Source organism: Dermacentor silvarum, chromosome 7 (assembly GCF_013339745.2).
Source record: "Dermacentor silvarum isolate Dsil-2018 chromosome 7, BIME_Dsil_1.4, whole genome shotgun sequence".
Lineage (NCBI taxonomy): Eukaryota > Metazoa > Arthropoda > Arachnida > Ixodida > Ixodidae > Dermacentor > Dermacentor silvarum.
The window spans coordinates 30,664,841-30,736,929 of NC_051160.1; the positions used below are offsets into that span (position 1 = coordinate 30,664,841).

The 72,089-nt window shown below is 49.1% G+C and overlaps 1 protein-coding gene and 1 non-coding gene across 3 annotated transcripts; one reads left to right on the top strand and one right to left on the bottom strand.

The window, feature by feature from the left end:
- Window positions 1–5,768: 5,768 nt before the first annotated feature.
- LOC119457862 (TSC22 domain family protein 1-like) lies at window positions 5,769–38,298 on the bottom strand. 2 transcript variants are annotated; one of them, XM_037719617.2, is made up of 2 exons: window positions 37,454–38,233; window positions 5,769–15,975 (listed from the first exon to the last, which is right to left on the bottom strand). In XM_037719617.2, exons 1-2 carry the CDS (start codon window positions 37,493–37,495, stop codon window positions 14,683–14,685), a joined length of 1,335 nt encoding a protein of 444 aa, XP_037575545.1. In that variant the 5' UTR covers window positions 37,496–38,233; the 3' UTR covers window positions 5,769–14,682. The 2 variants fall into 2 exon arrangements, 1 of the variants encoding a protein (XP_037575545.1); XR_005193377.2 differs by lacking the exon at window positions 5,769–15,975 and adding an exon at window positions 35,633–35,898 and having other exon boundaries at window positions 37,454–38,298.
- A 27,291-nt stretch (window positions 38,299–65,589) lies between these two features.
- Window positions 65,590–65,754, top strand: LOC119459818 (U1 spliceosomal RNA). Its single transcript, XR_005193819.1, has one exon. It is a non-coding gene; the product is annotated as a U1 spliceosomal RNA (small nuclear RNA).
- The last annotated feature ends 6,335 nt before the right edge of the window (window positions 65,755–72,089 follow it).

Here is a 72,089-nt window from a genome sequence, read left to right on the forward strand (position 1 = left end):
ATATATATATATATATATATATATATATATATATATATACAGGGTGTTTCAGCGAACACTTTCAAAAATTCTTCAAGGTTGCCTGTGGCAGATAGCACAATTATAGTTCATGAGCTGGCCTACTCGAAGAGGCGGGCATTAGTTGCACAAGAAATTGACATGCATAATCGAATAATTAACATAAGTTCACTAATTAAGTTTTTAACTAATTACCTGATGGCCCATGTTGCAATTTACAATTTGTAGCCGTGGAATTGGCAAGGCGGATCCACTTGGAACGAATTCTCGGGATGACACCAGTTTCGAGCTATTAATTCCCGAACTTTGCGAAGAAATGCATTGACGTTCCAGTTAGTTTCTTAACAAAATGTCGTTTTATGCATTCAAGCAAAAATTTAACTGGAACGCCAATGCATTTCTCCGCTAAGTTCGGGAATTAATACCTCGAAGCTGGTGTCATCCTGAGACTGGACGCGTCGGCGCCTACGAGCGACAGCGTTCCTGGCATGCCACAAACGCAGGCAGGCTAACCAAGGTTGGGACAGTGCCAATAACGCTGCTGCTTGCCGATGCCGAACGCGTTGGAGGCTAGCCGCTCGATATCAATCGGCCAGCTTCGCTGTGTCTTCAGCTTTGTGCGGCCTAGTGCAAGCTTTCGCCTTTCTTTTTTCTCCTGGCTCAGCGCGCCGCGGAGAGAACGCACCATGTGCGCATGCACGCGGTCTCCTCCTCTGGGTTGCCATGTCTACCACGGCTACGCACCACAAATTACGGCTGGCTTAAACAGTTTCGCTGTTAAAAATTTCGTTATAACTAGGGACTTCGACGCTGTACGGCGACTCGGGATGTCCCATCGCGACAATTCAATAATTTTATTTTTTCTTCTAAATTCTTTTACGTTTCAATATCATTATTTCTCAAGTTGCGTCACACCATATGTTTATCGGTCTTCTCAGCGAGAAATTCCCCCGCTACTTCTTTTTATTAATCCAGTTCATTCATTGTTTGGTGCTAACACAAACATGAGTATATGCCATGCCTTTTTTTAAATGTGATTCTTACCGTTCCCTTTCCATTCTGGTGAACTTGCCAGTATATAGCATCAACAAGTTCATACATCAAATCTTCATGACATTAACCGGGCAGCGCGCGCGGGCGAGCTTCTCAGTGCGCACTTTCTGCTACTCACCGAACATCGCAGCCCCAACGCAGTAGCAGAAATTTTCCTCGCGGAAGTGGTTGCTAAACACCCGAGTTGTAGCCGATGGCTGCTTGCCGGTTCCAAGTTTCGCAATCCAAGCTACACGCAGCTTCTTGGCTGGCGGTACGTGTGTACGCGTCCGGCACTGCGGTACCGAGCAATACCCTACCATGTCAGACGCCTTAAAAAGCAGCCACTACGTATTCTAGTGCTTTCTAGTGTTGTCAAGCAGACAACCCAAGCGGGAAAACATCCCCACTTAATCAGAACCGTAGCGCAGGTGGGACTAAACTTTCGTTTTCAGCTCGCTTCGGCGCTTCCGAAGCAGACGACGCGGCCGCCGTGTCTCCGTGATCCCCCATATCACGTCACGCCGACGGTGGCGCCAGCTTTTCCAGTGGTAGAGCTCGCCCCCAATACCGACTACGGCATTGCGCGATCTCTCAAACGCGAACATTCCGGCTCGAATCGACAAACGTACCGCCGAGCTGTGCCTCTCTGAACACAGTGCATGAGGCTAAATATTGCTCCTACGCACGACGACGGTGCCATCTGTGCACTAGACACGCGCGTGATCAAGTAATGACTTATTCCCTCTACGCAACGATACCAAAGTAAATCGCGTGGGCCCTGTGGTTGCAAAAATGTAAGCGGTACTTAGTACTAGAGCACTGCACGGGCCGATTTTTGCGGCCCGGGCCCGGCCCGGGCCCGTTTTTACATTGGGTGGCCCGCCCGAGCCCGATCAAAACTTTTACGGCGAGACCCGGGCCCGGCCCGGGCCCGGAAATAATCTACGGTACCCGCCCGGCCCGGCCCGCCACCCCTTTACCTTAAGCCCGAGCCCGGCCCGAGCCCGGCTCGAAACCGGCCCGAACCCGGCCCGAGACCGAAAAATACATGTTTTTCAGAGTTGAGAAGCCCGAGAATAACTTGCAGAAAGCCCGAGCCCGGCCCGGGCCCGCGCCAAAAAACCCGAGCCCGGCCCGGGCCCGGGTCACAAAGCACACGCCGTGCCCGAGCCCGGCCCGAGCCCGATGAAAAAACTGCTCTACCCGGCCCGGCCCGGCCCACAGGCCGGGCCGGGCCCGGGCTTTCGGGTAAGCCCGAGCCCGTGCAGTGCTCTACTTAGTACCGCTTAGCGGTACATGTTCTTATAAACGGTTTTAGCAAGCGACACCAACCCCCCCCCCCCCCTTTTTTTTTTTGACCGCTTTTAAAGACGTTTCGCGTCAAAAGTGAAGAACCTCGTTGACCGTTCCGAGAACCACGCGAGGGCTCCCAACGTTCCGAGCAGCGAGCTCCTGGAACGGCGGCGGCGGCGTCACCGTGAGAAGGAGGGAGTCGGCTGATGACGATGGAGGTGCTTCCTGTTGGCGCGTGCCCCTCGCGCAAACAGCATTCCGCGATTGCTACGCGTCGCGCTACTCCGCGCTCTCTCGCCTTTCGTTTCCGAGAGGCTCTATTCTCTGTGACAGATAGTCGGCGGCACTGGGACGGTGTTTGTTCGTGATGTAGCTAGGTTCTTCGCAGCCCAGACCCGTGAGCGACGTGTCTTGGCAGGCAGGTGGCCCTTAGGGTGCCATGGCTGCCCAAGGCGCCCCGGCATGCTTGCCTGATAACCGCGTAGGGAACCCTACCTGTGCCAGCCTTATCTCTCTCGTCTCACTTCACCTCCTCTTATCCCCTACATAGCCATCGAACACGCCTGTGTGTAACTCTGGAACCCAGTTTGGGACCGCAGGCCCGTGTGGCGTGGGTTGCCCTGCCTTATTGCGCCCTTGCGTGCCTGAGACGAACGCTCACGAATGCGAGTAAAGCGTTGTTGTTGGTAAACGTGATACGATTTCCGATGGACAATCAGTTAAGTTTCACGTCATAGAGACACAAAGGCCAGTGAGCCAGCGGGACAATGGAGGTAGCTTAGCAAGAAAGTTGCTGAAATTAGTGAGTAATTAGTCATTTTATGTGCAACCTTGCTGCTTTGGAGTCTCGGAGACATTTCAATAACATTGTGGTAACGTAAATGAGCAGCAAATTGCCTTGATAAGATTTACACAAGGAAATTGGGTTAATTTCAGTGCCTCGCTATCAATTGCATGGCAAAATGGTGCCGGAACTTCGTCTTCAATTAGAAATCTGCGGACCCATTTTTTCTTTTCAGGTTGTTCTGACTTACCAAATCTCATTTTCGCTAGGCTTCGCCTGTTTTCCCGCATTATCTGAATTCAAGGAGTCACGCCACAACCATCACCAGTGGGTATCTTCACCATGACCGGTTGTGTATAAAGCGATGATCCGGGCAAAGCATCGGCTTAAATGTTTACTCCCTCTCTCTCAAGGAAAAAAAAAATATCATGTTGCTATAGCAGGATCATAATTAATTACAGCTTAAACTATTATCCCTCTTTAGTGTCCCTCCAGGAGGTCAAAGTGTATCCGGAGCCTCCCCACCCACGCTACCTTCACAGCGAGACAGTGACATTGGGAACGTAATACCCTTGAATTACTGCCTGTCACGCTGGTCATTCAACTTTCTACACTAACTTGTGTAACCGTTCTCCGACACATTCATGTGGCAGGCTCGCTGGCGAGCCGGATCTCCATGGATGTCTTGTCTCTATGGATGTCTTGTACTGGCTTGGTTCCAAATAATTATGATGCCTATTACTACAAGTGTTCTGTGCGCTCGCATCTCGGGAATTGTGAGCAGCACGAATGAACCGAGTTTACACACCTTTGTGCCTACCCTCGCTCAGGTCAGCTAGGCTGACTTAGTGAGTCTAATTCCAGACGTCAGGCTTAAAGCTCGCGAATGACCAACTCACCTCTGGCGTCATGTTTTGAACAATGTCAAGTTGACCCATGTGGAGTTTGGAACCAGAAAGAAGGCACGTATGCAGCCAATCTGTGAGCCAATCACTGATGAAAAGATGGCGAAATCTACAATGGGGCGATATTTGGGTAGCGTCGAGAGTAGTGCCCTCTCTCTGTTAGGTCTACCGGTAAGCCGTAGCCAAGTCGACATGAGAAATTTTCAGTCACTAGACAGAAAACATTTCATGACGACCCTGGAAATAGACAGGATACAATCTCTTACGTCTTCTTCCCTTCGTCCATTCCAGCCTTGTGATCGATTATACTAAACTGCCCCGTCCCAGCTTCATTTTTATGACACAGCTTTCTTCGAGCTCTCCTTAATAAATTCACTCGAAAAAGCAGAGTGGATCCCATTAGACAACCGCTAAGCTGATATGAAGAAAATTTTTCTGCCTTTACTGGAATGGCAATAAATGGTTAGCTGTTGAGTATTCGTAATCAACCTTAGTGCGGGCAGGACGATAGAGAAAGAAGACAGGATAAGCACCTTGTCCTATCTGCTCCTTGTGTTGTCCTGTTTGCTCTGAGGTACTTATGTTATAGCTGCCTTTCATAAAAAAGTCATAATTTTTAAGGCTGATGTTCTAGTAATTCCATTGTAGGCTTAGAAAGCTTTACCTAAGATAAAGAAAACTAAAAAAGCCTTCCACAGATACAGGCAGCAAGGTAACTTTTGACACCTTCCATACAAAAACGGATGTGGTCGTTCTGCCGAATACTATACAGCTAAGCGGGAATAATCAACGCCAAATATTTCGGTTTGAAACCACTTGTTGCATCAGTTAGAAATATTATTTTATTCCCCTAAAAGAAATGTTTTGTAGTTAAAACATTCTATTCACAAAATGCCGCTATAGGGCACAGTCATTTGGACACGTGGAATTTAGGTATCCCATTTGAGTACTCCTGCAGTTCACAGAATTTCGATACAAGTTTTTCTTACGAAGTAATGATTTTTAAGCTTTATGCTTCATTTATTTTACTTCTTAGATTTTATAGGAAGGCTATTCGTAGAAAAATTCAGTAGCGAAGTTTTCAACGATTACACAGTAGAAGCTGCCCTTTTTATTACGTGCAACTTACGTCATCGAAATTCTTTCAGCGGATTGAAACGAGAATTTTGCCACGTCGCATGTATTTGAAGACATTAAAATCAGTCTTTTTTTTAACTAAAGCTTTCTTGTGAACTGCGGCCGAATGAGGTAGGCCGAGTTTGTCATTAAAAAGGCTCTTGATTGAGTGCAATTTCGAAGAAAGGGTGTAGCCAACGTAAGGCAGTTGATACTACCGTGAGCTGGCGCTATAGCCAGCTCAATCGCACGTTTGAATCGGTAGGTGTTATATGGACACCGTCAAATTCCGCCATATTGTCAAACTCGCCATCTTGACAGCTCCGATTGGCTCACTGGGCGGCTAGGCGCCCTCTGATTGGCTAAACCCAACATGGCGAAATTTGAGAACATTGAGGAATGTGAGCATCCAGACTCACACCTAGGACCAACCCGTAATTGAATAAGTCATTGTGTTAGTTCTTCTTCCATCTCAAGGCTCGTACCTGCCATGGGGCATTGGCCAACACCAGGGGAAATGTTAAGCAAATTAATAACATAAATAATACTTCACTTAAAAAAATGTCCGCGAGCATAAATTTGCTCAGCGGATATTCAGGAAACACAGGAGTCGTGAGTCAAGCCCGCAATTCAAATTTTTATTCACAGCGGTAACACGTTTTCTTTTCTCTCTCTCTCACTCAATAAGATTCTTTTCTTTTTTGTCATTTTTTTCACCACGACACGTCTTTTTTTTTTTTTCGCGTGGCACATTTTTTTCTTAAACAGTAACAATATATGGCAAAAAAGATGTCGTGGCTTCAGAGTTATTTTTTTCTGTGCATTCCACAGCTCGAGAAATCGGAGAGAAACAAAATGGGAGACGGTACAGAATCAACACCCGTTCGGTTGAAGCAAATGAAAGCGTTCCACAGTGAATGATGAAAAAAAAAAAAAAAAGAATAACAATGAAAACGCCATGGCGAAGAGAAGGTCTTTTCGAATCACGAAAGAAAAGGAGATCGGGGAAAAAATGATTATGACCGTGTGTGGCTTAAAAGTGAGTGTATGTGTGCACGTGTTGTTGTGTGGCTGTGACTGCGTCTGACGTATATTTATATATGTATAATATATATTACACTTTATAACATCGCGCTCCCTTAAATATATTTATAATATATTCTCATCCATTTTTTTACTCCCGTCTTATTCGTCCTGTAGCACATTTCTGTATATATATAATATATTTATATAATGTATATATAATATAAATCTATTCTCTTCACGCACCTCTGTTATCAGTTGCTTTGTCGCTGCCTGCCGTGAGTTGCTCGTTAAAAAAAAGAAATCCTCTTCGTCGCGCAGTCGCCCGGAGGAACCGGTCCATAACGGAGATATCGGTTGCTTTCAGTCTTGTAGCATTTAGCTTGCGGTTTGTGATTGGGTCTCAAATCGCTTCTCTGAACTGATTTTGATTTTCGACCTCTGCCGTTAAAAGATGTTCACACCTTAGCAAGAATTGAAACTATTTTAGCGCTTCTGTCACGATTTCTTGGGCGAGGCAATTGGACAGTGAAAGGCTGTGAACGAACTTGATGATTCAAAACTGAACTACATTGGAGAACAAAAGAAAGAGGCCGTACCACTTAATGAGCTTTTCACGATTTAACACAGGTGGCGGCAAACATGCAGCGCGCACGGGACAATGTACTTCTTCTCACCCCTACTTAGGAATGGCACCGTCGGTTGTTTGAGTTGGGGCGAGGGAGGAGGCGTGGTCTGGGACCGCCACTTGTAGCGATTGGTTGAGCGACGCGGGAGTGAGCGCGTGATTAGCCAGTGAGCAAACGAGAACAAAACACTACCCGGATGTGAGCATTAGGGTGACTTCCGCGACAATTCCGTGCAGTTTGTGTGTTTCGTATCAGCAACGGCAGCAGTTCCTGTTTTTTTTTTTTTTTCGAACTTGTCACGGATAGGCGTTGTCATGCGAAGGCAGGGGCCTGGCAAGAATTTGTTCGAAGCTGTGGGGCCCGGACCGCCTAAGCATAAGCACCCGCTTGAAGGCTGAAACGAGATGCGGCCGTACCACCGATTTTCGCAGCGATATTAAGACTTCTGCCGAATTGAACCTTAATTCTCGACAGCCCGTTCCCTGCATATTGTGAGGAACGCTTGGAGCATGAGCACTTAGCGACGTCCATTGACGAGGTGCGGGAACCTCACTGACCGCAAATACCGCGTCAGGATCGAAATTCCGGAATTGTAATAACCTCGCTGTCTTCTTTTTTTTTTTTTTTCAAACTGCATTTTTGTGGCTGAAGAGACCTGGCGTCCTTTGCAAACTCCTTTCTTTTTTTTTTACGTTTTAGCAGCAAGCATTGAATATCCCGTCTGGCATTGCGGAACCTCCTGTATGACAAGCGCATGGCACAGCACCCTGTATATCTCTTTCGCGCATCGACACTCCGCTCGCCGACCATCGACTTAGTATAAGCTCTGCTGAAAGCACAGCCAGCATTCCAAGTGACACACTCTTTAGACAGTTGGCTGATGAAGCTGAGCGAGTGTTTGACGGCACCGTCTGCACTATCACCACTTTACGTCTACTCCCACTGACCGGAAAGCACTGAACAGTCTTGCCAGAACTGACTCCGGCGAAGGTATCCTTTCATCTTAACGCGACACCTGAAGTTCTGAAACGTTTTAGATAGGAACCAAGCCCAGCTGCCCCTTCCACTTCCGTGATGTCACGATGTGCATGTTACCGGAAGCGCACTAGACTAATCCTTCAAGCATGCGAGGGCGTGAGAATAAAACGGTGACATGCAGGTCACCTTAGCTGTCCGGCTGAATGAGAGCAAATGTGTTGGGAGGCAATGGATACAGCTGATTGGCGAAGTGACGCGAGCAGCAGTGCGCATATCAACAATCGTCCACACACTATTGAACGCAGTTGAGATCAGTGTGTAACCCGACGCAAGACACTGCCGCACGAGGCGCCATCTGCGCATCCACCGCGGGCGTCTACCGTCGGCGCTGGTTGCGTTTCACTTGAAAGGACCGTAGATAACGTTAAAAGCGCTCTGCTGGAGTCGAGATTTCCAATCGCATCAACTTGATAAGTCGCTGCGTCCCTTTACTCAAGCTGTCTTCATTCTGCCCCTCGCATCTTTTCAGAATCTCACTGGAGTCACCCTAACACAAAGGCACTTTCTCGAAACACCTATGCCGGCCCCGTTCTTTTTACGCTTCTCTCTCCACTTGGGGGTCAAATCCAGGCATTCCTCACTTATAGTTCCAAGTCACTGTATACCTGCGGACCTTTAGCGATCTGATATCGCATTAGTTTTTTTTTTTTTTTTAAGTAATGAAGGAAGACGAAAGACCACAAGAAATAGCGTCCAATGTTCGCTAGCGAGACAAAAGCTTCGGTAAGTAAAAAATGGCTGAAACCTCCTGAACGGCCGCTTAATAAACGTCTGCACTGTCAAAATACACAACCCCTACCACCCGACGGGCATTGCCCTGATCTAAGCCTAACGAGAGCGAGTTGTCGATGCGTGTCGATGAATGACTGCCGAACCAGAGGGTCATTTCACCATGTTCGAAATTCTGCCCCAATCAGGATCAAGCTCCTTCTCAGTGGTTTTTCGCTTTTGGCTTTACGTCTTGTCATTCAGCCGTATCAAGGGATTTAGTCTCTGGCACAGCCATGCCGACTGATGTAAGCGGTGGTTAACATCTGTGGCGGGAGCTCTGTTCATGTGCATACTTGTACTTATCAGATCATTCCTTCGAAGTGACACTTCCGCAGATACATTCGAAGTAGACGAGGCCTTGCAAGCATAGCGCTACGAGTAGTATAGAATAGGATAACTAGCCACCTGGTGCTGAGAACCGAGCATAAGGGGGGAGACGGGCGCTCTGTTTAATCGAGCCGCGTTCTTATCTCTTTTTTTTTTACATGACCAAATCCTTCCGCACTGACTCAATTGAGAAAGAAAATAGGCCCAGTCTCTTCATCACGTGACTCACGCGATCAACCGTGTGTATTGCCCTCGACGCGGTATCTCAACCAATAACTGAAGTGCCCCGCCCCCTTTATTGCGATAACTGCTTGAACACGGGTGGCAATGACAAAAAAGAGCGCACCGCAACATTATTGCTTTCGCAAGAAGCGTCCCTTCTTTCCTAGGCGATCGGGTACGAGTCAGAGGCTCCCTCTATAGCGCCTTGATTGAAGCTTTGATTTCTCGTCATGTGGATACAGCAAACCTGCGTCAGGCGGAGCTGCTCGAGAAAGTACGTGTAGGTTTCACAGCATGAATGTATCTGTCTGTGTTGAGTGTGTGTTCGCGTTCATGCAGGTTGAGCGTAGCGAAGCGCTACGATGGAAACGCGGTTAAGTTGACGGCTGCTGTCGGGCGCGGATAATTTCTCTACCTTCCTTCCCTGGCGAGCAACTGAGATCTACAGCTGGCGTTGTTTAAAAGTGCGACTTGTGCCACCAACGACGCGAGAACGGGTTCAGTTTCGCATAGCTCGTCGACGAAGCCCGGGCTCCGCGATGGCGACGAAAAATGGCGGCGCTGCAGTCGCGTCTTGGGGAGAAGGAGCGCGTCGATTGGCTGAGACTCGGGGTGACCTCCGAAATCGGCGCCATCGAGCTTCGTTAGATCGCGGCACCTTCCGTTATCCCGGTCCCCACATATCGGACGGCCGCGAAAACGGAGTCCCTTCAAGCAGTGCTGGTTTGCTGTGTTGATGTCAGGAGAATTGATTAAAAAACAAATTAGCAAAGGGAACGCTGGCGAGTGCAAAGACGTTACGACTTTTGTCGATGATGTGGCTTCATGCCACGTTAGCGAACGGAAAGCTAAAACGCGACGCGGGGGCGTACGCTGTCCGGCCAGCTATCAGGAAACTTTTTCTCCGTATGTGAAGTCGTGCAATGTTTTTTTCCTTGGAAATTTACCGTTGTTGGCACTGCGTGGACTTGAATACCATCACTCCGTACGGAGTCAGACCATCTCTTAAATACCTTAAGCAAACAAAACAAGCTGTGTGAGCAATATCTTTGCGCTGACTGCCTGTCTCAGGTATGCTGACATCGCAGCGTGGACTAACATGCGGAAACACTCCTCTATGAAAGGAGCCACGAAATAAACTACTGGAATGGCGCGCTACTTGTTACAACGCGGAAAAAAAAAACAATTTGGAAGAAACCGAGAACATCTGCCCTGGTTTCATAAAGAATGTGATAATTGCCTTCCTAATTGTAACTCGTAAATAAAAAAAGATATTAGCATTGCACAGCGGCGTGATTATCATGCACTTGAAACTGACCGGACAGGTCGACATAAGCTATGCACAGACTATGGCGTAAGCGCAGAACAAGCCTTTCGTAAAATTTGTACGCGTTTTTTTTTTTAGGTTTACGTAGGTCAGTGACAACAAAAATGTGTCAATGATTCCTTCACGGAGACTATGACAGACATCCTTTCGATTGCACCATGCAAATGAACATTGGAAAGTCGCAGTGAATTAATTTTGTGTACGCGGTTCAGTTTAAGGGCTCGTGTTGTTGGCAGCCGCAATTTTTGCCTGCCGCTAATGAACAGCGAGGACTATCGTGTCTGTAACATAACTGCAATGTCAAATCCTTAGTATAACGCAATTTTCCCAATGAAGCAAATTAAATTTTGGTAGGTACAAATAAAAGAAAATCACATACGCATTTCTGCGTGGTCTGCACAAAAAAAAAGAACAATAATAATGAGCGTGAACATTGTCGAGGTGAAGCTTCAGTTCGTCTCCAAAGGATTTTGTATACAATGGGTGTTTAGTTTGAGCTGTCTCGTGGGGTGATAACAGAAAAAAAATATATATATAGATATAAAACAGGCTGGCCAGCTTTCACAGTGCACGACTGCCAAATCCCGAAAGGCGACCCTTCAACTTTCGTTCCTAACAACTCGTTTAGCGAGCAGCAAGCTGAAAGGACTTGACACCCCATTTCTGGAGTCAAATATAACATTTCCGGATCAAGTGCCAAAAGAAGTTCCCCCCGATTCGTTTGTTAAGCTAATGTGGCTATGCACCAAAGGATGGCTAGAAACACCTTAGGGTTTCTTTTTGTTGCTTGCTATTGGCTGCGTGGACAGTGTTGCTCTTTTTAACCCCATTATCTAGTAGCTGTACTTTAAAAGTGAACTTAAACAAAATATTTTCGAAAAAAAAAACTACAGCGCTCAATATTGGCGCCGAAAAAAAAAATGCGAGGAGGCGCTTCGAGAGTTGGCAGTTTGTTTTTTCTACAGTGCTGATCCAGCCCTTACACAAGTATATGCACAGTATGGAACCTCGCGTACGCGGCACATTCACATATGTACTCTATGTATATACAAGGCGATTTCGTGCGGCTGTGTTGTGGAAAACAACAAATTATTCGAGAAAAAAAAAACCAATAACACAACTTAACACGCGCACATATTTACACCAGTTATCAATACTTCGCCGAAGAGAGTAAACATACAATGGTGATGGCAATAATAATAATCATAATACTCTTCTCTATCGGCAAAAGCACAACAAGGATACTAAAAGAAGGTGCGGCAAGAATGGGCATAAAAAATAAAAAGATGATATAATATGTACAACACCACCAAATGTTGCCGTGTGGTCGCTGCTGTTGGCATCGAACGTGAGAACGTACAGTGCTTTTTTTTTTCATTCTTGCTTTAAAAGTTGCGTGGTCCGAGAGAGTTGATGCGTCCTATCACAGTTTAACGGGGTTTGTTTCTTTTTTTATCACAAACGAAAAAAAAAGTTCCCAAGTCGAGTTTCGGCAGATGCCACTTTTCCGTGGTCTCGAAGCGACGCATTACCGCTGCAGTAAGAGTGGGAAAAAAAGGGTGTACAAAAACGTGCACATTTTACACCCCTGCTGTTCCGTCTCGTCTAGTCGTATTACTCCAGCTTTCGAACGAATTAAATGTTAATTTCGCTTTTTGAACCTTGAACAGGTCGAAGCACGCAAAGAATTTTGAGTGCTTCTTTTTGGGAATGTTTTGCACCTCTACGGGGTGTGCACCCTTTAAGGAGTAAAATACGACGAAGACGAACTGAGGTGCAACATAGTAACAAAGGCACGTTTTCTTCCCAGTGGAGTGCACGCGGCTGTGCGGTCAACCGTCAACGATAGCTGCCTTACTCGACTATCCTACCCTCCCCACACAACATTTTTTTTGTATTTTTTTTCATTCCCCTGGCAGAGTTTGCGCGGAAGCTCGGACGACGCAACTCGCACATAAGCTGAACGCGCACCAACGGCTACATACAAGGCTTCGCAGAACACGTAAGCAAGCTTTGGGAGACGATACATGGCGCTGGCTTCTGTCTGGTAAGTCACATGCGCTGTTATTATTATGTAAGGCCGCGGAAAACACGCAGTTCGCACCAAAAAATCTTGGGACGCCGTCCATGGGAAGGCGCGCGAGGAGTCAAGAAGGTGTCATTTGTGCCACCAGTCTCGGAAGACACACTGCGCGTCTTCCAGGGACTACCCGTAGAACGCGATCTGTGCCCAAGATTGTCGCCGACGTCACCGGGAGACCACACATCCCATAAAAAATTAAGCGTACCCCACTAATTACGGAATCGAAGCTAATTACGGAAATTCGCGACGACGCCAATCATAAGGTGACGCTCAACGCAGCATCTTTGTATCAGTAGGCTCAGGTCGTGCGGAGTAGACCTGCAGTTATCATCCAGCTTACAAGCTGCGATACACCTACTTCGATGCGACGATTGCGCATCCGCTGTAAGTGGTTCGCAGGAGTGAATCGAAGCAAACTGAAGCTAACTGCTAAGAGCCCATGAGCATAGCGCTTAGAATCAAAGCTGCTTATGCCTAGTTTCCAAACCTATTTGTCAATACGTCAGCAGCGCGTCCTGATAGTACGCGATAAGCCCAGTGTAGCCACGGTTCTAGAAACGATTTTTGGTCTCGGTACGCTTTATCTACGGGCCTGGGTGTAGGTACTCCCGAGAAACACGAGATAACCCCGCGGCAAAAGATTTAAAACAGAAAGCGAGAAAGACGGTTTCGAAACCAGCACCACATTTCGCCATTTAAGAGGAAATGACGCGCGCATGCGTAGCAGCGTCGACGACGCCGACGGATGCGAGTGAAAACATTGCGGCAGCCGAGGCGTGAGCTCGCCGCGCGAAATTGGAAAGCCCAACCGCGGAGACGACGCCGAGAGATTTTCGCGAACGACGAGTGCCTCTGAGACTCGCGAAGAAGAAAAAAAAAACGGGGCGAACGACGCGGAGGAAGGCGAGGAGAAAGAGGTCTGGAAGGATGTCTCTGCCGAGCGTGGCGCCATCTCTCCGCTGCGGCGGTCGTTGCTCTCTCGCAACCCACCGCTACCGCTACCGAAAGGAGAGTACGCCGACGCGAGGGCCCGGTTTTTCGGGCTGCGTAAAAAACAGGATAGGCACTCGGCCCGATTTGAACAGAGGCGGCGGGCAAGTCTGCTCCGCGGCCAGTAGTCGGCGCCACTGCCTCCTCGCCTCTTTGCTTTTCTGCTCCATTTGTTTCTACAATACAGTTAAAATCGTCCTAGACAATTTAGCACGGCTGTTGCGGCTTGTCATGTCTTCATTTCTCGTAGCGGACTTTTGTCAGCTCATATAAGGCTTCCCACCTCCGCGCAGAGTACTACATACGCAGAGGGGTTGAAACGTAGCTAACCAGCATTATTGGCGAGCTTAGTACGAACAAACGGGCGCAGTTGTAGATAACGTGCGGGAGTGACGCCACAACATGGAGCATCCGAAATGGCCAATTAGCTGTTGTATTGGAAGCTCAGAATGGTGGACCGCCAGTGGGTTAATGAGACTAGGTAGAGTACAGCTGAGATGTAAGACCATTATTGTACACCGAAGGCATGACTTGCCCACCACCGGCGCTGTCGCAGAACTCCCATTTGTAATGCCTCAGAGACACTCGTCGCCCGTGGCGCGATCGCTTCACGCGAGAGTATGGTTGACGATGATTAGGCTGGGCCGCGCAGTACTCGAGAGGTGGCAGGTCAGGGGCCATGAGGCCCAGATGAGACATGTGAATCTTTTCCAACCAGCCCTGCCCCTCGAACTAATGAATTACATTCGAACGCACTTATATCACCAGCTTAGTAAGCCTGTCCACCCACTCTCGGCTTGAGCAGGAGGACCTTTTCACGCGAACGCAAGGAGCGAGGAACTCCTTGCAAGCGAGACACAGCAGCAGCGCACCGCCCGCAAACACACACAATGAGCTGTCGCGACTCTTTGGCAACGTAAATGTCGGCACTCTTTAGATGATGATTCGGCGCGATACAGTCCACTTACTTCCTCCCAACGCTTCTTTCTCAACTGTCCTATGTACACAAAGCAAGCGCTGTCCTCCGCCACGCCGGCAGAGAGAGGGCTGGGACCAAGAGGCTACAGAAGACGAGAAAGGCCTCTCCAGAAACGACGACACACAGACGATCGCGCCCCGCCTCAGGACATGACGGTGGCCACGTGGTCCTCGGAGCCCATGAGTCCCTTGTAGCCGAAGCTGATTTGCTGGCCCGAAGAGGCGACCAGCTGGCATGTGGCGGCCGACGGGGACGCGGCCGTGGTGGTGACTACGCAGTCGGCCGCCTGCTGCTGCGACGCGGCCAGCGAACGCATGAGGTCCTCGGCACTGACCGGCGCCAGCTTGACGTGCGGCGGCGATAGCGGCGAGAGCAGGTCGAAGTCGTACAGGGACAGGTCGATGTCGCCGAAGATCTCGTCGCTGCTGCTGCTCGCACCACTGCTGTTGCTGTTGCTGGCCAGCGAGGACGAGGAAGAGGAAGGGCTCGTCTGCAGCACCGAGGAAGATGCCGACGAGGAAGTGACCACCATGGCGGCCGCGGGCGAGTTGTGCGCCGGCAGCAGGGTGTAGAGGGGCGCCGAGCCATTGCTGCCGCCGCTGCCGCACCCAGGGTCGGTGATGCCGCACGCCGACGCCGAGGACACCGGCTCGGCCACCGTAGGCGCTGGCGGCGTGACGGGCGCGCCGCTGCCGAAGTTGAGTACCGAGCTCCAGTTGAGACTCGGCAACCTGTCCTCGTCAGTCCACAGGGGCGTGGGAGGAGGTCCGGAAACCGGCGGTTCGGCGGGAGATCGCACAAAGGGCGTCAGGCGGCCGCTGTCCCCGGGAGGAGGGCACGACCGGTCGTAGTCGTCCCCGTAGCCGCCATTGTGGAAGGGCGTCGCGGGGCCGTACGGCTGGTGCTGCGGCAGGTGGTGGTGACCGGCTCCGAGCCCGCCGTTGGTGGTGGCGCCGTGCAAATGGTGGTGGTGGTGGTGAGGCGAGTGATGGTGGTGATGAGGGTGGTGGGGGTGATGGGGTGACGTGGCAGCAGCCGTGGGGAGCGTCGCCGGCTCGGGACCTCTGGGCGGCCTCATTTCCCGCTCGAGCGCCCGCAACGTGTTGCACACAAGTACCGAGCGCAGAAGGCTGGGGTCGGGTGCCTGCCGGAAACGGGCCAGCTTGCAGATGCTCATGTTAAATACCACGTGCTGGCGGCGCGAATACAAGGAGCGGGCGTCCTCGCCCGACGAGCATCCACCTGTGGTTGAGCTGGCCGATGAGCAGGAACTGGAGGAGCTAGAGTCCTCCTCTTCGTCGTCCTCCTCTTCGTCGAGACCACCACCGTCGGAGAAGTCGTCCAGCGAGTGCGCCTTGCGCTTGATTCCGCGGGGCTGCGCCTCCGAGAACATGGCGCTCACATGGAAAGGCGGGGCTACGGGAGCTGCTGCACTCTGCAAAGATCGGGGAAGAAAAAAAAAAGGAAAACTCGGTTAGCATCACCTGTACCATCATCAAGAAAGCAGGTATCTATCTGACAAGCGCAATAAACGCAGTCCTAACCTCGGTCAACGCGAAAAGCGATTTTACGAAATAAATGTACAGGCCACAGGAGGGTCTCCCGTTTCCGGAAAGTGCCAGTTCCTGTGCTTTGGAGCTACGGTCTGCAATTTTCGTGGCAGCAAGGCGGAAAGGAAAACAGAACTTGAGAAAATTATTTGGAAGCAAACAGCAAAACAAAACCAGAAGACACAAGACAGTGCGTTGTGCTGTTTTATAGCGCTGTTTGTTTCCAAATCATCTACGAACTAGCTCACCTAGTCGCCTTGTGAACATACCACTGACAGCCGCACCAACGCGCAAGCACTAACACGCTTCGGCAAATATAGCGGCGGTCTTTAAACCTGTCCGACATAATACATGTTGTGCATTGCGGGGAGACTCCAATACATACAACAACGCTAACCACGGGCTTAATGCGTGTTCCCGCTGTTTCGTGATTTGCATTCGTACCGTGGCACAAAATAACTTGGGTTCTTTGTTATTTCACATGCGGAGACTCGTTAGTACTGAAGACAACAGAGAGTATATTTTTACGGATGAACTTCAGTCGCGTCACGAGACAATCCACCGGTACAAGAATCAAAGTGGAGAGAACTGTGTGAAGCAAGTTCATGCCTTATCACAACTTCATGAATCAGTCGCCGCTGCTCTGTGGAGTACTGCCAAAGCTGCACTAAATGAACGTTGTGAAGTTCTCTGTCAGCGTCCACAGTCCAATAGTTGTTCGTTTATATCTTGACACAATACCTGATCTGATGCCCCGGATGTGCCCCTTGCACATGTTATTTTTGCCCTTTACAGGCTCGAATCTCCTCACATGAAGCACCAAGGAGCAGCAACTAAGCAATAGTTCCAGCTGTGATGGACAGCCGGTTCACACATGGAGGCCTCTGCTATTTTGCCATTACAGTTAAATTCCTTCTATACAGAAGCGATTTATACAGTTAGTAAAGTGTTGCCACCAAGCAAGCACATGATGCGAGCGTGCAACGGGAAACGCGTAACGGGAGTTAGCGTTTGATCGCATCTCCAGAAAACACGCTCAAAAAAGACAACATCCATTTATACATATCGAATGCAAAAGCTGGCACGCATGCGCCAAGCAGGCTGCGAGCAAAGCGTCGGCGTCGCCGCTTCGCCGAGCGTGCCAACTCGAACGCGTCCTCCGGCGGGAGCCCGTTTGAAAACTTGGCGCCCAACGTTGGGGACGTGCCAGGGACAACGCGCGGAAAAAAAAGAAAGAAAAAGAGGCCGCGCCGCGCGGAGGCGGTAAAACCAGAAACAGCAAAGAAGGCAGGAGCCGCGATTGAGGGCGAGGAGACGCAGCGTTTTCTTTCTCATCTTTCTTTTTTCACGACAGGTGCCCCCGCCTGCTCTCTTTCTCTCCTTCTCTCGGGACGGTTTCTTTGTCCTATTTCTTTTCTCCTTTTTCTTTGCGCTACGCTGGCTGCGCTCTGTGGTTGACGCACGGGATGCGACGGCGGCGCCGCCCTAGCGGCTGCCCAGAGGGTGCGGGGTACCGCGCACGCCAACACCAGTCGTGCGGGAAGCGCTGGAGCTCACAACAATGAGCATATGGCCTTCGAGATGGCCGAAAAGGAGCCGACACCGCGCAGCATTTCGAATCTCGGAGTCCACAAACAAGATTGCGAAACTATTGTAAAAAGCGTTTCTGGAAGATAACACAGACATGGACAGAAGGAAAGGAGGCAAACGACAAGCTGTCCATGCCAGTTTTCCGCTGGAAACTTTTTTTTTTTTTTTACAACGCGTGTCCAACGAGCTCGGGCAATGGCCATTCTCAAACGTTCATCGTTAGTCAGGCGTTGGCGCGCACCGAGACAACGCACTAGTTTAGCACAGTGAGCAGTGATGTGCGCCAGATTATCGGGAAATCGGCAAAGCTGCCAGAAGGTCTATTATCACGGAGTCAACGTGATGACGACACATACCGATAGCACCCCGAGGATCAAAATTGAGTAGAAATGCTCTTAGATAATTATTTTTCATAGCCTGATTTCGTGTAGCACGATATCATTATCGACAAGTTTGCAAGGCCTAGCGAACTATCCCAAGCGCATGATTTCATTTCTGACTAGTCTTTCATTTCTGTCCGCTACTGTTGCATAGTTTTATAGTACAGCTTGCTAACGGCCGACATTTCTATTCTTCCGTCCTTTTGTTTGAGTTCCTTACTTTAAGGTTGTCAAGACATAAGTTAGCTACAATCAATACGAAAATATTGCCACAAGTTTTTAGCAACAGCGTTCAGGTAGGGCTTTTCAACTTAATAAATGCCCTCAATTTCCCACCTGACAAACCCTTTGCGTTCATAAGGCCGCGCTCAGATGACATGGTTCTGTCAGAGCTAGGTGAAACTAATACAACGGCAGCTGCAGTGACAGCGCGCGCTGACGAGGCAGCGGTTGTGCGGACGCTAGGGTTAATTAAAACCGGACACTCGCGCACCGAAGCCGCCAAAGGAAAGCAGGCCTGGCCCGCAATGGCGTGGCGCCGCCTATCGGCCTGTGCGGGCGCAGCGTCTCATGCTCGCACACGAGCAGACATGGCATTTCTGGTTATTATATTTTTTTTTCTTGGAATAGCCCTGCACACAGACATAATTAAATAAAAGGGTGCAGGACGTCATCACGTAAAAATAAAAAAAATAAATATTGCTCGTTCAGGTGCTTGTTGAGGTAGTTTGTTATTTTACATACTGAAGACAGTTAAAAACACGAACGTCTTACTTTTCCGCACCCTCTCGCGCTGTATTGTTTGTTTTGCTGCCAGCTGCAAAACAAGCGTAGTTATTGTTATCTGACGTTTGTGTTGCCACTCGGGTATGCTTATGCCGCCGACTGCGTTAGATGGATACCCGTTATGTTGAGGCGATACAGAAGCAGATAAAACCAGGTTTGGAATCATCGAAACACTCGTATTCAGCCAACGGGATGGCCTGGGCCATGGCTTTGCCTGGGCGCTCTCCTCGGCAGCTCGAGCCATGGGCAACACGCTTGGCTCGAGCGACTCATGCGAAACGCGCGCGCCTCCACGCGGACGCGGACACCGGTGACGCGGGAGGCCCATGCCTAGGCGCGCGCTCAATGCCGCGCGTGCGCGGAGCAACTCCGTCTGCGAGAGCTGTACGCCTCACAGAGGGTGGTGGAGTGCGGGACCACCTTCTCTCGGGCCGCGTGTTCCTACTGAACATCGAGGCTCTGCCACCAGGGCGGCGCTGGTGTCGCTAGTGTTCGAGATCTCAAATGGCAGAGTAGGAGTTGCAGCGGCTACTCCTGCCGTGGCGCTTGCGCGCCCGATCGCTCGCTCGCAGGGCCGGCCGGCCGGCCGGCTGGCTGGCTGGCTGTCTGCGCGGTCCTTGAGAGAGGTTCTGCTGCGTCGCTGTGCCTCGGACCGCAGTGCGTCCGTCGCGGAGACCTCGTTCGCACCGGTCAAACCGGTTCGCAAATAGAAAAACCAAAGAGGGAGGGGGCTGGTAGGACGAAGGAAAGAAGAAAGACGGCCTCCTCTTCTCCTTTCCTCTTCAATTTGAGAGCCCTGTCTTCGAGTTTCGTACTTTTCTTTTCCGCAAGTTCCTTCTTTATTTTTGTTTTCTTGACGTGCCTCTGCAGCCTTTCGGCGTTTATTATATAAAGTCCTCGCGCAGGTCTGCAGGCCTCCCGTGGTGCGTTGTGTGTGCCTTGTTCTCGGGCGATTTCTTCACCTTTCTGACTGTACGGTACTTTTTTTTTTTTTTTTCGCTCAGCGCCCACTGCAACACCACGAGCCACCATGTTGGTCCACACCAACTGCCTCGGCATCACCCCCTCTCCACCACTGCCATTTCATCCAGATCCGCGAAGCCTGTTGTTTTTCCGCCGTGATTAGGAAGGCAAAAGAATAAAGAAGACAAAAGCGATATGAAACGAGCAGGGAGTGGCGTAGGCTTATAGTTAAGGGGACGGCGTCCTTGTTCCTCAACCACGTCCTCCGACGCCGTCCTTGGCTGTGTTTTGTTTTCATTTTTCTTTCTGGGTTGAGTTATGCGTTGAGTTCCGAGTTGAGTTCCAAGTACCTATGTGCATGCTGTCTGGGGATTTTTACTTGCGTCATTCGCCACACAGCCAGCGGTCCCACGAGCGCGAGGATGAAGACAACTGTTGCTCTTTCATTCAAGTTTTCTTTTTCTTCTTATTTTAGCTCGACATTGCGGCTGAAAAAGAAGCCCAGGAGCAGGAGCAGCCAGAGGAGAGAGGCGCGTTGTATGGAACTCCGCATCGTCGTTGTCGTCCGAGCATCAGGAAATGCGGTCCGGCCTCGCCGGACGACGACGAATGCGCGCTGGAAGCCAGCGCCAAGCATCCTAGAGAATCCCCCTCTCACTGCCTTCCTGACTCCCCCTTCTCGTACGGGACTTTTCTGCTGCGGCGGCCCTGTCTCCGGCACGCATGGGTGGCGGCCGAAAGAGGTGGCAGGGGGGGAGGGAATCAAGACTTCGGCTAGCGGCGTACGAACCGCTATGCCAGAACGCTACTATGCCCTTCTCTCCCTTCAACCGCCACGCCACCCCTCAATCTTATTTTCCTCGCGCCCAGAAGGAGGGGGAACCCCTTTCCTGAGCGTTCCTCGGGTCGCTTCGGCGCGTCGACGCGCCTGGACGTGACTGCGAGCGGGCCGAACGGCGGGAGGTCCCGGGCCTCTCGCGCGACGACGACGAAGACGCCGCGGCCCGTTGGACGCTGCCGCGATTCTTATACGCTCCGCAAGTGCGGCGCCGTTCGACGCCGCACGCAATTCTACCGCGGAAGTAAACACGGACGTCGGCGCGCCACAAACGAGGTGCCCGGATAACGGACGGCGGAAGATGCGGAAGGCCCTCGCCTCCTGGAAATCTCAAGCTCGCCTTGCGAACGGAGTGCGCGGTCGCGTTTTTATAGGCGTCGCCCGACCGTCGTGAAGAGCAGCCCGGGGAGGGGCAGCAGCTGTTGTTAAGAGATACGAAGGATGCATCGCTGCTAAATCGCGCTCCGGCATCGGAATTGGGTCGGAATCACAGGAGAGACTTAGCTTGTTCGTAAACCTATTAGCGTATGTGGACACCGATTACCGGACACGTGTACTACGACAGCAACAACGCCGGTAGCGGTACCTTGTGACGAAGAAGTTAACCAGATAGGGCCGGGAATGCAGAATAGGCGAAGTGGGGGTTGGGGGGAGGGGGCATTGCAAGAACGCTCGTCTAACGTGCATTGAGCGCACGTAAACCTCAGGTGGTCAAAATTGATCCTGGGCGCCACACTACGGCATGCCTGATACCCATTTCGTGGTTTTGGCGCGTAAATCTCCAGAATATAATTATTTTAGTCCATGTTCCCTCGATGAACAGCGTTATCAGTAGGGCGCAATCGCTGAGTTCAATATAAAACGGCTGAAGTAGTTACTATACGTTATAGCTGCAGCTGTTTTCTCCGCGTCTCTGCATTGAAGTCGGAGGCTTCTAAACCGGCGCACCACAAGTTTCCGCAATTGAAATCGTTCCTTTCGGAGAGGAGAGCAAACTACTAAGTCTCCGATATACTAAGTCTCCGAAACTACTAAGGAGAGCAAACTACGAAAGGAACAACAGAACATCCAAAGTGAACCACGGAAAAGGTCGAGCTATATTCGCAGGAGCGCGCGAAGGGCTGGAAATGCTAAAGAAATTAGGCTAAATGGCGCAGAAAAGGAAAGAAATTGTGAGAATGAAAAGAAAGAAACAGAAAAGAAAAAGAAAGAAAAGAAGTTACGAAGAGACGACGTACCAGGTTTTGTCTCCTCGGCCGTGGCTATTGGGCGAACAAGAAAAAAAAATAGGAGAGGCTGGCCGAGGTAGTACGCGCCGAAGCGCCTAGTGCAGAGCCTACAAAGCCAATTGTTTCACCGTGAAACCGTCTACGCGGCGGCGATTCCGTCGGCATTCTCGGGCAGAACAATTGCCACAAGCTGCTCCTATAAGCTCGCGCCGCTGTGCTAAGCCGCGAAATGCCGGAGAAAGAAGATCGAAGGAGCTTGTGACGAGAGTAAAAAAAAAAACGGAGGCCAAGAGGTCGTTGAGTACGTGTTAAGGTAGGAGACACGGGGGAGGGCATGTTGTCACGTTGTTTATGTAAGGGTGTGGCCTCCGAGATCATCGGCGAGCGTCTCGCACTACAACGTCCGGGAGGTCATGGAAAGGAAACCTCTTGGCTGGCTGCAGAATTGGTCATCGCGTTTGCTTTGCTCAGACAGTGCATATCATGTTAACAGATGGGTGAACAAAAGGGGTTATGTGTCCTTATTGGAATCGGAGAAGTAGGCCTAGCAGCTAGCCTGACAGGTTAGCCATGATTTTGTTTGCAGACACAATACGTCTGGATACTGTGAGTATACGGAAGTCAAAAGATTATATAGAGAACAAACGACCGGCTACAGGACTGGTTCCCAAACCGTCGCATGAAGCGCATATGTAAGAAATTTTTACTTAGCACGACATGGGAAGTGAAGAGATGTCGAACCTTTGACCTTACAATGTTTGCTATATGCTGTCTTCAAACGACCCGTTTGGAAGTCTTAATCAGGGAAAGATTGAATGAAGTAACTTTCTCACGACTTTCAGACTACGGACATTCGAGCATATATAAGAAAATGGATTTTGCAGAGACAAATTACTAATGTTCAGGGGCGAAATCAGTCTTCGAGAAGTCCATGTACAACTCATAAACTCGGCCCTACACTCACAGGCAGAACATGTAGACTAACACTGCTCTAGGCTCGCTATATCTGACGACGTACCAGCCACAAAAGCACTTCTGCATCACCTCAGACTTTAATCGGATTCGCTTTGATACCTTTGAAACCGCCGTTTTGGTTTCTTTTTATATATTCAACTTTCATTCTTTAGAGTCATCACGGGCGTCTTTCATCCGTTACTACAAAAGAATGCGGGTGACTGGGAGAAGCAGAAGAAAGATTGATGCTTGCGAAACCAATGGCTAGTGCGTACGCTCCATTTTGACTGCATTGAAGGCAGTCCGCTTTTGTCTTTACGCGACGCGTCGTCCTATTCTCTGACAAGTGCCTTCTTGTTCGCCCTTGTTCAAACGTTCAGGCTCCGCCAAGATTTCGTACGAAACATGCATTGTCAAGTGGTGCTCGCGATAGGCAGGTAGTGCGAAGAATCCGATAACGTGTGACGCTTTCGTGAGAGCGGAAGCGCGATAGCACGGCATAGTAGGGAAAAGTCGATCATAATTATTAAACCAAGGCAAAAGATGTATAAATATTGAATTCATTAAGTTGTATTTGTACACAGTTCTGCCGAGGCAAAATTGGCGACGCAGAGTTACCAGCCTAGATATTCTGCAGATTCGCCATAATGATCATCACCGTACTGCACATAGCGGCGAGCCTTCCGCTGAACATGGCCCAATGTTATCAGTACGAATGTAACGCTCTATCGATCTACCCGTACACCCGTAAAGATACATATACCGTTCACTATCGAATACTTAGCTCCGCGAACAAAACTGGCCACCCTGAACCACTTCGCATACCACGTAACATGCAAGAGGGCACCGAGGCATCTGCCCTCAATCGCGGCCCTTACTGAAATCACTGTTTTGTCTACGAAAGCGATGTTCTTCTTCGGCTCTTATTGACAACTTGCGTGGGCGGCTGTGTGGAAGAGGAAACTGGGCCGATACCGGAGACCGAAGCACCCACCACATGGGCCGTCGCGAAGGCTTTAATGTGGTTTGTAATGCGAGCCGATCCTGGGGGGCAGTGCAATGCCACAGCACACCACACGCCTTTCACTATTAACCAATAGACCTAGTTTAGCGTGTATAAGTGTCCCGGGAAACGCACCGGGAAACTATTCGCTTTGACTTCGACAAATCACCCTCCCACGGTTTCTATCTCCCTCTGATACGGCAGGAAAGAGGTGTACGCGTCACGCAAATCCCGACTCCTCGGGACTGCAGGTCCGCTCGCCAACACAAAAGCTCGGTGCCGGAAAGAGCGTCCGCAAGAGGGCACTGTCAAACGCGAAGATGAACAACGGAGGAAGGGTGGGTTAGAGGGGGTTGGTTTGATAGTAAGCACGCATCAGCAGAACAAACCCGACAAGCCTTACGCGCAGTGGCGGGCCCCCGGTAAATAGAAGTTCGGGGGGGGACGGGGCAAGGGGGGGGGGTCTCCTCTTTCCCCTCTCATAGACCCATAGATGATGGAGCCGCTCCTTCCTAGCCGGCCGGGCGGGTACCGGAAACGGAAGTCGGGCATCTTTTTCTTGCTCTTCTCGTTCGAATCTCCCGGCTAGTGAGAGCGGCGGTGAGGGCTGGAGAATAGGGGGGGAGGGGGAGGGGGGGTCACACGTGCTTCCGGCGACGCTCTCGGCGCCGTTGCTTTATCGCCGCCGATGCTAGGCTACGCACCCGCGCGTCAGCGAATTGCATGCAGAGTTACGATGTTTTGCTTTGAGTACCGCTCGGAAGAGAGGTACGCCAGTAGCACCAATTAAGGACTCACAAACACGAATACTGTCGCAAGAACTGCGCCGAGGCTGGAGTATTGGATTTCAAATAATGTGTGGCAACAAATCTCCAGCGACCCGCGTGGATCGACTGTGGCCGAAGTAACTGCGGTTGACTCCGCGTACAGGAAACGGAAACCCTCAGTATTTTTATCAAATACGATGCTACAAGTCTTTTTTTTTATCTTACACACGGTAGCCATATCATGTAGGCCAATAGTCGCGTTATTCGTGATTTCTTGTATCGTGTTTTTTTTTTTTTTTTTTTTCACTAGCATGTCATTGTTTTGCTTGCATTTTCATCGTATAATCAGACTATATGTCACGTCGTTCTGGGGAAAAAAAGTTGGAAACTAGTGCTGTTTTCCTGTCTGTGTCCTCGTCTATCCATAATGCTGCTCACTCGTTACCGTGAGTTACGAACCAGTCCGAATCTAAACTTTCCAGGAGGAAAACTTCGGTATCCGTGGAGGATGCGCCAGCGACTTGCACAAACGTAAGCGTATACACCTTATACTTGCGCGACTGTACACGACGACCTTGCATACAAAGCAAAACGACGCCAGCGTTGTGCACAGTGCCCAGGCTCATTCCTTTACATAACTATGCCAGGCTTACGGGGATTCCCGAATGCGACGACATTCCCCGAACGAGCGCCGCACACCGTCCTGCTGAGCATAACGCCCTGCCACAGGTATAGGGAGCTGCGTGAATCGCGACTAGCTGCCAAGGCCACAGAAAGCTACCGCGTGGTAACAGCATCGGCTAGCACATCCGTGACGCACCAGACCAGAACTATAGTGAAAACAGCGTCATGATGCCGCCGCTCATGTGTTTGATGTGTCTTGAGCTAAACGTTCTTCTGGGACGAAGCCGCAAGTCCTTTCGTTGTCGTCGTTGGATAAGCCGCAGCTACAGTTTTCGCGCACTTGCACACAATTATTTGATCCTTCTAACTTCTAAGGGTATACAACGAGTGCGGCAGGTGATCGCTTCGAACGCCTGTTAACCTGTTTGGACATGTCCGCACATATCCACGCAAAATACGCTTATGCTTAGACAGTCACTAGGAAACAAGTCGGAAAAGACGAGCTACAGCGCATACGTCGACACTAGCAATGAGACAGGACCAAGCATGGTATTCTACGAGAGTCGTTGCTGTCCTAGAACAATGTGTACTTGCACCAGATTGTCAAGTCAAATTGTCATATTGTCATGTCGTATTGCGTGCTCTAAACTGGCTCGAGAGAAAGCATGCAAGAATTCGAAAATGTCCAGATTAGCGTTTCAGGAAACTTACTCTCGGCCGAAGCCATTCTAACAGCGTTCGGACTTCTCCCAGAGAGGACTACTACCCAACTCCCAGATAATAAAAGTTTTATATATATCTCTCTCCACTCTAAATCCATACGGAAGTCATGCGAATAATGATTTTTTTTTCACTTCTTTCTGACAGGCCCTCGAATTACCTCGTAACCCACGTACGCAAGAAACATTTCGTAATGATAGACTGTGTGTCGCCTGACGGCGCCGTCACCTTTCACACAAAGGACCGATCTGTCCTTCTCATCCTGAGTAATACCGCAAAGGAAAGACTACATCTTCGATTACAGGGGAATACGAACAGGAGCTTGAGAACCGAGGCGCCAATCCGTACACCAAGTGATCGCGCCGAAGTGCGGCGGTATTCCTGCATCAGTTTCGAGCAAAAATTCGACCAAGTTCGGTCGCGCAGCGAATTTCGCGCTGCGCGCGGCAGATCGGCACCGACGCCAGCAAAACAGCAGAGGGGGTAGCGCCCCCGCGGGCGTCTTGCGGCACGGCACGGCCGAAGAAACGGGGGCAAGCCAAGCCAGCCAGGGCTCGAGGAAGCGACCGGCGGCAGCGCGGAGAGAAACGGCGAGGGAGGGAGACCGGCCCCAAGAGGAAACGGCGCACGGCTGCGACGTACGACGCGGCCCGGCGCCCCACCAACGGGCGAGCGAGCGAGCGAACCCCGACGCACAGAGAACAGCGCAAGCTGCGGAGGCCGCTTTCCAGGCCAGCGCAGCCGGCGACCGACCGACTCCACCGGACTCTTGCGTAGGCCGCCGCCGCAGCAGCAGCAGCCGCTCGATCGCGCGGCACGGCCGCCGTATGGTAAAGCGGCGCTGCATGCCTGCCGTCTGTAGTCGGGGCCGTAGAGAACGCTTACCTCCTATAAGCACAGGCGTTCATGAGCTGATTGTCACGCTAAATATATTCATCGCTCGAGATAAGCAAGGCACACTTAGGATACTGGTCAAATAAACAAAAAATATGTAAAGTAGGGAACCTGGCTTGACTGCAAGAGTAGTGAAACATGGTTAGCTCGAGTAAGCTCGACGATGGTACGGTGACGATCGTTTGTCGCCGCCCCGTATCGAAGCGGACGCCATTAGAGATCTTCGTCATGTAGTTTAACATGGCTACCAGGAGGCCTCTCCATGGCCTCGTCGAATACGTCCTCCGTGACGAACGCCGCCGCAGCGGGGCATGAGAAAAACGAGCAGAGTGGCCCGCTTCACGTGCCAGACGCAGCTGGCACGCGCCACCGCTGCGCTATAAAGTGGCGCTGCCTGCCAGCATCTGACTGGGGTGTAGGTTGCAGACTTTCCTTCGGGAGCACTCCAGGTGCAGCGTGGAGGTTGAACAACGCAGGAGGACGTGGGATGGCAGTGAAGGCAACAGAATGGTGTAGATAAGGCCAGGAAATTGATGTACATTCAAAGGAAGATGTACGTTAGACCTTCGACTAGCTCATGTGTCAGGAACGCTTTGAAACCACGTGTTGACGGCAGTTCAGCTGTAAGTACTCAGCAAGAAGCGCTACAAAAGGAACTGTCTGGAAATCGATGTCTCGTGCGCCAATAGGTGCAAAGGTTTTAATAGTTGAATAGTTTACACCTCTAAAAGGGCGATTTGACTCCGCAACATACGGTGGCCATTGTGGCTTCACTCCTTTATCAATAACGCGCAATGCAGGTATCGACGAAGGTTAGTGCTGTCGATTCACCTTTAGAGGCGGTTCCAGCTCTCTACGTGTCACGTGCCCAACTCTTCATCACACGCTTTGGCGCTACATGCGTAGAGTTGCTGTTATTGTCGTTTAAAAAGGCGCATACTCAGTGTAAGGAGTTCATTAGTTCGGCGCAGCATTATTCGTCACGTGCCCCAAAAACAGGGGCTGTGACAGCAGCATCGACTGCTTCAGTACAGCTCGTGCGTACTGCTTTTTTGCAGTGGCGAGCACCTGTCGCCGAATATCTGGAATGCCGAGACAGTAGCATTCACATTGTGACGAGCAGCGGCCGTATGAACCTGCCGAGGTGTTCACAGTGACTGCGTTCGCATCGCGCCCTACTTTTTTATTAAGCCTAAACCGACCTAGACAAGGCCAAAAACGACTCAACGCCGCGACGGCACCAATGATGATGATGATAGCATCCGCAAGGAGAAAATAGACGCGCGGCGCCTCCCTCCTCCTTCGAAGCGGGTAGCGAGGTCCCGCCACCTCGCGGCCGCCCCCGTCGACGGAGCGACGGCCCGGCTCGCGCTGCGAACGGGCCACCCGCCGACGCCGCAGGTTCAAAGTCCTGCTGCTGCTGCTGCTGCTGCTGCCCGCGCGTGCAGCTGACTGCTTGCTGACTGCGTTTCGCTCGCTCGCTCGCGCGTGCGGGGGCGCAGCGGCTACAGCCGGTCTCTCGCTCGCTCTTTCCGTGCCCTTCTCCAGCGCGAAGAGCGGCAGTCGCCAGAGGCGTTTCGCGTGGCCTTCGCGTGCCTCGCGCCGCAGGAATCCCGACGGCGGCTGGCTTGCTCCCTCTAGACGCTCGCGGCCAGCTGATCTGATGACCGCTGCGACGTCGTCGCGCGCGCTCTGTGTGCAGCGTTAGTTTCCTACAAGAAATTGCTGGAGCGAACTCTGGCAATAGTGTTTGCGGGGGCGGCAGTTATGGCGGTTTAGCTACCGAGTGAATGATTAACCTTACATATCCTTCTGGCTTCAAAGGGCTTTCTGAGTTTGCAGTTTGATTATACTGCAACGACATATGGCGTTATAAACGCCACAAAACGCAATTTATTGCGCATTTAGGCATAGAAAATTGGCTGTCTTACTTTTATATGTACATTGGGTATGATATAAAGGTGGGACCGTATAACTCGTAGGAGTTGTGAAAGGGGCCCCTGCTTTGTTTAGAAAGCCGTTTGCTTTAAAATTTAGACAGATAAACCGCAATAAATTACACTACAAGAACGTTCGAAGCCGCAAGAAGACGAAGATTATACAAACCCATGTGTTACTCTAATCGAGCGATCGCTGCGCAGCGGCCGAGTTCCCTCTGGTATTTTTGTTGCAAATTCTATGGTGTGCTGAGTCCGAGCATAGCGCGATAGCGGCGCCTTCGCCCGGTTCGAATTCACGCTTGAGTACGGTTGCAAACGTCGAGATCCGTCTTCGAATTAATGGCTGTTGCTTACTGGCCGTCACTACACAGCTATTAGCGACAATGTGCTGGAGGTTCGGTAAAAAAAAAAAAGAAAAGAAAACTCGCGTTGAATGCTGGTACTGCAGCAGTAATGAAGCTATTATTCCATCAGATAGGCATACACTTAAGGTCACTCATTGCCCCTCCGTTATCATTTCTGGACAGATGAAATCAAAGAGTGAGGTACCATGTAAATTGAAACATACAAATGCAAAGCCGAACAGGAATAACGATCGCACGTTGGGCGTGATAAATAGTGCACTCTACTGCTGAGCCCGCAATAATTCTTCGCGACTACTGCGGCCCTTGACACTCGTCGCAGGTAACGGATTGTTTTATAAGTGAGCGTACAATGCTAAGTATAGCCTAAACCGACCTAGACTTATCTGGCCTACAGAAGTTATTGCCGATTGGACAGTGACGCTCGCTTGCTGCGCTTCTAGGATGGATAACGGCGCTTCTAGGATGTAAAAGGCGCGAGAATCGCGCACAACGTGCAAGTTATTGACGCGACTCTCTTCGTCCGCCACTCAAACCTGCGCGCTGGCATACACGTTGCTATGGGCCGAAGAAGGCGTTGCAACCAGGCACGGGCGAAATTGCGAAACACTTTTGCCCAGGTTTACCCCCTCCGCTATCGATCTCATGGTTGCCAGTTCGAACTGGGCCATACTTCGATCTAGACGGCACAGCCTGCCAACCAGAGAGTGCTATAAGTAAACATGCGTTTGAAAAAAAAAAAAAGACAACGTTCATCAGTCGGTCCTGACAACAGATTTAGCTACGCCAACAGGTTTTACTGCCAAATTGAGAGACGTCCGCATAGCAGCGCATTTCAGAGCCTTCAGTTGACTTTGACGAACATAAAATCCTTCCACCTGCATGAGGAAGGTCGTCAGCTCCGTTGGTTTGCATACCACGACGAAAGCTGAGCAGCACAGGGCTGGGCCACTTGTCCTGCTGATATTTTTCGCTTCCCGGATGTTTGAACAACACAGCTTAGAGGAGTCATGACATACTCGACTCGGCTTTTTTTTTTTTTTAGATGAAGGTCAGAATCATGTAAGCATTAGAAAAAGAAGCAGTAAGCGTCAGACTGCTTTAAATAATTTAATTGTAATACTCCTTTCTGAAAACTAGTTTCGGTTTCGGCACCCACGAAGTGGATGCGTCATGACGTCACAATACCCGTGTGATCGCTGCGGCCGCTACCTGTGCGCGCGCAGTCAGGAGAAACGCGCGCGGCACTGCCGTTTATTATTATTACTATCAGCACCTTCACACATCGCCGTAATGCTATACTACGTCAGAAAATCTTGCTCCGTGTAATGACGCCAAGATAATGTCGACGACGACAGGTCCGTATGTTTAAACACAACGTCTGTATCAAGTTAAAATATCTTACAAACGTTTCCTAACCTCCCTATTTGACTTGACAACTGCGATCCTTTTATATCGAAGTAGAGTTTCTGGGACATCCAAAAATTTGCTTCAGTACCCCTTTACATGGCTAAAGAATAGCTTGGAGGTCGATAGAAGTTATTGTGGTAAGATAATGCTGATAACCTGACCATTCTTGCTGATCCGCGTCGCATACTTCAACCAGGTCCTGAACTTTCGTTACGGTTAAAAAAGAAAACACATAAAATTGTATAAAATTCACATCGAACAGTACGTGTTTCCGGAATGATTTGTCACCATGTTCAAGGGCAATAACGCGACTAAGTGAGTGTTTACAACCTTCAGACAGTGATCTACCTAGCGAATACTCGTGCGCGTGGCCAGAAACATACCGTACAGTGTTCGGGAAAGCAACGCCTGCGTCGCAAGTTCCAGCGGGCGCCCCAGACGATGGGGCCCCCTTCCGCTCGCCAAAAGCAAGCAACCCGCGGGCCAGAGCCATCGGCCCCCGCGCATCGATAGCGCAAGCTCGCAAAGCGTCGTCGTCGGCTCCCCGCCACTACCACGCCGGCGCAGTTTTCCCGGCCAGGCAGGCAGCCGACGCAATCCCCTCGTTCGAAAAAAGCGCCGGCGCCGGGCCAAGGCGCATGCGCTTTGAGGGCCTACCTCCGTCCCCCCCCTTTCCTTTTGCCCCTCTTCCAGTATATATGCGCGCGCGTGTTTTTGCTTGGTTCTCTCCCCTCCCCCCGTTCGGCAAAAAACTTCTGAAAAGCCGACGACGACGAGCCCACGCTACTACTACGCCTCTTCCATCTCGGTCCTCCTCCCACCATTCCCTCAGTACTCGTCGCACGAAGAGCCGCGCAAGCAAAGAGAGAGTCTGGTGAAAACAAAAGGAAAAACAATCAAAACCGAAGCCCTTCCCGGCGCTCTTGCCATTTCCCAACCTCCGAACTAGGCAAAAACACCAAGGTATAAAAACCAATCGAGGAAGGAGGCCGCGCAAAGAGGGGGGGAGGGGAGGGGGGCGAGCGGGCGAGAGACGCGGAGCGAACAGCAATCCGAGTAACGAAAAAAAGTCTCAGCGCAAAAACTTACCGTCACAAGAGCAAATTTCGTATAAAAAGGAAATTGAAAGAAGCCGAAGAGAAAAGACAAAAGCAGACATCGTCCTCTTCTTCCCTTCCTTTCTGTAACTCTCTCTCTCTACTCACTCCTCTCCATTTCGCAGAATTCAGCCGCCACCTCTTCCTCGCCTCCTCACAATGGCCGGCTCGGCGGCTCAGCTGGTTTGCTCGACGTCCCCCATTTTTCACAATACCCTCCCTCCTTCTCCAAGGCAAGGAGCTCTGTGTGTGTGCTTCGCTACCCCATCACCCGTCGTCCTTCCTCCTCTCCGCAATATTCCGGCGGGCGCGAGCGACTCACGGCGCATGCGCACAAGCGCGCGTCGCGCGATGGCGCCACCCAACTCCCTCCTCGGCGGCGGTTCGGCAGCACTGCCCGTACGCTGTTTCCTTCGCCAGTTGTTTGCGTTTGATTTTATTCCTTGCCGCTCCTTTCCTTGCTTCAGACTCGGTTCTGTTTCTCTCGCTCCATGCACTTTTTTCCCCCTCTCCCTCTCAGATCCTCCTCGCTACCATCGCTGAGGCCCTTCGTTTCTCCCCAGCTCGGTTCTCTCTCTTGGCCGCTTTATTTATTACAGCTGCCGCCGCCGCGCCGGCCCGACCAACCAATGCCGTTGCTCGGCGGCGCTCCTGACTGCTAGCTGCGCGAAGCAAGCCTTCATACTCCCCCCCTCCCCAACCTTCTTACCCCCACGTGGCATGTTACTACATCGGCTATCTCAACTTCGAGTATATTTGAAGTAGAAATAATTTTATCCCAGTGAAAGAGCTAGCTGTTTGGCGACAACATTGTGCTTCATAATGAAGACCGGGCGCATGACCTTACGGTACTACAGCAGCAACGATTAGAGAAGTCTGAGCAGTTTGTTTTAGTTTACGAGCCTGGCCACTCGAAATTTACGTGCGCTTTGCCGCTAAATTTTCGATATGGGCCCCTCAATCTACTACAATTACTACAGATGCGCGCGCATCAGGTGTTTGCCTTCAAAACGCACGCGGCGCAAGAAGGCGGACTGTGGATGACGCCGATTTCTCTGGGCTTAGTTTTGTTTTAAGGACAACAGCATGTATCCTTATGTTACGACGTATGCTGATAAAGGCGACATTTTTCATATTTAATTATAGTATCCAAATAGGAGAACAACGCACCGCAGTCCCACTCAAGTTTAAATGTAGCTAAACATTTCGACAGAATTGCCTGTCTGGTTGGGAAAATTGATCAAGACTTAGAGATTGACGCCAACCAAATAAATTCCCTTATTTGGTTGGCGTCAATCTCTAAGTCTTAATAAGTTTAAATGTAGAAACGCACTCGCAATTTAGAATTCCTTATTTCTCCGGTGCTCTCAACTGCAGAAAAAAAAATTATATTCTAAGCTGAGCCGAAGTTAACAGACTCATACCTTCTTTTGCAATATTGCGAGGCGTCGAGGAGCAAGCAACCGTCAGTAGGCAGCAGCAGGTGGCACTTTGTGCAGACTCAAAAGTATAATGCGTCACATGGATGTCCCCACCAACCCCAAATACTGTTTTCCTTTTTTCTTCAGACTATCGGGTTTAGCTGCACAACTAGCACAAATTACTGCTTTGCCAACTCGTACCTTTCTACGGGGGTACGCTATACGGTATGCACGCTATAGAGTGGTAAATCCTAGGACAACTCTTTCCTGATTAGTACGGTAACAGTAGTTTTTTTATCCTACAGTTCTGCATCAGGACGAATCTAAGTGAGCCAGAAAAGGGGCGCGGAACGGAGCGAATACTACCAGAGACCGCAACGACACCGTCCGGCCACCTCCGTCGGCTACTAAAGTTGCCCAAAAGCCCGAATGCGCTTCCCAGGCAGAGCCACAATTCAAAGATAGTTCTCGTTTCCACCGCGGCGCCATCTCTCGGCGCAGGGCAAAGCGAACCTGAGCAGGCCTGAAACGCCCGCAAAATTTGACCTGAGCAGAGCCAGACGGGAGCCGAAGGCGCCGGGGCTCGCTGGAGCGAACCGACAGTAAGCAAAAAATGAAAGGGAGAAGAACGACGCGATCCGACAAACAAAATATGGCGGCAGCGCAGACGGAGAGGGAAAAAACAGCAACGGCGTTCCGTCTGACTAAAACCACGCAGCGCACTGGATGCTAGGGCTGACGTCAGCCGATGAAGAGAGAGTGGGTGTACCGCTTCGCAGTATGCATCCGCGCCCCCGTGTCGTCTGCTACAGAGAAATAGGCGCAAGCAGACGATACTGCAAATCAGCGCGGTATCAACGACGCTGACTCGCCGAGTTTTTGAAAGATAAATGTCGTTCGTGATTACAAGTGAGAGATGCGGCGACGACGGAACATCTTTGCGCTGTAGTGTATGCTAAATAATAAGCGTCGGGGAAACACGACATTGTATTTTAACTGCGCCCCATCATCCAACCGTACATGGCAAGTGCCTCAGCATGGTTTGTAGATAACACCTAACTTGCTTTGCCGAGTCTGAGAAAAATAGATGTCCACCTGGAAACTGCTCAACAAAACTAGAATTTAACTGGCTCGTGCGAACACTGTCTACTCGGGAATCGACGAAGTGTGGGACTACTTTCTGTCGCGCATTAAAAGTGTCCTCGCGACTGCTCTTCATGGCTTCTACGGGGCTGCACAGTTCTAAAGCGGCTGGGCAAGCATGAGAGGGGAGCCGGGGCCCCCACAGACTGGATAGGGAGGTGAAAGAAGGTAGCTGCTGCGCATGCGCCGCTTCAGCAAGGCGGCGGCCCATCTGCCAAGCGATGGAAAGAGCGCGCACGTGACTCACCTCCGGTTGGCGCCGGTAGCGCCCCCTCAGCGAGATGCGGACGCCTTCGGAGTGAACGCGCTGGGTGGCGGGATATCGACAGAACGGCGTTCGTCGCTGTCAAGAGCAACGACAGACGAGCAGCGCGTGAACTTTGCCGCCGGCGACGCAGCAGCGGCGCATCTATCTTTCTGCTTTTGCCGGCGCAACGCGGCAAGATATCGGTGGCCGCGCCGCGATAACAACAGGCAACTAGCTCCGCTCCACTCTTTCCAATAGTCCAATCTTGTACTTCGCATCAATTTAGGAGTTGGAAATAAAGTCAAATGCCTTAAAATTCGCAGCAATTAGAGAGATCAACGCGAAACAAAGAGTATGTCAAAGAAACTAGCTTTTGGAGTAGACGATAGTCACTGACACTTCTCGAATGATAACGTTCAAGGGCTTTTCAATATGCTGCTAACACACCACTATTTAAATATCGTACACAGATTTAAAACATACACGGAACACACTTTTCCCTAAATCATCACGACCGCTGCCGTAAGCGTTATGTATAATTACAAGAGACAACGAGAAGACAATGGCGGTCGTCGAAATTTCATACTGGGAGCATCTGTGGCAAATTCGCGTATATCTCAAACGTGGAAACATCAAAGTATCATTACTTCGGAAAACACAATAGTGTTCTTACGTATCATTCCAGGTGGAGGCGCTGTACCCTGAATACAGATACATAGACAGCAAGCGAAAGCAAAGAGAAGAAACAGCAACAAAAGCGAAGACAGCGTATACTTTGGTGGCGCTGGTTGGCGAAACTCGCATGGTAACCAAGTTCATTCGCGGCGAGCACACTTTCGAAAGAAAAGAGCAAGCCCGTGAAGTTTTTGAAGTCATCGGCAAACGGGGAAGTACTGCATCGGACGGCTGGTAATCTGCGAGGCCACGTACATACATTTACTTACGAAATACACGTATTTATTAGAGAATGTCATATCGGAGACAAATGCGTAAGTGACGCTGGACTGTCTAGTCTTTATTACCGAACATAGCCAGTTTGAGAAGTTAAGCAAGCGGTAACATAAGGACACCTGAAAGCTGCACGGACTCTTCGGCACAATGGTTTTGGCCAATACCCAAGCGGCCTCCCTCCGCAAATAATCTCCTGTACAGCAGTAAAGACAAAAGTCACCAGTACCTTAAGCGTGCCTTTATTTTGCGCGAAACAAGTTTTCAGCACTCCTGACGGGGGACACGAGAACGCCACAACAGAACGCGTCCCGAGAAACGCAACCGGTCGAGAACCACGCACTCTCGAAGCACGACAGCAGGACACAGTCAGGATAACGGTTCACGGGCTCCCGACGGCTACTGTGGTAAAGCGATTCTGCGCCAACGGCACACATCCCGGGGTAGGCAAGAGCCCGCGACGGATCTTGGCGGTTTTCAACGAGGAGCGTGCTAAAAACGAATGGCAAACGACACGAACGTCAGCAAGCACAGAAGCAACAGCAAGCTCGGACAGATGATGCGCACTAGGCAACGTTAGGCCTAAGCAGAACACAGGGTAATATTTTTTTAAAGACCACTTCAGATATTAGGTCCTCAAATATGCGCGCGACGGTTCACAAAACCCGCACTAACAGTATCGCAAAAAGTGGTTTCAACAACGATAGGTAAAAAAACGGTAGTCACTACAACGACACAGAACGGGAGACCTACAATTGCGTTTACGAGCAGGTACACATTCAAGGGTAACGTACTTGTTTCTTTACATTTAACCATATGCCGGAAATCATGTATAAATGTCGGTATTCAGGCAAAAGACACAGAAATGTTATATTAAGTTCAAGCCGCACCTGACAACGTTGTAGAAGTTATGAGCCTCGCGAGCGAGGAGTACAATCAAGATCGGAGTACTCGTTCAGTGAGGCCGGGCCCACATCAATCACAGGCGGCACGCGGACAATTCGAGCAAAGAAATGCGCGCCACCGGCGACTAGCAGCAACCAGCGAAACCGGAACCAAAACCGGAGACGCTGACTAAAACGCAGCTCGACAGACGCCGCAGCGAGGAAACGAAACCACGGAGCGGCGACCGAGCATCAAGCGCCCCGAGTGGTGGCGCCATCAAGTGGCCGGACGCCGAGCGACGCCGTAGCACCCGTCGTCCGTCGAGCTCGCGCTGGAACCGAAAGCTCATCGCGAAGGTGAAGAATTTGTTCCCGCTCGGCGCAAGCGTTCTGTCGAGTGAATCGGAGGAGCGCGGTGCCGGCAAACGCACGGGATAGGTGCGCGAATCTCTCACGTGCCGAACGAAAGATGATGCATCGCTCCGGTGTCGCGGTGCTGACTCCGGTGCGTGTTACGGCCAAAAGGTATTCGCTGCCCTTCGCGCTGGATGTATCGCTAAGAAAGCGCCGATTAGCTCTACAACTCTGTCGTCGAAGAAATTTTCGAAATAAAGGGGAAAAAAAGATTACCAAATGTACAGGCGTCAAGTTACAACTTTGGTGAAATTTGCACCGGAAGGAGGCAGGGGCTCACTATTTCTCGCTGGCTGCCGCTGGAGCACGAGACATCGCAGCCACTTGGTCGTCTTGGCTAGGCCGGCGGTTGCAACGCGATTTCCTCACAGAGACCGTCGCGCGCACGTCAGCGCGCGGCTGTTGACAGCGCGGGCGTCGTCGTCCGGTGGTGTGCCGGTCGCGACGATTGCCCTGGTGAACGACACGGCCCCGAGCGAGAGCTCTTATCGCACAGAAGCTCACACGGAACAATGCCACCGCGCAGCAGCTTTTTAATCGGGACTAGCGCTGGCAGTCCGGATGATAAAACGAATGCCCGGGGTGCTGCTCCTTCCTCACCGAACTCCTCTGCGCGATCCGGAGTCGGTAGATGACGGTCGTAGGGACGCGCGCGCGCGCGGATCGCAGAGACGCTTGCCAGAACGTGCACACATCCACAGGACAAACGACACACAAAAAAGGCGGCGATGACAGCGGCGAACACTCACCTTAAATCTGAGGGCATGCAGTGGGCTGACCTCTACCCCCATGCCATAGGCGTCTGGCGTCGAACACGGAATGACGGCCTCACGGCTCGAACCGTGCTGGTCGTCGACTTCGTCGTCGCGTCGACACGTCGTGGAGCAGTCCCTCGCGGGCGTCGAAACACACGAGGATGTCAGTCACGACAGTCGAGGCCGGGATCGGCTGCGACGAACGACGCTGTTGCTTAACGCTGGCAGCAGCAGCAGACGACACGCCGAGAGGAGCACGCACGGCAGCGCTGTAGGATACACGCGGTCCCTTTCGAACACACCGGCACCGACAGCGGCTGATCGCCCACTGAAGCGGCGCCCGACTCGAGCGTTGCAGACGACGGGGTGCGCGGCGATCCCATCGTGCTTCGCGCGCTACGGTCACGTGGGGTCATCGCGGCCAACCCGCGCTCCGCGTGCGTGGGACGCTCGCGGCGGCCCCTGGCGGCGGCGAGGAGAGGGAGATTTTTCAGCTGAGGACGCGTGCGAGGCAGCGGGCTTTTTTACGCGGCCATGTCGTTGTTCTGCTGCCGCCGGTGGAGTGGGCGAGGGATGAGGCGCCGAGGGCTGAAGGCTGGCTGGCCTGCTGCTGCTGCTGCTGCTGCTCCCGCTCGCTGCGAAGGTTGGCGGCGGCGTCGCCGTGTGCAGGGGCCGGCGAGCCTCCTCTGCTGCTTGCTTGCCTGCCTTGCTTGCCGCTGCGCTGGGACGGGCTCCCTGGGCCTCTCCCTCCGCCCGAACAACCTCCCGCGGCCGACTCACTCAGCTGGCTGCCTGGCCAGCTTTCCCGCCGCCGGCTCTTTTTCTTTCTCTGCCGGGCGTCGTTCTTTCCTGCGTTGCCACGAGCGGCCGGTGTGCTGGAAACTTCATTCGCGAAGCGTTCTGAAACAGCATCGTTTGGCTGGCGCTTCGCGTTGCCTGTTGAAAGTTGCGCACTGTGGACAACTTTGTCCGTTTGACAAGATCCGTGTCAGTTGTGAATCTGTACTGAAACGGCTGCCATGCTCACGTCATGCGGCTAAAGATTCGCATTGTCTAAATTGGAAATCGTGACCATCACTGTTGACTTGGTAGGCCTGCTTCCAAGACGGAAGTGTAACCAGCTGTCTTTTTTCTGCCAACTCGGGCTTTTGCGAAAGATTTTGGCACTCCGATTTCAAGTTTGAGGCGCTGAGCGACTTCGTTCGCGAACACAACTTGAAACGCCGTCCGCCATCTGCATCTTCGTTTCGCGAAAGAGCACTGTTGTGCTCTTAAAAGAGTCGGTGTTCAGTAGCTGCTAAGTTCGTCAGATTCTTACTTTGAAGGGGCAGGTCTGGAGATTCAGCGATTGTGAACACCACAGACTGCCGGCTACAACTTCTCCAAAATGTGTTATGACTTCTCCATACGTAGCTCCGGCTGTCTACACGATGTCTTTCTTACAAAGGTGTATCATGCGACGCGTAATGACCCTTCCTTGATATCTAATCCTACAATTATTTTATTAAGGCTACGGCCAAGATGCCGTGAGCAGAAGGTCAACGAAAATAATTATTAGTTTTTACACATTCATGACTAGGGACCGAATGTTTAGGCAATAAAAATGGCTTTTCTGGCGTCTATAACAGGCACCAAAGCTGCCATTTAAGGTGTACTTACGCGCCAATTACTCTCATTTAGGCATATGTAGGCTCAATTAATATGAACGTCCGCGGTGTATCTGAGGATGAATGTATTTTCTAAGGAACACAGCCCACTAAACCCGTGTTTTTTTTTTTTATTCACTTGATTGCCCCAATAAAACGCAATGAGGCAGGTCGCGTAGGTTACAAGATTTATCTGAAATCTAGTGTGACTAGACACCACGGGAAAAAAATTGTGAGAACAGTGACAAGCAAGCACCATGCCAAGATTTTCGGGTGTCATGTTGTACGTTTTTTCAGTGAGTATTAGTTTGTATGGAGAATAGGCCTACACTGGACATCTACTGAAGTTAGCTGCACATACTAGTTTTCCGAATGTTCGGATGGTCCAATGCGCTCTCGAATTACAGAATGTTCACCGGTCATAACCTGTGACAATTGTTTCAGTACCAACAACCCGGGATTTTTGTCAGGGATAGATTACTCTATCATCAACATTGGGGATGGTGGCGAAACCTTTCCAGAACGTCCAAAATGAGCTCCATGTTCCGGGTCAGAGTTGCACGCGAGTATTCCAGTTTCTAGATGATGTCAGCTAAAAACGTGGAGTGCACAAGTACGCTAAGTCACCTTTCAGTGTATCGTCACGTAGAGCAGTTGTAATGTTACAATAACATTACATTGTTATGGTATCGTAATGTTCTAGTCTGCTGCAAGGCTGTTAATAAAGCCTTAACACCGGCAAGTTATTTGTGGTAATAATCGGCTGCCTTCTAGCCAGGTTGCCCAGCGGGTTGTAACATTAATGAACAAGATGAGGCCTAGGACAAAACACGGAAGATGACCGTTTTTAGGCCCTGAAAATCCAATACATTCACCAACATAGAAATAGGCATCTATAGGCACAATAAAGCTGCCACTAAAATGTCTTTAGCCGCGTAGTTCGTGCTTGTCTGTTAAATAGGAAAGGTAAGGACTTAACGAAATAAATGTGTATTTTGCCTGAAGTTCCAGTCTAAGAATCATGACGTACACGGATTGAAAATACCTAGACAATCAAGCAGTCGCGCACATAGACCCATACAATCAATAAGTGAAATGAGGAGGGCGCATTATTTTCCATGGCCTGTAATTAACAAAAAAGAATTAAAGGACCTGGATCGAATGGTTGAAATGTTTCTGTGAAACTGCAACCCTTTTGTTCGAAGGACTAGAAATCAAGTTTGACCATGTTTTCTCATGTATCTTCAGAAATCTGTGGAGGCGGGTTAGTAACAAGTCTCTATAGCAGGTGTCATCCCGACACCCAATAAATAGCTGTGAGTATTCATTTTCCATCGGGACGCAATGGGTAAATATTAAACACAGAGCGTTTGGCAAATTACGCGGAATCCTGCAAGGTAAATGAAGTGTCGTCAAACGGAAAATTGTCATCCCCCCGAATGTCGCACGAAGCTGCAAAGAAGACCCATTCGGGTTTCTATTCAGAACGAAAGCTCACACTTCCACCACCTTACGGGATTCCGCAAAACTGGACCCGAATACACAAAAACTTCTTACCCTAGAATTTTTAGTAAGAAAGAATTTTAGCCAATCCGGATACAATACATATCGAACTTACGAAAGAAAAGCTTTGTGAATCTGGCCCCTGATTTTCCATATGCAGCGTATCTGTGCTTCGAGTTGTCGATTATTTACCCTTCGCGCTGCAACCTACTACCTTCCTGGTTGGCTCAGATGGTAGAGCCACCGCCCCCGGAGAGGCGTTAGTCCCAGGTTCGAATCCTGTACCAGGACAAATTTTCCTCAACTGCGGAGCTGTGTGAGAAAACCGTATGGCTTCCATTTGTAGCTTAATTCGCGCTAATATCGGGTGGATGACAATATGCTGTTTCATCACAGAGTTTGTCCGTGACTCATTGAGCCAAGAGTGTTCATTGGCACTTCTTGTGGTGTTGTTTCGCTACAACGTGAAGTTCTGCATATATGATCATGTGGAATCAGTCTCGACGAGTGTTTGTTTTCAGATTTCTGCTATATATGCGTTGACGTCACCTTTCGATACACGCAACAGGAACTGGAATTATGTAAAAATTAAAACAGAATGTTGCCTTCTATTCTGCGTAATTATGTTCCCATCACTGAAATAATCAATGTCTCCAGACGCCATCCGCTATGGCCCAACCGTTCAATGTATGCACGAGGGATGTGCGAAGCTTTCAGACCTAACCCATCCTTCGACTTTGGTTGGAATGGGTCAGAAGACGGTCGAAGTCCGTCACGAATAAATAATGGCCAAGCCGCTTCGACAACTATACAGTACTTCCCAGTATTGGCCGATACATTAAGTTTGCAGATGATGCCTAGAAGCATACTAGGTTTATTATGCGCCCAAACTGGGGAGCGCTATAGAAGAAATACGTGACCTCGCGGATTTCAAAGTTTTCTCTTGCGCTGGCCGCTTTAACGCGACGAAGGCTATCAGAACTTGTTTAGTTCTGCGTTTAGTACACTTGAACCCGCCGAGGTTGCTTAGTGGCTATGGTGATGGGCTGCTAAGTACGACGTCGCGAGATCGAATCCCGGCCACTGGCGGCCGCATTTCGATGGTGGCGCGAAATGCTGAAAACGTTCGTGTACTTAAATTTAGGTGCACCTGAAACAACTCTAGGTGGTCCAAATTATTCCGGAGTCCCCCACTACGTCGTGCCTCATAATCAGATCGTGGTTTTGGCACGTATAACCCCATGACTTAATTTTTAATTTAGTACACCAGTACAGACGCTATCCTGCTGTATAAGTCACGTCACCAAAAATGGTGCAGAAACTTCAAGCTTATGTCACCTCTTGTATTTCTTCCTCTTGCGTCTCTTCCGACTTACAAAGCCTGCTGTAACGTTAAATGTGGTCTTTTTTTTTTTTTTTTTTTGACGTGAAATGTCTTTAAAAAAGGTCTAAGGGTATCGCTTGCTGGAATCGATGTGACAAGAAACGTGTTATAACATTATCGCTTATATCTTTGTGACCATACTACCCACGCACCTTACTTTGATATCATGGTGTAGAGAAAAGAAGCCATTGCTGGACCATGCATGTGTCACGTGCGCAGATGGCGCCGTTGGCACGCCATGCATGACACAATCTGAGCTAAATTTAGCCTCGCGCGTGGCGTTCAGAGCAGCGTAACTCAGCAGTACGTTTGTCAATCCGAGCAGCAATAGTCGCGTTTGAGAGAGCCCACTATGACATGGTAAGTATCATTCATTAATTTCAAACAGCTAGGTGTTCATGAGTAGTTGTAAGACCTACAAGTGTGCAATATTTTGCAAAAAGGTTCACGCTTGCTCGGCCTACCTGATTATGCGACTGCAGAGACATAATTTACTCATACGGCTTAACTTTTTGTACCTCTGCAGTATTTTTTAAAATTATTATTGGCATTCTGTTGGGAGTGTGAAGGGGAAAGAATATATTCATATATAGGGCGTAATTTCTGTTTGCCTAAGCAGGAACAGTGCGAAGAATTAATTGTTGATAGGACTGGCTGGCATTCTGTTTTCAAAGCGAGAAACGCTAAAATTGTTCCCGTCATTTCTGAAAATTATTGTGACCAATAAAAATCACAATCGAACGGGAACATGTCCGAAAGAAAATGAAACAGGGAGTATAGGGCGGACAGCAGGCAGCGTAGTAAAAACTGCCAGTCGACTTCTCTGGTCCTTCCCCAGATAGCGGATACGCCATGGTGGTAATATAGCTATGCTGCAAATCATCAACTTCCAAAGTGCGGAAAAGCATAATCCCTGCATTTCGAGCAATATTCGCCCAGTTTGGCATATTACAGCTAGGCAGTAGAAACAGACAATGGTTACCTGTTCCACGACACAGAATGCAAAGAAATCGCATAAGAGCTTGTCATCAGGCACCACACAACCATACTGTTGCGGCCTCAGGCTTTTGGATAAGTGAAGTGATTTATGTGGGCGTTAAAGAGGCGCGCTCATGCCAGATAACATGAACGGAAGAATTGGAAAGTCAAGCTGGACATGTGCATCGGATTATATCGCTCCACAAAGCAACGAGCTATAGCACGGAATGGAATGAAAAATGTTTATTGACGCCATGTGAAAGTGTTGTTTGTCACAACCATGTAGAATATCCTCCCCTACTACTCATCATTGACTCCTGGAAAGGCTGACTCCTGAAACTAGCAGTCAACTGAATTCCAGAAGGAATGTGAAAGCAATCAAAGTCTACGAATCAGAACATGACTGTGTAACGTGGTGGGACTGAGAAGATTGTGTGTAACGCTGGCGTAGACGAGCACGATGCTACTGCATAAACGAGGAATTATGTATTGAATTTGGCTCTGAAAGTGGTGCAAAAATTACATGTCGCTCTGCCCCCCCTCCCCTTGATGGTGAATAGCGTATAGACCGATTTGCGTACCGAATCTTGACCTACAGCCCGCGCAGGGCGAGTTTAGTTTACCTAGATACACTGATACAGTGCCTAAAATTGTATTTTATGTGCTTCTGCGAATCGTGGTGGAGTAATTTCTATCTTATTTCCAGTTAGCAACTGTTGAAAAGTGTCGCTGCCTTCGGGCAGACGAAGAGAGTGGCTCATCAATGGATCCTCAAGTGTTCACCCTTGAAACCGCGATGCGCACCAGTGCGAGTAGCCTTTTGGGAACGGTACGAAGGTCGCTGTCGTATTCGGGATGTCGAGAGAGAGAGAGAGAGAGAAACATTAATTTCATTCCGGCCCCCTGTCCGGGGCTACTAGGATGTCGAACATCTTTTGCACTCTTCAGAGGAAGCTTTAACTCGGAGCCCACTCTGATGCCGCCCACTTAAATACATGTAAAATGCTGATATGCTTTTATGAAACGAATTTTATGAACTTGCGAATTTGAATAAAATTTGTTAAATTTGAGAGATCCCATTTATCCTGCTCTTATCCTATTGTCCTGCTCAGTATTTTCACCACCTTTGTTTAGGCGATTTCTGAACTGTGCGACTTTGGATAGTAAAGGACCACCTAATCTGCATCCGAAGTAGCCAGGATCTGCACGAATAGAGTTCGTGCTCTTGGTGTCGAAGTACGTGTGTGCATCGTGCACTTGAAGAAGCGTTCTCTGAGAACAAACGAAGTGCTTGCAACTCCATTATTCAGTACGCGATCGCACGCTTCTATCTCTCGCTGTGTACGTGCGTGTGTGTGTGTGTGTGTGTGTGTGTGTGTGTGTGTGTGTGTGTGTGTGTGTGTGTGTGTGTGTGTGTGTGTGTGTGTGTGTGTGTGTGTGTGTGTGTGTGTGTTGCGATTCAACGGTTGCAACGGTTGAAAATAGCAACGAAGCATAAAGTTCACCGAACTACAACTCAGAAATAAAAGCGATATCACAATTATGTAAACTGGACCTATTGAGACATCTAAAGCGATGTGGGCTTGTTGGTACATCTTGACTAAATGTGGTTGAGCGCAGGGAAACAACGAGGACAGAATAAGGCACATTGGACGCACATGCGCCTGTGCGACCAATGCTCCCTCTTTTGTCCTTGTGCTTCCCTGCGCTCAACCACCTTCACCCTATTGCGACTCGGGGTCGAGGACGAGAGACGGAGTCTTGAAGCAGGCTAAGATGAGACGAAAACTTTATACAATATGTACAAATATGTACAGATATAGCAGGTAATAGCTGCCATTAGCTGGTGATAGCTAGTAAAAGCAGTGAGAGCTGGTAAGAGCGCACCAGACCGACGGGGCGGCCGGTGGCGACTCTCTGGCTTAACAATGGGACGGTTCTTCCTTAAATCCCCTTGGCGGCGGCTCCTCGTCGACAGGAGCCAGACGGGACGGTTGCTGACGTCACCCGCGCCGTATTGTGTCGTCGCGTCCCCTTGGCGACTCGTCGACCGGGCCCAGAGGGACGGGTGGCGATGATGGCAGGTGCTGCTTGCAATTACCCGCGACGTTTCCATTCGACGCACATAAACCGGAGTTCCTGTCGCCTCAATGATAGGGTTGGCAAGTGCTATGGCACAACAGCACCTCCACCGCCAGACAATGCATCCAGAGGTCGAGCTGTCCGACGCAGCTCGGAAGATTGGATGCGCCGGTTGAGCGACGTCTAGAATGGTCTGGAGGTATCGGCTCTGCTGCTTTCCCGCCGGTGGTCTTTTCTGCTGCTGGATCCCGATAATGTCCACTGGAACGACCAAGAATCAACAACGCCAAACCACTCCGGCCAAAGCAAGCACCCTCCGAATGCTCCTCAAACCGCCAGACCAAAATCATCGAACAAAGCATTTTCCGAGATCTGGCTACGCTAAACAAAACAAAACAAAACAAAAAAATTCCCGAACAACTCGAGACACGTATCTGAGAGAGAAATTCGAGATACGGACCTTTTTTTTCTTTTCTTTAATTGTCAATGCGTGAGGGTTAATCAAATCAGAATTGCTTTGCAACCGATTCTCAACTGTAATGCGGGTGGGTTGGCAAAGATCAAGGTTGCGGAAGATAACAATTTTGCCCCCGAAAGCCATGACGCAAAGGCTGAACGCCGCTAATCTTTGCGCTTGGGCGCCACTTCGCAAAAGTGCTTAATGAAATCCGACAACTGTCACCGCATAAAGAAATACCCCCCCCCCCCCCCCCCCCACTTAGTGCTGTCAAAATGCGCTCGGCAAAACGAGTCACACATATTTAAAGCACAGAAGCGGTTCTAACAAACAATAAGAAACTCACGCGAACGACATACAAACAAAGGTGAATCAAAATTATTCACTGACACTTACAACTAACGCGTACGATACAAAAACCTAGTCATAATCGAAATTAAGAATTTAGGCTTTTCCTAACCTAGATATACGAACAATAACAAGCAAATGAAAACACTGACGCTTTTTCTACTCAAGCGTCCAGCAATCAGGTAATCGGTCCGAAAAGATGAGCAACAAGCTAAGAAAAGTGTCTGTGTCTCGCGAACAAAAGGGACCAGAGCATAAAAAGATGCGCTCTTCTTTGCATATCCAGCCTTTCATACGCTCAACACGCTACTGAACTTTAACGCAATGAAACGCAAACAACAAATTACTAAAAAGACAAATAACAGAATCGGCTTTCAAAGTGGTATGCTCTTAATCGCTAGATGTGCGCAAACACGTCGTTTCAGACGCGCTCGAGAGGGTCTCCCATCCTCGGGTCTACGCGTAGTCCAGTCGCGACACAAGAACAAACCAGAGCTGCAAGCACCGGCGACCTTCGACCCGCGGCCTCCAAATACTGGGAAAGCGGCGCATTCACGGACCCGCGTGCGCGCTGTCCCTTTGACCGCTGGGCAGTCGCCTTTCTTTCCCCCAGAAAGGGAGAGGCCATTGCAGCAGACTATCGAGCATACCCGACGGTTCGCTACGTTGTTTTGCTTACAATGCCTTGACACCACTAAGAACTGGCGGCATTTGCGGCGTCTGTATTTCGGCGAAATCCTTTCTTTACTGACGCGCGTCACGCCTATTCTAGATTTCAGCTGCCGCCTAAGCTTCGGGTTCACCCTACTCCGCTTTTTCTTAACGGCTAGGCTGTTGGCGCGCTTCACACGGCTCGTACCGCCGCCCGAGTCCGACTTTTTCGGCTTGCGCCTTCGTTGTTTGCCCTCGGCGCGGCTCGCAAAGCTCGCGGTCTCGGCACTGTTACTCGCAGGTGCGCTGCCTTCTTGTCACAACGACATGGCTCGGGGCGGCAAAACCAAGCTAGGCTCGTGGACGTCGCTAGATGTATGTGCCTCTGATAAGACATGACTGCATCCGACGCCATTTGAGCTAGCCGGTTCGCCATGCGGTCTCTCATCGACAGGCTTCGCCTTGTCGCTACTATCTAAATCAAAAGAGCCACCATCGGTCACTTTCCCCAAAGCGGCCTCTCTAGACGGCGAAACAACATCGTGTTCGTGCCCGTCACCTAGCGTGTGCGCCAATGGCACCACATCATCTCCTACGCATCCTGCGCTAGTAACCATTTCACTAGGCGGTCTGTCCTCGACAAGCTCGGCATTTTCACTATCACCTTGGCCTTCGCAGTCGGCCTGACTTATAGCTTCAAAATGCCTTAACAAAGCCTTCTTAGCCTCATCGTAGTCCCGATTCTCATCAAGCAGGCGTTCCAGAACGCACGAGAGTCTACGAGGAAGCAACAGGATCAACCGCTCGGACCAGAGGTCCCGGTTGACACCTTCTTTCTCGCAAACCTTTTCAAAGTCCGCAAGAAAAGTAACAATGCTATCGCCCGCCTTCAAATTATGAAGATGGTATCGCGCTGTGCGCCATGCCCATGTTTGGATTTCTCGACGGCGCTCTAGCCTTGCCTTCTCCTCGAGACTTCCGTGCTCCTTTCCTTCTAACTCGCGCCTCTCATGCCTCTCGCGTTCCTTTGCTTTCGCTCCACAATCATTTCCCAAGCCTCTTCGGCTTCCTCGGTCGTCACGTCCTCTGCCCGCATCACGTCGAGAATCGCTTTCCTTGCTTTTTCGAAGCCGGCGGAAATGCCCAACTCCTCGCAAATTTGAATGAGGTCCTGAACTTGGAATTCCTCCATCGCGATCTCGTTCCTCGTGTTGCTGGCTCACTAAATTTACCCTACTTTAAACTAGAATCCACTGTTTAAGAAGGCAAATGCATAAATGAGTCTACAAAAAAAAACACTCAAATCATAGCCTACCAACAAACAAAACACTCTCCTAACATCTGCCTGTGCTAGAGAGGTCTGGCGACCTGAAAAGCAAACATCGGGCACTCACCCAGCCAAAGTGGTTGACGCCGGTCGGTCTGGTAGCTGCCTTCGAGCGGTGTAGCATTCATCTTCGGGCCTCGTATCTCGCAGCTTGCCATCCGCTGTAGAGATACTGGTTCGCCAATCCCATAGCTGCCATCCACTATTGCGACTCGGGGTCAGGACGAGAGACTGAGTCTTGAAGCAGGCGAAGATGTGACGAAAACTTTATACAATATGTACAAATATGTTCAGATATAGCAGGTAATAGCTGGTAATAGCTGCCATTAGCTGGTGATAGCTAGTAAAAGCAGTGAGAGCTGGTAAGAGAGCACCAGACCGACAGGGCGGCCGGTGGCGACTCTCTCCTTAACAATGGGCCTGTTCTTCCTTAAATCCCCTTGGCGGCGGCTCCTCGTCGACAGGAGCCAGACGGGACGGTTGCTGACGTCGCCCGCGCCGTATTGTGTCGTCGCGTCCCCTTGGCGACTCGACGACAGGACCCTGACAGGGCGGTTGCTGACGTCACCCGCGCCATATTGTGTCGTCGCGTCCCCTTGGCGACTCGTCGACCGGGCCCAGAGGGACGGGTGGCGATGATGGCAGGTGCTGCTTGCAATTACCCGCGACGTTTCCATTCGACGCAGATAAATCGGAGTTCCTGTCGCCTCAATGATAGGGTTGGCACGTACTATGGCACAACAACCCTAAATGAAAATATCACTTGCTACAGTCTGCAGAATTCGGCTTTGTCTCTTAAATGCAACAAATTTAATTCATATCGTTTAAGCATTTGTCAAATGAACACCCTTCTGCGTTTCACATATGTTTGTAGTGTTGTGCCACAACACATATTCGAGCATTCATCACGGTGGCTTGAGCTTGCCTCCATGCTGCTGGCGCCCAGCCCAAGACGGGTGAAGGACCAGCGCTAATGACTCGAAAGTGCCTCGCTAATCGTGAAACGGGGAAGGGTCACCAACCTTCAAGGACTTATTGCTTGCTAACCAGAAGGAGTGCGACGTGGGTGACGTCACCACATGCCCCACCTTGTTCTGCCCGACGATGGACCGGCAAAGGACAGGCCCATTTTTAGACGAGAGAGTCAACACCAGTCGAGGTGGTCGGTATGGTGGGCTCTGAAGGCTAATTCGCCGCTATTACCGGCTATATTTTCTGCTATGGATGTTTGACCCTTCTGTATCTTGTAAATATTGTATAAGGACTTCGTCTGTTCACCCCCTAAGTCACAACAACAGGAGTATCGGAATTAGCCCCGAAGTAAAGCCTCCCCTTAACTCCACTTTCTAGGGTTGTGTCCTCCAATGCTCAATTCATTACTCAGGTTTCGTAATTTCCTTGCTGTTGTATCATGTGGACACGAGCAATTAGCGCATCTTTGCTAATAGGAAGTGGGAGGGGCTAGGCTGATATTCACAGAATTGTTGATTGTGGACAAGTGATTTAACTCTATAACCCATTTTCGAAGTTGCAGTCCGCACCGCTTGGAGTGCATACGTCAAGCATTACCAAGCCATGACCGACAGCTTACCGCTATTCTCGAAAATAAATGTGTATAGAACTATTGCATTCTACCCGTACTAACATATGGGGAGATAAACTTGAGGGTCTACAAAGAAGCTTCAGGAGAAACTTGATAAGATTGAAGACTGCGAGAAATATTGCTGGAGGATAGCAGATGCCGGATTGCGCAACATTCTGACGGGACACATAGAAGGGAAACACACACGACGGACTGCTCCGTGCTAGGTGTTTCTCTTCTGTGTGTCCCGCCAAAATTTTGCGCAATCCAACATCTAGTACACCTGGAGAAGCTAAGGACCGCGCTGAGACTGATACATCGAAAGATAATAGGCGTAACGTTAAGAGCCAGCAAGATGGCGTTGTGATGTAGAGAACAAACCGGTGTGGCCGATATTCTAGAAGTGGTTAACAGGAATTTTACAGCAATTGATGGAATTAGGTGGGCCATTAAATGCGTAGGGCCGATAACCAGTGGTTTATTAGAGTTAGAGAATATATGTCAAGGGAAGGGAAGCGTAGTCGAGGACGGCATTTTTGCCTCTTATTCTGTTTTTCGATTCGGACACCTATCAAGTGTCACACGTTCATTCTAGGGTAATGGTGACACGCCCAGTGACCCAACTTGTTTTACACTCGACAAGACAGCAGCATCCGCTATCTATCTATCTATCTATCTATCTATCTATCTATCTATCTATCTATCTATCTATCTATCTATCTATCTGTCTGTCTGTCTGTCTGTCTGTCTGTCTGTCTGTCTGTCTGTCTGTCTGTCTGTCTGTCTGTCTGTCTGTCTGTCTGTCTGTCTGTCTGTCTGTCTGTCTGTCTGTCCGTCCGTCCGTCCGTCCGTCCGTCCGTCCGTCCGTCCGTCCCGTCCGTCCGTCCGTCCGTCCGTCCGTCCGTCCGTCCGTCCGTCCGTCCGTCCGTCCGTCCGTCCGTCCGTCCGTCCGTCCGTCCGTCCGTCCGTCCGTCCGTCCGTCCGTCCGTCTGTCTGTCTGTCTGTCTGTCTGTCTGTCTGTCTGTGTCTATCTATCTATCTATCTATCTATCTATCTATCTATCTATCTATCTATCTATCTATCTATCTATCTGTCTTCCTGTTATCTGCGATTATCTGTCTGCCTGACAAGCGACGACCACTAGACATCACCGTGTCACCCTCCGCGGTGGCTAAGTGGCTGTGGTGTTGCACTGCTAAACACGAAGTCGCGGGATCAAATCCCGGTCTCGGCGGCAGCATTTCTATGGGGGCAGCGAAATGTAGAAACGCCCGTGTCCCGTGCATTGGGGGGGCACGTTAAAGATACCCTCGTGGTCAACATCGTTCCGGAATCCCCCACTATACGGCGTGCCTCGTAATCAAATCGGTGTTTTGGCACGCAAAACGGCATAGCTCAATTCATCACCGGGTGCACTATTACGCAATCTGCTCCCGGAAAGCCGGCTTCTCCTGCCAAGCCGAGGACCTCCTCGGCGCGGATGCGCTGCCGCTCGATTTAATCGGCGATGCAGGGCGAGAGTTACAGCCGCGGCGGCGGCCGCTGGGCGTCCAATCGCGCTGAATGACAAATGAGCGTGGTTTGCACGGCTTCGGTCTATAGCCACGCTATACGGTGGCTATTCGGGGGGAGTAGCGGGTTCCGGCAAGGGGGGAGTTTGAAAGAAGGGGGCGAGGGGGGGGGGGGGGGTATGGTTGTTTGCCCGCGATGGCTGCAACGACGGTCGCCGCTGCGTGGCCGACGACTATGTGTCAGCGCGGCGAAGAGCGGAGACCACTTTTTCACGCGCCGGCGGGGGCCATGGAGGCTCATCTCGCTCATTACAGGTGGGCGGCGCGCGCGCGCGCTATCATCGCCGTGTTAGCTCCCGTCATGAATGTTGAGGCCTCTTATTATGCCACGATTATTTCCCGTGCGCTCTGCTGCTGCTGCATGCCGCTACTGCCCGCACGGGTTCTTCTGCTCACAACCTCACCCCCCCCCCCCCCCCCCACCTCCTTCACCTCTGCTGTTCTCGGTTGGGTAATTGAGAGGGACCACCACGCGCCTGCCTGGCGTTCCCGTCGATATCTTTATCGGTTAGCGCCGCCGCGCACGCGCCTTGCGTACGGTGTAGCCGATGGTAATCGTCGTCGGCGAAATCACTTAGGCCTCCGTTGCCGGAGTTGTCTGGCGCTGTTCGTCGTCGCATTTCTGAGCACTGCAGGCTAGCTAGATAGCTGTCAGGTATGAGAGTTATAGGAGAAGTTCGAAGTTTTTTTGGCTCAACTGGAACATGTATGAATATGTTGGAGCATGTACCAAACATGGTTCCAAAGTTGAAACACGGAAAAACATGGTTCATGGTTCCAAAGTTTATTGTTCCAAAGTTTTTGTTCCAAAGTTGGTTCCAAAGTTTAAAAACGCGGTTCCAAACATTCCAAAAACATGGTTCCAAAGTTGGAACATGTACGAACTGCTACAGAATGATGGGCGGAGACCGACAAACTTCGCCCTCCCCCCCCCCCCCCAAAAAAAAAAAAGAATTCCAAAAGTGAAGTAGTACACATTGCCAAATGAGGACAGCGTGGCAGACGCAAACAGAGAAATACACACACGGCGCTTCTATACCTTTCTCTGCCTAGCTTGCAGGCCTTGCTTCACTCATGCTTACCTTGCCGAAAAAAAATGTCGTATGACAACAATTGCCACGTAGCCATCAATCTCATATGAACACACATGTTTCATATGTATTCTCATATATATGATCATATGATCCTATATATATGCGCACCTGTGCTAAAAGTATGCAAGTGCGATTTCAGAGGAGCACCGAATGTCTTAAATGGTTTAATTCTATGAAGGTTAGATGAAAATACGCTTTCAAGTGTGAAAGATAGGCATCCCCCCCGCCCCTGACGCAGTGTTCCCACCAGCGGACATAAGTAAGCATTTTAAGATTAACGATTAACTTTTAATAACTAAGGTTCACTAAATCATCATTTAAAGGCGCACTGAAGAGAATAAGAGGTTGAGCTGTGTACTCTTAGTAAAGTACACTTTTACGATACCAAGAAAAGGCGACTTTATCGTAACAGAAGCCTTCGTAAGCATAGTTAAGAAAAGCAAATAATACGAATGATGCCTGATGGCGCCGCCCTTAATGTTCTTGCAGCAGCTTCCGTTCACACCTTGGACACAATGCTTCCGTGTCGAAGGCGGTGGATGTTTCGGCTTGGACAACACCGTTTTGGTCGGCGTTCCGTTTATCGTGTTTCTAATATGAATTCCCCTTAGTGGCCTTTCCAACGGGCGTCCTAGTGGGGCAATTGAAGCCAGAGTGTGGGCCAGACATGGCCATTTATAGTAGGAATCGGGAGGCCGCCCATATTCCAACATATATCTCGGCACGGCGAAAAATGCACGGCATTCAATCGTTTCAAAAAGAACAGAAGCCTTCCTTAAGGACTGCAGGAATATAATAAGTATACAATAACAATACAATACAATAACACATCTAATATATATTTCAGGACTGACTGTGGAGACGAATATCTCAAAAGTGTCCGGCCGTATTCTCAAGACTCAGGACAAGTGAATATGCCTTAGCATTGACCAGCTTCAATTCAGCAGCCAATAATGAAATCTTAATAAGTAATAGTTACATATTAATTCGCAAAGTTTATTTTCTGACACAATTAAACAGAGTGACCGATTACGGTGCAGTGTCTGTCACGTCCTCAGGCGCAAATAACTTGCCGCCAACAGAAAGAGCAGCTCGGCAATTCCCTAAAGGTACGAGCTCTTTCACAACTTCTTTTTCTTCGGATTTAGTTAGACAGGCCATACACATTCATTTTGGAGCATTCAATGACGCCTAATTGAGGCAGATGTTGCCACGCGCGGACATTGAATTTGCTTCAACTATCACACCGTATTGTCTGATGGGGCGTGTTTGAAAGTTCATGTGGAAGTATAAATCAACCTCTAAACACGGTTCGAAAAAGCACGATGAGGAACTTGGAATTTCAAGTGACAAGTAAGTGGGTTGGTATGGAAACAAAGTAAATTGCGCAGAGGAAACGCAAAAGGCTTAAACGATAAGGAAAGGTAACGATAAATACAATAAAAAAAAAACTAACTACAGTGCTAGTCTGGTTGTGAGGCTCACTTCTCGAGACAACCATTATGAGCCGAAACGGTAACACCTCTTCAGTACTAGCACTGGAAGCCTATTTTATGAAAAAGAACAAAGTCTGTAAGTGAGGTTAAAATGAATTCTTGAGCACGTGCCTTTGAGGCAGATGCGTTATTGCGCATTGATTATTATTGTACTCTTTTTGGGGGCATGCATGAACTATACATAAACAGGCCCGTGATATTTTTCATGTCTCACTGGCTTTCTTTATCAGCCGGAAAACATCCCAGTTTTAAGTTTCTTTAAATTATCTAATAATTATTCATTGACAGCACACCATTCAGATCAGTAATCACACAATAGGCTAATTCCAATTAATTCATAAATTGAATGGCATCAACAAAAATTTGTTGATGCCGAATCTCATCGTTCATCGAACGGCGCCCGAGCCGAAAGAGAGGGGAAAAAAAGCGATCGGCTGCATTGCAGCGGAACCAGCGGACGCGGCAACGAAAACAACGTTATCGGCGCCGACCGATAACGAGAAGCTGAAAAGGACGAGATACAGCCGCTTTCGAGTCGCCGTACGCTTTCGGTCTACGCGCCGATGCGTTCGAACGGGAGGGAATGGCGCGAGGTGTTCGCACGCCCTACCTAAAACAACAACACAAATACACACGGGGCTGCAGCTGATGGGCATTAATTCGAACACGGCGGCACCGTAAGACGTGCCGTCGTGTCCATCCTGACCGTAGGATTTCAAAATCTGTTTTTTATCGATGTTAACACAATGCGGGAGAGACGTCACACGGGAAATGCATGGGTGTTAACCTGCCTGAGCCCGATTAGCTACCCTGCACTTGGGGAAGGGAGAGTGAAACATCAATAGAAGAGATCTTCAAAGCACATATGTTTATTCTCTTTCTCTCGCTCTCTCTTAAGCAAGATAGTTGTACCGGACAGTGCCCTGCGGTCCCCCATTATTTTAATAAATGTTTTATCTCTCTGTGTACCGAATGGCGACAAGGCTAGTTCCAGGTACAATACAAGGTAAAGCAATCTACATGAAACTGGCAAACGAACAATAGGCACGATCAATAGAGCAATCAATGCGATAATCAGAAAAAAATTAAATAAAATTATTTTATTTTACGTGCTAATACAGCGATTTGAACATTAAGCACGCCGTAGTGGGAGACTGCATTACTTTCAGTCACTTGTGGTTCTTATAAGTGCACCTAAGTCTAAGTACTCGAGAATTTTTTGCATTTCGCGTCCATCGAATTGCGGCCGCTCCGGCTGGGACTGAATCCACGACCTCGAGTTCCGCGGCTCAACGCGGCATCGGCTCTGGGCTCCGCGGCGGTTCTATTACCACGGGGGACAAATAATCTGAACTTAAGCATGAAAATACAAGCCATAAAACGCCAATCGCCAGTAAGCTGTGCAGTTAACCAGTGCACAAAATTTCACGAAGTTCAAACCAATGTGTCACGCGCATTGCCATCGCAGATGTTAAGACCTTCGCTGACAACCGTGAAGGGCACCACTGAGAGGCGAGAGCGGAGGCGCCTAACAAGAACCTCGATGACAACCGCGAAGCTACGGAGAGGCGACGCTAGTGAGATGGGAGAACGTAGGCGGGGGCGCCTAACAATACCTTCGATGACAACCGCGAAGACGCTACCGAGAGAGGCAAACGAGAGCCAAGGGGGGCCCCTAACGACACTGTCGGAGAAAGTTAATTGTGAATACCACCGTGACCCACGTCTCCGACCTGACAGTGGCCACTGCACCTGGCCACGGCACAGCACGTGCCTGGCTCACGCCCTTTTGCTGTGTTTCTTGACTTCTCTCTTTCCACTTTCCTTTCCCCCCTCTAGTCATTTACTACTGCAAATAAACCAGTCTCGAAAGGGATCCCAAAGAGTGTTCACTTCTTCCTTCGTGACTCCTGCGCGCGCGGCCGACGCCGTCCTAACTTCAGCAAAGTTAGCAGTCGTTCAAAGGCGACAGTGATTAGATTCAGTCCATCGGCGCGAGTATTCATCAGCAGATTCAGAGCTCGTCGGAGGCTCGATACATGTCCAGTTAGGTAGTACAAGCCACCTGCGACTATAACACAGACCTAAACAAAATTGTAACCGGGTGCCCATGTAGCTCTTTCAGTATTAATCTTTCAAAGACTGAGTTCATGATTTTCCATTCAAATCACAAGGTTCCTTTACATTATCCTACGATCAAACTTAATGACGTGCTCATTACTCCCGTTAACGAATGCTCCTTCCTGGGTGTTATTTTTGATGTCACTTTAATATACGCTAACCACGTGGCGCACTTACGAAGAAAACTAGCCTATGGCATCAGAATCTTAATCACGGCACGTCATCATTTTAACACTCTGACCTTAAGTACTCTATACTAAGCCTTTATTCACAGTCACGTTAACTATTGTATCACGACATGGGGCAATACTTACCTAACTCATTTATCCCCTATACAGCACATACAAAAACAAGCCATTATAATATTAACGTTTACTTCATATCGCTGCAGTATATCTTCGTTGCTCCATAATTTTGATAAACTCTCAATTCCTAGTCTATTTAAGTATCATCTCACCATTATCATGTTCAAGTCATTGAAACATCTTATAGCATCAAGTGTATTTCGTACTGTTGATCTTCTTAACACTGATCCTACTAGATTTGAATCAGATGGAAATTTTTTACTACCTGTAACACGGACTAATTGTGGTCGACATAGCGCATATTTTTCTGATTTATATATTTGGAACACTCTACCAAATTATCTCAAACACTGTTCATCACTTGGTACTTTTAAACGTTTCTTGTTTTCTATTTTCGTTTCTATTTTCCTGTACAATTTCAACTACGTTTACAACTGTTATTATGCTGTTTTACTTTAGCCACTACACTTGCTTATAACTTTGGACAGGAGGTCCCCCTGCAGCCTAGTGCTCTCAGACCTCCTCCTGTATATTTATCTGTACGTTGATGTTGTTTTTTTTTTGTTTTTTTTTTGCCATGAGCTTAATAAACTTAGTTCTTGATAAAGAATTTTACGAGGTCTTCACGCCTGAACTCTTTACCGAAATACAACGGTGTTTGGCTTGAATGCACACGATTTATTTGTAAATTGGTGGCTGTTCAGGAACTATAGAAGAACTAAGAAACAATAAGCAAAATCCGGCGCCAACTTTTGGACAAGTGGACATCGAAGGCTGGTCGTCTTGTGGTCTTGTCTTTGTCAAGGACTCCTCTTTGTCGACAATAGTTCTCGTACAGGAGAAGTCGTTGACTAAGACAAGACCTCTTGACGAAGAAAAGCTTTTAGTAACGACAAGTTTTCGTCAGTCAACTCATTTTTTGCGAGTGGAATTTTGGACGAATGCAAAAGAAGGAAGCAAATGGGAGTTGTCTTTGTCGATAAATCCGTTTGCCGAAGACAAGTCCATGATGAAGACAAGCCATCTTGTCGATATGTGTTCTATGTTTTACTGTTCATGTATTTATGACGAACCGTGCATGAGATATGGTTTCTAAAAATAATTAGTTGAAGTCTAGTGCACTTCTTATCAACGTCTGGGGAGGATTAGGCTATACGTCGAAAATTGTGTTACACTCTCATTATACTCACTGAGTGAGCATGCCTTAAGCACTGACAGCCTTCGTTAGCTGAATCAAAACATATTACATAAAGACAAAACTCAATCAATTAACATACATTGATTACCTAGTCAGTGATTATGACACATTTTGATGTCTCTGTAATGATTAATATTCGTCAAAACAAAAATTTTCCGTCCATATTAAAAAAAAAGTCGCAGTTTCGCCCGAAAGGCGAAGCATCGATTGCGAAAGCAAATTTGTAGAGAGCTATACGAAGCAAGGATATTAATTTTATTAGCCGTATAAAGTTGTAAACATTCGCTTACTAACTAAATAGACAAGCACGGTGTCACGCGCGCACTGGTAAGCCTGAACACATCTCGCTCGATGACCGCGGAAAGTGGCTGTGAAAACGCCGGAGTGAGAAAGCGCGCCAGCAGCAGCGGTCAAATTGACCTCTCGTCTAGCTTCAACGCTAACTAAACGTTGAAAGCACAGCGCTTACGAAGCTACCGGCACTCGGTGCATGCACTTTGTCCCCATCGGAAATCTCTTTGAAGATGAGGCCTGCGCGGGCGCGCACTTCGCCCACATCGCAGATCGCTTTCAAGATACGGCGCCCGAGCGGTCGCGCTGTGAGCAGCAAGCCGACGGAGCAAAACGCACCCCCCCCCCCCCCCCCGTCCCTCTCCGTTGCCTCGCCCCCGTGCCTTGCGCGCGCGAACGACGACCGCGCGTTTCCGGCCGGCCTCCTTCCCCCGCATGCGCTATACATTGAGCCGCGATTGCCGGCTCACCCTCGTACAGCTTTCACGCACACACACAGCGTCGTACGGTGCGCGCTCGACGATTTTATCGCCGTTGGCCTTTATACGGAACTTCACGGCGACGACGGCGACGGCAGCAATGCGCTTGGAGTGTCCATATAATTGCTATCGCAATAAAATACTGCATCCTATTTGGGAAGCTGCGACGCGTGAAGTACTAGGGATTCGAAGGTAAATATTTGACTGAAATCAATCTGATCGTGGAACACGTCTAGTTAGACCAATTACACAAACACCAACCAACAAGCATGCATGCAATGAGCACAAACACATGCACTGATTACACTTCTTGTGTGTCCAGGGTGATAAACACCCACAGAGAACTTGTTTCCTTCATTTCTTTCCTCAGACATGTCCCAAGACAGTGTTTCGAACATTTGAATGGACTGAGCCGGCAACTGCTGGGTCCAGATACCACCAACGTTATGTATGCACACAGATGCCATCACGGCTTTCCTGGATAAGCTATAGCTCTTTGGGATCGAAAAAAGTTGCGAAGGGAAATGTATAGCTTCCTTCTAACGCCTAAATGAGCTATTCGGTCTAAAAACACTAGCAGAGGAGCTACCACAAGACATCAAGGAACATTCGTCGATCCTCCAGGAAGAGTTCAGACACTTTTTCATGATATGGATGCAAATGAGAAAGTACAGCTGAGACTTGCCCACAATTCTTTCTAATGCACCGTGGACCATTTTCCTGATGATTTGCAAGATAAATTCTTGGACCCACAAACAACACGGCGGCCAAATAGGAGTTACAGGAATAACAATAGCTCAGCAACTCTAATTTCTGGGCAAAAAAAAAAAACGATTTGCGTTTCCCCCTAGACCAGTCAATTCGCCCTGAAAGTTCTCCTTCCTTCCTCGTAAATTTCCCACTGTTAACGTGGTTTCTCGACTCTCCTTGTAATAATATAAAACGCCATAAACAGGTTGGATGCTGAAGAAGACATGCGATTTGCCTTGAGCCCACAGAAGCACGCTTTGATTTGCTTGTATCAAGAAAGAAAATACATCTTTCTCAATAAACTGCATGATTAAATCTGCCCACGATAAATCGAATCAGCATTTTGTAGCTCTTTTCTATGTTGAATGTCCTTTAAATAAACTAAAATGTAAACGTACCTGTATCACTGAAAAAGTCAATTTTCAGAAAGCTTATAAAGGTCATGGTAGCTAGGTTTAGTACCATGGTAGGTCATGATAGGTTTGGTACTACTAAAAGAAGTCTCGCACTGGGGACGTTTGAGAAACACTGGTCTAAGAGGAGGCTGAGACAAGAGGCGAACAATGCCTGACGGGATCTCGGCTCTCTTTACATAAATACACAATTTTGCCATTACCATTTTGGCAGACATATTCGGCACACTTGGAATTAAAATGCAAGTACATAGCTTGAATCAGCCTAGAACTAGCTTCTATGTTGCAAGCAGCAAGTATTAACAAAACTAGGAGAGCAAGATAAGAACATACAAATTACCATGTAGACATACGTATTACAAAAATAAACAAAATTAATATAGCGAGAGGAATCAAATTCATATATATTTTCTCACATTTGCTACAATAAACTCAGCGCTATACAAAACAAAATTGATGCGCTTGCAATCGGAGCATGCTACTACGCAAGAAACGCTGGGCAGGACACGAATACGACAAATTGGTTATCTAATGTTCGATGACATTCTACAAGCGAAAAGGCCAACATAATTGTTATGAGGTACTCCTACATTTACTTTTGAATGAAAAGAAGGACTTTGAATACATAATCTTTCCATCGAATACGTTTAACATTTTCTGCCGTGTTATAATTAACAGAGAGTTTGGACGCTATTGTTTGTTCTTACAGCAGGCATTTTGCGCTTAGATTTGCGTAATGCACATGCAGCCGCTGTGTTAGTTACTCGACGATGTACCTGATATTTATCTACTGTAGTTCAAAGTAATATACCCTATCAGCGTTTAGCATGTCGTACTTAATAAATAAATAATGGCTGTGCCCTTAAATGTCTTCTATTTCCACGGTAACGATCAAATATGAGCAAGGCTTTTGTGTAAGACGATTATACTTTGTTGTACTGTGTGATAGTTGTACCCCAGACTACTATGCCGTAACTTAGTTTAAAGTACACAAAATTGCCACAATGCGTTCATTTCACCTCGCGATGAAACAGCAGTGGCCACTGGAATTCGCAATTGCGGCGTCCATTGCATCTGTAAACTATGACAACATAGGAAGCAGAACCAATGTAGGCCTTTGGTTGAACCCTGCTGGCTTTGCATTGGGCAACGCTAGTTCCAACACCATTCCTTTGTTGGCACCGTTTTCCTTGGAAAAAAAACTCTTAGCTCACATCACGCAAACGCAGAGCATCTATTCTACGATTCACGCAAAGAAATTGCAGCTGCAGTCCTATTCGCGATGCCACGAAGCCGCGTTCTACTCCAGCGGCCGCGCGGGCCCTATATGGAAAGCGATCTGCGATGGGGACAGAGTGCGCCGAGTGCTGATCGCTTCGCGTGCGCTGTGTTCTCGCCGCTTAGTTCGCGTCGAAGCACGAAGGTCAATTCGCTCGCTGCAGCCGCGCTTCCTCACGCCAGCGTTTTGACAGCGAGTGTCCGCTTCATCGAGTGGGACGTGTTCATGTTTGCCTGTGCGCACGTGACACCTCGCTTGTTAATTTAGTTAGCAAGCGAATGTTTACAAGCTTATGCGGCCGATAAAAACTAGCATCCTTACTTCGTACAGCTTTCTACTAATTTGCTATCGCAATCGATGCTTCGCCTTTCGGGCGAAACTGCGACTTTTGTTTTTAAATTATGAGCTATTCGGCAAGACAGCGGGAGCTCCCAGCAGCCACTGTCAGTAAAGTCAGGGATGGTTCGAAAAAAGAAAAATTTCGCTTCAAAAAGGCGACACTTTCTCAGTAATTAATTAACCCAAACGGAACAAATAAACTGGCCTAACGTTCGGATTCATAGGCGGCTCCCCTCCATGGCTTGCATTACGCGTCGAAAAAGAAGTGAGCGGTATTCGTACGCGCCTCCCTATTGTGTGGGCGTGCGTCCACGCCCTTGAAACGAATGACCCCAGCGGAGTTGCAGAAGGGAACGCGTGCCTACAGCGATCGGCGGGCCCGCCGCTTCTCGGCTTACGCGGCTCTTCATAAGAAAGCTACAAATATCGCCACGCCGCTTCATCCGTCGGTTGTATCTGAGGCACACCTGCGCGCACTCGGAGCCGTACGGACAATGGCGCATCCATCGACTGCGGACAATGCAGGAAACCGCGCGAGTGCGCTTTTACTTTGTCACCGGGGCGGGGGGGATCTTTTCGATAAAAGAAATCTTTCTCGCAAGTGACGGCCGTATTAACGGACTCCTGAAGGAAATCGAGAGCGAAACGTCGAGGAGCCGTATACATTGTTCTTCTCTCCGTATTGGCGCCACTTTACAGTTTTTTTTTCTTCTTCTTTGTTTTATTAAGCCACTGTACCTAGAAAAGTGATTCCAGCCCGTCGGGTAGCGTGTATACGCGTGGCTTTAGGGCTGACTGTTGCCAAGGCAACTGTGGGGCTATTTATATTCGTATACGGCAATTGTAACTGACGCTTCTCGCGCGAGTTTTCCAAGAGGTGCGCTTTCACGGGATCCGATTAGCTAACGCGGATTATGACAACTCTTAATTTTATTCCCCCAACTTAAGGTATAGCTGACAGTGCCCTAGAGAGGCGTTCAGTAAGGACTAACACATGATTTCGGCATGACTGCTAGAATAGACAGGTTCATACAGCATCTGGCTCAGCACACACTGTGTAATTAAGCATAATTGAAAGAATTGCAATACAAAATACAATTCATCCCGAGAAGACGATGAGCAGAAAAAAGAAAAGCCACCATATGGCGTCCCCGTGACCACACAAGAACCACAACGGTTCAAAGTATAAGAACACAAGGCAAGAAACAAAATCGGGAGATCCCACGTACAGGCTTTGTGGGAATCGGTTTAAACGAAGATCGTGGTTTTTCTTTTGAACTCAGCTCCTTCGCACCTTCCTCCAAATTCGGCGTGGCTGTCTCGCCGAATAGACATAGCGATCGAGGTGCCTCTCGCTGAGCTGAGGCCGTCAGTGGGGCAGCACGAAGAACAGAGTTGAGGTTAGCGGGCAGGAGTATAGTTTGGAGAGGAAGCAACTGGTGCAGTCGCGCTGGCTGATATACGTCACAAATGGCGTTCGTGTGTTTCGGGGTGGCCCCTAAATGACCAACGTCTCGATTGAGAAACGCAAGTGATAATTTCTTGGCGAAGGGTGTCAAACCAAGTGTTGCGTTTCGTATACGTCTCTGAACTCGCACTTCTACCTGCAACAGTGCTTGAGATCTACGTTTTTTTTTTTTTTTCAGCGCACTGTCGATATAAAAGTTAGGCAATGCCTAATACCGGCCAACTTTAAAGCTGGAAATCTCTAATATAATTTGTGTTTGAAGTAATAAGAACACTGACTTGCCAGAACACGAAATATTGAAGAACCACCGACAAAGCATGTTCATTTAATACTTTTTTCATTATTAGCTGTATGCAAGGAGGCGCTGGTGCTTGTTAGATGTCGCCGGCTACTCCTTTTAATTCTTTGATAAACTTTCATTGCGCAAAAGCAAAACGAGAAAAACAAAAGAGTAGAATAAATTGAGAAAAGAATGCTCAAAACATCATCAAATGATTTCATCCATGTGCACTAGCAAACAACTCCCGCTTTGTACAAGGTAATGGCCACATTTTAACAAATTGTGACATAAGTCATCACGTAAGCGATAACAAACACATCCTGAGCAACGCTTTAAAATGCTCAGCTTACGTTTCAGCTTTATTTTTTTTACTGTCGTAGGTAAATGCACACACACACACACAGAATAGAAAATTTGAAAAGCAGCTTTAGCATATGGAAGCACTTGAGTGTCATAAAGTGTTTTAATGTCATGCAAGTACAGTTACATAGGCCGTCACTGCGCAGTATGGCCACAGATTCCAACGCCAAGCGAGTCAGAATAAACTTATCTTTGCGCTTTCATGTTCTCGATGCGGGGCTCGTGGTATCGCTGTGATTGAGGCTCCGACACGGAACTTATCACGCTTTTAAACACTGGCTACACAGCGGTCGCACATCGCATTGATGACATCAATCAGTGGTTGTTTCGTAGTCGTTTGGCAACGCGTCGAAGCCCGTTATTAGGCCAGCGACGAATCTATAATCGTTAACGAAGCCGGCTCTAATATGCATGATGAATCAATCCCGAGAAGTACTCCTCTTGAGACGGCTAATGCAGGAAATAGAGCTTGAATGGCTGTCTTTCACTAACTGGTACCACTACAGGAGCCCTTTGCAATGAGCACTCCAAGATATCTGAAGTAATCAGGCGTCACACGTGAGCGGCTGTTTCGATTTATCTTTATAACGATAATTTGCTTGAGCGATATTACTTTGCCGAGGGTATGCTTTGTCCATATTTCTTGGCGAGTGTCTCAGATGTCATCATGTGTCTAATAATTACGTAACCTTGGTGTTCTGCTGCTAAGCTCCGGATTTCGATGGAGATGATATGCAGAAACGCTAAAGAACTAATGGTGGTCGAAATTATTCCCGAACCTTCCAATACGGCGTCTGTCGCAACCCCGCTGTTGCTTTCGGATGTTAAACTAAATGAATGAATGAATCAATCAATCATATCATACCATATCATATCATATCAGTGAGTAGATCAGTGCAGTCAGTAGTGAACCCAAAAGTCAGTTTTCCTTTAGCTTGGATTATTATACCATTTCCGTAGATTTTTCTCGATTTTTACGTAATGATGTTGTTAATCAGTTTGTCAATACGACCTCCACAAAGTACATAACATTTATTTGTATTACGAATATAGCTGCAAATTCTAGTTTAAGTTTATTTCTAAGCTCACTTTAAAATGTTCAAGGAATGAAAGCAATGCACTCATTTTATTTATTTATTTATTTATTTATTTATTTATTTATTTATTTATTTATTTATTTACAACATCTCCAATACCCCCCCCCCCCCCCCCCACATGGGGTTGGTTCTACATCAGGGGTGGGCAAAAAAGAGGACAACAGGTTACAAAGTACAAATGCACAACAAAACGTGTTTTACATATGAGTGAAACATCGCTTGTAAATTAAGAGACTTACCTAGTATACCGAGTTTGACCGATATGTATGGTACAATAACACGCAAATTAGACGGGCACGCATCAAAATTCCAAAGGCAAGAACGAGTACCAAAGAGTTGTAGCATCCACTTTACAGGAATGACACAATATAAATACAGCGTGTCAACTTCCCGTGTTGTGGTTGTGCCACACTGAACTGGCCGACGTCCTGTCATCGTCCTGTCATCGTCCTGTCATCGTCCTGTCATCGTCCTGTCATCGTCCCGTCATCGTCCCGTCGTCGTCATTGCGCCTGTCACCGCAACATCGTCCTCATGGTCATTCGTGCCCTCGCGGAAGCACAGTGTGTGCCGATCCAGGGGGACATGCACTGATCCTCAAGATTTGGCAAACGTGGTTTCCCGGCCACCAGCGTGGAAAATCTCCGCCACGACTCTTGTGCCGAAACATTGCTTCTTAAATTACATGGCACACTTTATTTGTGAAATGTGCAGCCAAAAATATTGATTCCTCGCTTCGGTGTTTGCGTAAGGCTTTCAGCGTTACTTTGTATTTAGGATCTTGAAGCTTCCCGATAATGTTCTTTTTTTATTTTGCCCCTATGTGATATAAATACTGCGGAATCGTTGCGTAATAGAATGTATGAAATCAACACTATAAAAGATCAGACAGGTAACCTTTTCTTAGAAACGTCAATTTCTTTATGAAGGAAATATATGCCAAACTTCTGTCCTCAATTTTTTTTTAATCTTGCCCCGAAAAACTTAACGCCGTGACGTCGGTATGACGCCACGGATATGAAAGTATTTTCACCTACTCGGGTCGTTTTGGGGCATTAAACGTTCAAAAAAAATTATACGTTGAATTTGGGTTGCATTAGAAACGCCTCCTCATTGAGGTTGGAATTTCGGGGAGGGATATACGGGTCTTACATGAAAGCGTTCACTGTGGGTTTCAGATCGAAGGCTCAGTATAGTCAATAATGATAATATATAAATTCGCTATAGCAATATTCACTATATCAGAACCACCATACTCACAGCTTCGCTGGCTTCCGTATTCGGACTTGTGGAAGGGCTCTGATTTTTTTTTTCGTTTACTTTTGATTCAATCGTGATTCAGCAGGTCCAGTCGCTAGTGGTGACCAACGCTACCGGGTGCAACTGAACATTCGCCCTCTTGTCGTTTCCGTGTGTGCACATAGTTTTTATCGACGTCGTCCTTGGAAAGCAATTGTCCCGCGTTCTCTATATACAACATTACGTGCAAGATGCTTTTGAGTTCATATATTTTATTTTGCAAACTTTAGTTGATTTGCTGCTCTTTCAACTAGGCTCTAACCGAACTTCTGCGCTTGTTGCACATGCTGTTCTTCCCGTAATGGTCCTTTATCACGTCCCGCTGCGGAGCATACTTTACCTGGTGTCGGGCCCCCCGGCGATCACTGAGGCCGGGGTCCCGTGCCGAGGGCCTGCCATTGCATTGCGGTTGGCTGAAGCACGCCACTATCCCAAATCGGGATACGTGGGGCATGTAATTTTTGGTAGTGGGGCTCGGCGTACGCGCCAGCCCCTGCCATAGCCAAATCAAAAGTGAGACCTTTCAAATTATCATGTAGCTGCCCCGCAATGTGGGTGTTGTCAGCTCACACAGGTGTGCATTGAGGCGGTGGATTAGGTGGCCTACGCACGAGCAGGCGAGTGCAGACTATAGGTGGTGTTAGTAGGCTCCCAACTATGGAGGCACCGGTTGCAGTGCTGTGACGACATGGTGACGTGCGTAGCTTTATAGGCTCACTTGTGTCGGGGTCGGCGTACGCGTACGCGGTATCATCATCAGCATTGGCTCGAGCGTCGTGGTCTCCTTCCGCAGCTGACTCGTTGGCGCCCCTCCCTCGGGGTTGCGCTCGTGCTCGGCACGCGCTCGTGCCACTGCTCCCGCGTTCGTCGTCTGCTCCCGCGTTCGTCGTCTGCTCCCGCGTTCGTCGTCTGCTTCCGCAGCTGGCTGCGTTGCCGCTCATCGTTCCAGCCTAGAATTTCACTTCTCTTCTGTCGTCGTAATGGGGAGGCCGCGTTCACGAGGGAATGGGCCATTCGTTGTCTTGTGTGACGGACAGATTTAATTTTGAAGCAATGTAATTTCGAAGAATCGCAAGCGGCAATGGGGGCGGGCGAGTGTTGCTAACCGCGCCGCCGAGCAAACTCGAGACATCGAACGCAAGTGACAACGGCGACGAGCAGAGAATCGTACAACGCAATGGAAGGAAAAGTTGTTTAATTTAGTTAGTCAGCGAATAGTTCCATGTTCATGTGGCCGATAAAACCACTATCATTACTTAGTATAGTTGTCTACTAATTTGCTATCGCAATCGATGCTTCGCCTTTCGGGTGATACTCCGGCTTTTTTAAAAGCCACAGGTGCTTTTTTTTTTTGTAGCTCTGTTGTCTGCCATGTCGCCTTAATTTCTGTATATGTGATAGCTTTCTACTGAAGACCTTTCTTGCTATGAGCAGTACAGGCAATCGAAGTTAATTGGTCAATGCACGAGCTGGTAATCACTTCATTTTTTCAATTAACAGCCTTTGAGTGACAACTTTGTGTACGACGCTGCATGGCACCCGGTGGGAAGCAGATGCGACGCAGATCCCAGACTAGGGTTGCCACCTGCCCGGTTTTGGACCGGCCGGGCCGGTTCTTTTGGCAACGGGCCGGTTGCCGGTCCGCACCTAAGACCGTCCGTCATTGGCCGGTTTTTTGCTCGTCGTATCTCGATAAGTTATTTTTCGGGGTGGGGGTATAAGCGTCAGTCCAGCAATAACGATGATAAATGCTTGTGATAAAAATTTTTAAAAGGAACACTGAACAAAATTCGGAAAAAATGACGAAGACATCAAAATTCTACTCGCAAGACACGACTATTCCTATAATCACACTTTATTGCACACATTTTTGAACAGGTGGCTGTGTTTTTGTTTACCTGCGGCGGCTACTGCACGCCAGCGCGAGCCGCGATGCGGTAGATGGACGGTGCACGTGTGTGTGTTTGGTACTTCCCTTTTTCCACCTCTTGTTGATATCCCGCTCTCCCCTAACTAAGTGGTTCGTTTGAGAAAGGAAATGTTAGCGCTATCTTCTGCAGCCCTTGAGGGAGCACGGCTAAAAAGGCGCTGAGACGTTACTCCTTTAGGGGCTTTATCCCATCCGGGTTATCCACCTGCAGCGAACATTATTGTTCGCTGCAGGTGCCGTTCGTAGTGGTTTTAGGAACCGTAGTGGGAGCTGAGCGGATGGAGACATTGCGACGGTCTGCATTGTGGCACGCCAGGGCCGTTCAAGGAAGTTCAAGGCACGCTAGTTCAAGGCGCGGCGATTTGTGAAAAACGCAGTAAGTTCATCATTTCCCGCTAGTTTCTGTCTGAAGTGAAGGTTGGGTCTACGGATTTCAGCACCCAATATATTAGTTCGGCTGAAAACCTTGGCGGCAAACATTTTGTTCAGTATCCCTTTAACGCTCGTTTGACTTTAGGCGCAAACATTGTAACACTCGTGGCATTTGCGCGCTAGCCAGCAGACTAGTTGCTTCGCTCAGTTATGTGTTTGTATGTACGTGGACATTATGTTCATGTTGAAGGGTGCACAAAATGTGATTGCATGTCGTAGATTTGACATGGAGCTTTTTTTTTTTTTCAACACAACTTCAAGTTCCTGTACCCCCCCCCCCCCTCCCCCGCCCGCTAACGAGCCGGTTTCTTTATTTTCTTTTCTTTTTTTTTTCTGGGAAAGGTGGCAACCCTATCCCAGACTCGGGCACGCGTGGTGGTATCGCAGTCGCGCCTGAACTCATAATTTTCGGGCGCTGGATTTTAACGTTCTGGGTTCTGCATCATCATTCCGCGGGAACGGTCATAGCAGCGTTTGTTCTTTCTTGTAAAGTTACCGTCAGAAGAACGTCGATTTCTGCGAGCTGTCCGTGACGCGCAGCTGCACGTATTTCAAACGCAAAATATTGCAGGGAAGCTCCTTCGTATCCATACACATCAGAAACGAGGCCTCTTACACGGGCCAAAAAGAGCATTCCAACCGACAATTAATGTCGTCGCGGATATTGGGCACACTGCATATTAACACACACACACACACACACACACACACACACACACACACACACACACACACACACACACACACACACACGCACACGCACGCACACACACACACACACACACACGCAGGCAGGCAGGCACACGCACACATGACCACACACACTTACCCATCGCACCACCCTCATAATACGCGGATGTTGAGATGCCTACTGCTGCTGAATGCTGTGACCTTGGCAGCGGTACACACTCGTTCTACGCTAACCTTGGGGCGAAGTGCGATGGCACGTCTTGTCACTTGCGAAGAAGTGAGTTTAAACTCTTGACAAGGACTGCACTACAAAGAACATAGAAGGGTTCGGCCTATCGCCTGTGTAAGTGCTGTGATAAAGAAAGAAAAAAAGCAGCCCAAAACACATTATCTAGTCGACAAAGCATGCGCGACTTCGACCAAGCGTGGTTTCGCTTTGCCAAAGCGATTTCGCAATCGCGAATTCGTGTTACTTTTCCGCACGTTTGTTTGAATCACGAAGTCGTTTCCATAATATTGACAAATGCTGCACTTTCATACAAACTAAGAAATACTCATGTCCTCGTGAGAATAACAGTCCATGATAAACAAAACAGCACACATGCACGTCATCTAGTTGGCCGATTACGAGCCATACTCACAAACTGGAGGAGTTTCTCTTTGTCAGAGCGATTCCGCTTTAGCGAATTCGCCACGCGGTTCCGCAGGTGTGAATCGCTTTAGTCTTGACCCCTTTCTTTTTCTTCTTCTTTTTTGTGAGACGTGTGTCGCGTGCCATCTGCGGTCACAACATAAGGCCACGGCGGCGATGCGCTGCTTTTCGCAGACCGACGTGCGAAGCGGTACCCGGCGTTAATCAGCGGTCGCGAGGCTCCTGCCCTGGGCTGATAAGACGTGCCGCCGCGCTCGCGCAGCCGATAAGAGATTCAGTCGTCGCCGAGTGGGACGGCGATTCCGTGACAGCGCCGTCGCGGACAGCGCCATGCATCGCCTTCCCGCTCCCTCCGGCCTTGCGGAGCCATTCCCCATATGTGCGTCGCGAAGTGCAATGTATCTTTGTTGTTGCTTATTAGCTGCAAACTGTGGGGACTTAAACGCATTGAGAAGTGTATATGTCTCACAGCCATGAACAATCCATGGCTATATGGGAGAAAGAGAGAGATGAACTTTATTGTACTTTATTTTTCTGTTATCTGTATTCATGTTAAATTATTTGTCCATGTTATAGTTCATTAATTGTCATATATGATCTATCTATTCTTGAGTATGTATAAGTTGTATCGCCATGGCTGTATTTTGTGTGCAGATGTCTCAATATATGTTATTGATTCTTTGTGTATTTCATTTTTTTTTCAACTGCTTACTTTCACAACTTGAACGCTTCAGCGCGCATCGTACCAAGTGTCTCGTCGCACTAGCTACAGTGCTCATCGATTCAAGCGCGCTGACGCTGAGTGCACGTTATTGTGTGTATGCGGATAGGTTCTTATTTGCTCATGTCTTCGTGTCATTTCAATATATTCATTAGGCAATAAAATGTTGTCGAAAATCCAGCGACAAAGGTTTCCAACACTAGCAATATTATCAAATAAACCAAATCAACCATACTTTATTGTACCACGGCCGGAGCGAATTACACCCGCGCGCTGCTTCAGTCCGGCCGTGATTGTGCAATCGGCACCCTGTCCCGGAAAAGTTGACTTGTTCCGGTTAAGCCGGTTCTGGTCGGATGATGACCACGTGATGCACTTCGAACTTCGGTACCACAAGCACATTTTCTTCAATCCCAGGGTTCGAACCTGCGACCTTGTTCTCAGCAGCATAACTGAGCCCTGAATGGATAGCTATGGCAAAAATGGAGAACTGAACACACAAGCCTGGCGAGCCACGACGTCAGAGCGATCCTGCGCACCAAGTGAAATGTTGTAGATGACGACTAGGGCTTATCGTTCGAAGCCAAGATGTGCCAGTGCCGGACTGGTGAATGTCGAGCCAAAGCACGCGCAGTTCTTCGGTCTCCGGTACGTCCGTTGGGCCAACCTTGACTGTAAAGGCAGATTTAGAGACCTGCTTTCTGCCAGTCATTGTCAGCAACGCACGTAAAGCACCACCCTGACATTTCGAGGCCGGCAACTTACGCGTACGCATGAAGGATGTCTGAGGCTTCCTGTACGTACCTGCATTGCGTCGTCAAGTTCCTGTGTGTGGGCCACAGCATGAAAAACGTTCATTGAAGAGCGGCACACACCAAGTGACCAAAGGCGACGTGACAGATGTTCATCGATGAGTGGCACATAGCCAAGTTGGTCCAACGGTTGGTTTCGAACAGGGTTCCTCACCACAGCATCCCGATGCTCTGCCCATCAGAACATGGACTATCCATGGAGTGAACCAAGTGGATGGGACAACGGTTACAAGAACAGCTTCTGGAAACTGAGTGCACCATCCTAATAATGCCTAATCGCATTGAAAGGAAAAAAGGAAGTTATCGAATACATGCACGTATACTCGTATATGCATATGCGCACTCTAAATTCGGAGGCCACATCAGCCATTACTTGAGCAGGTGACGACAAATTGCTGAGAATGGCATAGGAGGTGTTCTTAAGAAACTGTCGGCGTTGTAGCAATTAGTTACTAGCTGGAGACATCGGGATGCGTACTTTTATTTTACTTTTATTGCGATAGCAATTATATGGACACTTCAACCGGATTTCTGCCGTCGGCGTCGCCGTCGCCGTGAGGTTCCCTATAGATAAAATCTTCGCCGCGTGCCGTATGCCCGAGCGGAAGCGTGCGGGGACGCGCGCAATCACGGAGAGCGAACGCACTCAATCTCCCACGCGCAAGCAAGGAAGCGGGAAGCCAGCGCCGGAGGGAGCGGGGGGGGGGGGGGGGGCGCACTTCTACTCTGCCAACAACCGCGCTCGTCGCTCGCTCGCACCATCTCTTATCTCCACACGGCTCTGACCTTTATGCGCCGTGCATTCGCCGCTCAGTTTCCGTTGAAGCGATAGACCGCACGTACCTTCGCCGCTGCGGCGTATCCGCTTGCTGCCAGAGTTTTGACGGCCGTTGTCTGCAGTCATTCAGTGTGTTCTATTCATGTTTGTTTGTGCGCGCTCACTCCACGCTTGTTCATTCAGTTAGTAATAGTCGGGCCACATTTTCCAACGCACGCTACACATGCAATGCTGCCCGGATCGGCAGTGCATCGCTACAGGTGTGTCCCTTCGCACGCGCGCTGCCCACGGGAAGCGCTTCTCATCAACACCACCGTTTCACACGCGCCTTCTCGTGGTCATCGAGTCTCTCTTCATGTCGGTCTACTTACGCCGCAGCACACCTGCTTACTTAATCAGCTCATGTTTACTACAATTCATATTGCTACCAAAGCCGCTCACCTTACTTCGTATGGCATTGCTGTGTTGCTATCGCATTCATTGCTTCGCCCTTATAGGGCGAAACTGTGACATTTATTTTTTTGTTTGTTTTTGAAGTGAAACGTTTTTCATTTTGGTCAGACTAGGATCTCCCTTGCTGAAACCGCACGTACCGTTAAATGAATGTAACGAAATGTACCAAAACCTGTGATACCAATATCGCTCATATCTTTGCAACCGTACAACCCACACGCGTTACGCTGGCGTCCTTGCGTAGAGGAAAGAAGCCATTACTCAATCACGCATGCGTCGCGTGTACAGGTGGCGCCTTTGTCGCTCCATGTATGACGCAAGCGGGGCTAAAATTGGCCTCTCGCTTGGCTGTTAGAAAGGCGC

Bases quoted from the DNA above. Each gene is read 5' to 3' on its own strand.
- LOC119457862 (XM_037719617.2), bottom strand. From the start codon at position 37,495: ATGGGGGTAGAGGTCAGCCCACTGCATGCCCTCAGATTTAAG. The intron at 15,976-37,453 runs GTGAGTGTTCGC...CGATCTTTGCAG, and splicing joins TGCATGCCCTCAGATTTAAG to AGTGCAGCAGCTCCCGTAGC.